This window comes from Leptidea sinapis, chromosome 12, assembly GCF_905404315.1.
Source record: "Leptidea sinapis chromosome 12, ilLepSina1.1, whole genome shotgun sequence".
Classification (NCBI taxonomy): domain Eukaryota; kingdom Metazoa; phylum Arthropoda; class Insecta; order Lepidoptera; family Pieridae; genus Leptidea; species Leptidea sinapis.
Genome location: NC_066276.1, coordinates 982,118 through 1,038,788, shown reverse-complemented (window position 1 = coordinate 1,038,788; position 56,671 = coordinate 982,118). Strand labels below are relative to the sequence as shown.

The 56,671-nt window shown below is 35.5% G+C and overlaps 2 protein-coding genes and 1 long non-coding RNA gene across 3 annotated transcripts in view; 2 read left to right on the top strand and 1 right to left on the bottom strand.

Annotated features, from left to right (window-relative positions):
• Positions 1-7,777: 7,777 nt before the first annotated feature.
• LOC126967026 (uncharacterized) lies at positions 7,778-35,135 on the top strand. Its single transcript, XM_050811339.1, has 6 exons — positions 7,778-7,791; positions 29,057-29,363; positions 33,027-33,123; positions 33,764-33,874; positions 34,356-34,529; positions 35,002-35,135. Exons 2-6 carry the CDS (start codon positions 29,158-29,160, stop codon positions 35,053-35,055), a joined length of 642 nt encoding a protein of 213 aa, XP_050667296.1. The 5' UTR covers positions 7,778-7,791; positions 29,057-29,157; the 3' UTR covers positions 35,056-35,135.
• Positions 35,136-51,077: 15,942 nt separating this feature from the next.
• LOC126967034 (uncharacterized) lies at positions 51,078-53,145 on the top strand. The gene is made up of 6 exons (XR_007729865.1): positions 51,078-51,130; positions 51,799-51,901; positions 51,990-52,141; positions 52,411-52,535; positions 52,604-52,897; positions 53,024-53,145. It is a non-coding gene; the product is annotated as an uncharacterized LOC126967034 (long non-coding RNA).
• Positions 53,146-53,172: 27 nt separating this feature from the next.
• Positions 53,173-56,671, bottom strand: part of LOC126967011 (myelin expression factor 2) — a 10,324-nt gene continuing 6,825 nt past the window's right edge. The window contains exons 12-14 of the transcript XR_007729861.1: positions 53,501-53,580; positions 53,336-53,423; positions 53,173-53,246 (exon numbers count right to left, since the gene is read on the bottom strand). The gene's annotated coding sequence lies outside the window, so the exon portion shown is untranslated. The remainder of the gene's footprint in view (positions 53,247-53,335; positions 53,424-53,500; positions 53,581-56,671) is intronic.

Sequence of the window (56,671 nt, the reverse complement as noted above, 5' to 3'; positions counted from 1 at the left end):
AGAACCTCGGACACGATATCCATATTGCTGAAATCATAATTATGAGCGGCGGCCATCTTGGATTCCAAAAATTATCCCAAATTCGTTCTCTGCACCCTCGAGAACCTCGGACACGATATCCATATTGCTGAAATCATAATTATGAGCGGCGGTCATCTTGGATTTCAAAAATGATCACAAAATCGTTCTCTGCACCCTCCAGAACCTCGGTTACGATACCCATAATGTTGTCATCATAATTTTGAGCGTCGGCCATCTTTGATTTCAAAAATTATCACAAAATCGTTCTCTGCACCCTCCAGAACCTCGGATACAATCCCTATAATGTTGTAATCATAATTTTGCGTGGCGGCGATCTTGGATTTCAAAAATGATCACAAAATCCTTCTCTGCACCCTCGAGAACCTCGGATACGATACCCATAATGTTGTAATCAAAATTTTGAGCGGCGGTCATCTTGGATTTCAAAAATGATCACAAAATCGTTCTCTGCACCCTCGAGAACCTCGGACACGATATCCATATTGCTGAAATCATAATTATGAGCGGCGGCCATCTTGGATTTCAAAAATGATCACAGAATCGTTCTCTGCACCCTCGAGAACCTCGGACACGATATCCATATTGCTGAAATCATAATTATGAGCGGCGGCCATCTTGGATTTCAAAACTGATCGCAAAATCGTTCTCTGCACCCTCGAGTACCTCGGACACGATTTCCATATTGCTGAAATCATAATTATGATCGGCGGCCATCTTGGATTTCAAAAATGATCACAGAATCGTTCTCTGCACCCTCGAGAACCTCGGATTCGATACCCATAATGCTATAACCATTATTTTGCGCGGCGGCCATCTTGGATTTCAAAAATGATCCCAAAATCGTTATCTGCACCCTCGAGAACCTCGGACACGATATCCATATTGCTGAAATCATACTTTTTCGCGGCGGCCATCTTGGATTTAAACAATGATCCCAAAATCGTTTTCTGCATCCTCGAGGACCTCAGACACGATATCTATATTGCTGAAATCATAATTATGAGCGGCGGCCATCTTGGATTTGAGAAATGATCACCAAATCGTTCTCTGCACCCTCGAGAATCTCGGACACGATATCTATAATGCTGAAATCATAATTTTGTGCGGCGGCCATCTTACATTTGAAAAATGATCACCAAATCGTTCTCTGCACCCTCGAGAACCTCGGACACGATTTCCATATTGCTGAAATCATAATTATGAGCGGCGGCCATCTTGGATTTCAAAAATGATCACAGAATCGTTCTCTGAACCCTCGAGAACCTCGGATTCGATACCCATAATGCTATAACCATAATTTTGCGCGGCGGCCATCTTGGATTTCAAAAATGATCCCAAAATCGTTATCTGCACCCTCGAGAACCTCGGACACGATATCCATAATGCTGAAATCATAATTATGAGCGGCGGCCATCTTGGATTTTAAAAATGATCACAGAATCGTTCTCTGAACCCTCGAGAACCTCGGACACGATATCCATATTGCTGAAATCCTAATTATGAGCGGTGGCCATCTTGGATTTCAAAACTGATCACAAAATCGTTTTCTGCATCCTCGAGGACCTCGGACACGATTTCCATATTGCTGAAATCATAATTATGAGCGGCGGCCATCTTGGATTTCAAAAATGATCACAGAATCGTTCTCTGAACCCTCGAGAACCTCGGATTCGATACCCATAATGCTATAACCATAATTTTGCGCGGCGGCCATCTTGGATTTCAAAAATGATCCCAAAATCGTTATCTGCACCCTCTAGAACCTCGGACACGATATCCATAATGCTGAAATCATAATTATGAGCGGCGGCCATCTTGGATTTTAAAAATGATCACAGAATCGTTCTCTGAACCCTCGAGAACCTCGGACACGATATCCATATTGCTGAAATCCTAATTATGAGCGGTGGCCATCTTGGATTTCAAAACTGATCACAAAATCGTTTTCTGCACCCTCGAGAACCTCGGACACGATATCCATATTGCTGAAAACATTATTGTTTGCGGCAGCCCTGTTGGATTTCAAAAATGATCACAGAATTGTTCTCTGCACCCTTGAGAACCTCGGACACGATATCCATATTGCTAAAATCATAATTTTATGCGGCGGCCATCTTGGATTTGAAAAATGATCACCAAATCGTTCTCTGCACCCTCGAGAATCTCAAACACGATATCCATATTGCTGAAATCATAATTTTGTGCGGCGGCCATCTTGGATTTGAGAAATGATCACCAAATCGTTCTCTGCACCCTCGAGAATCTCGGACACGATATCTATAATGCTGAAATCATAATTTTGTGCGGCGGCCATCTTACATTTGAAAAATGATCACCAAATCGTTCTCTGCACCCTCGAGAACCTCGGACACGATTTCCATATTGCTGAAATCATAATTATGAGCGGCGGCCATCTTGGATTTCAAAAATGATCCCAGAATCGTTCTCTGCACCCTCGAGAACCTCGGACACGATTTCCATATTGCTGAAATCATAATTATGAGCGGCGGCCAACTTGGATTTCAAAAATGATCCCAGAAACGTTCTCTGCACCCTCGAGAACCTCGGACACGATATCCATATTGCTGAAATCATAATTATGAGCGGCGGCCATCTTGGATTTCATAAATGATCACAGAATCGTCCTCTGCACCCTCGAGAACCTCGGACACGATATCCATATTGCTGAAATCATAATTATGAGCGGCGACCATCTTGGATTTCAAAACTGATCACAAAATCGTTCTCTGCACCCTCGAATACCTCGGACACGATATCCATACTGCTGAAATCATACTTTTTCGCGGCGGCCATCTTGGATTTAAACAATGATCCCAAAATCGTTTTCTGCATCCTCGAGGACCTCGGACACGATATCTATATTGCTGAAATCATAATTATGAGCGGCGGCCAACTTGGATTTCAAAAATGATCCCAGAATCGTTCTCTGCACCCTCGAGAACCTCGGACACGATATCCTGAATAAAATATTGCTGAAATCATAATTTTTTGCGGCGTCCATCTTGGATTTCAAAAATGATCACAGAATCGTTCTCTGTACCCTCGAGAACCTCGAATTCGATACCCATAATGCTGTAATCATAATTTTGCGCGGCGGCCATCTTGGATTTCAAAAATGATTACAAAATCGTTCTCTGCACCTTCGAGAACCTCGGATACGATACCCATAATGTTGTAATCATAATTTTGCGCGGCGGCCATCTTGGATTTCTAAATTCCCTAAAGTACATACATACAAATATCCCGCGTGCCATAATATTCTGTAAATTTTATTTTAATACTTTCTGACTTCCATTTACCTATATATTTCAACAAATACGCTGTCGCATGATCATTATTTTTTTACTATGATTCCCGCTTTGTACTTGTTTGCTAAAATCTTACGTAATGTGAGCCCGAGAGACATGAACACAGTACCTTCCTTGACAGTGGTCACGGGCGTACTGCTTGTATGAGCGTGCATGCAACCAAGGCGTCGCGTTTGGTTTATTACAAAAAGAAATAATATAAAATAATTCACAAAGCGTATTGATAAAACCCACAAGGAAAATTTATAAATACTAATAAACTATCGAATACAATAAGTTTTGTGTTTATAGCTATCATAGTTTTATGATAATATAAACAATTCAAATAAAAAATACTATTTTTCAAAAAATAAATCTATCGAAATTTTTTTTCGTAATCGTGTTTTCGAAACTGAGATAATTTAGATAAAGAAATGAAGATAAACATGTCAAAATATTGGAACCGTAGTATTTGTAGAAGTATTTTAAGTAGATTTTCAAAAAAGTTAGTTTTTAGGACTATAGTGCCTTAAAATCTTGAAGACAAAGATTTGTTGACGCCGTAGAAATGGCACAGTGAAATTTATAGGATGTTATAATATTGGCAAGTTCTTATAGAAGGTAGATTCATTATTTTCTTTAAAACTTCTTTATAATCATCTTCAAATTCTGTGTGTGCAACGCATGATATCCACTAAATGATACAAACAAAATCAAGATGACGTATAGCATCTTGTAAGTCAGGATTCGATATTTAAAAAAAACAAAGTACAATCCATAACTCGAAAACTATGATAAACGTATGTCCAGACAATTTCTTGGGACACCCTGTATATACTGTATTTCTCGATCAAAGTAATCAGTATGAGTATTATGAAGTTGATTGTGGATGGTACATTACTCCACCGTGTAAATGTGTAATGTTTCACAGCATTTAAGACGCTTTTAGTCGTATCGTTCTCTTGTGGACTGGGAACATCCGACACCGGCCGTGGCATAGACAAATGGTTTGTTTCCACGCGATTCTCCGCCATTAATTACAAAGAACACTCCCTATCGCCGTTCATTTTGTATCGCCTATTTAGAATTCCATTTTCAAAACAAATATTTATACTTTATTACGCATTCTCGGTCCAAACTATCTTATCGATTTCAAAATATACGATTAAAAAGTGTGTGTGTACAAATGTATGCACACAACAAGTTATACTTCTTTGGGGAAACGAAGCAAAAATCATTAAAAATTGATTCCTCGTGCTATTCTACATTTTTAGAAAGACCAATTTTGTAAATATCTTGCAAAGATAGCTTTGACAATTAATTATTAAGTAATGAATACGGCTGTATGGGCTCGAACCCTTTGCCTGTCCTGATAATGGACGAAGAATCCAAAAAAAAAATAACGAATAACGCAAACTTCAGAAAATTTTAGGAACAAACTTCGACCTGTTAATTTGTGTTACAGTGATGAATAATAAAGAAGTTAACTTCAATAATATTCTACAATATTTGCAAATATTTAAGATTATGCTTAAATAACATAATCAAATTGGGCAAGAATATTTTCATTGTTTGCTTTTTTATTTATTAAATAAATTAACCAAAGACTAACTAGGCAACAGACACTAGGCATTAGGCAACTAACTTTCTTATTTTTTTCCTTTTAAGTTAGTTATAAAAGGCATTTATTTTCTCAAAATGAATTCCTTTAGAATTCTTTTTGATGTCATTCCTAATATACTAGATAATACTACTTACCGCTTCGGAAACAAATGTTGCTCTGAGAGAGAAGAAGCGGCGCAAGAAACTCTCCCAGCATTCTTTTTTGCGCTCTTTATAAAAAATATACAATATGGTACTAAATAATCATAATCTAGTCCCAGGCTGTCCGATCACTTAGATATTCAGCTGTGGATTTACGACAGCGCCATGTTTTAATAAAACATTTTAATTTATTTATAGATATTGCCTGAGCAGTGGCTGGAATCGAAAAATTATGATGACCGAAGATGGGAAATCCCTCCGTTGGGCATATTTTGATTTCGGCTATACTTTCTATAGTCAAAAATGGCACAATAAGGCATATTTGTATTTTTTTAAAAAAGATAATTATGCTTCACTTGACATCATACGACTGGTCTCACTTAAGCCCCGAGTAGGTAGAATTGTACACAATAGTGGCGACAGGGTAACGCCCACATGCCACTTCCACTAGTTTTTTCTGTTCCGTAGTCTCTACTAAGTGGAAGACACTTTTTTCTCGTGTTCTTTAAACTTAGTACATGTTACTTTATTGCTAGCACTAGCTTTTCACACTAATTTAAAAATTTAGTTCTTTTGATTCTTATCACTAGGTCCGTATTGTCGAGGAACTGGATCGCATTCACATGATGGTGAAGTCTTAGCTCACGAGTATCTGCAATTTTTTTATTGACTTTTACGACTAAATCCACCTTGAAGTCACGATGAAGATCGTCAATTCTTATGTACCAGAGGCATTTACAATACCTTTGATCACCTTGTTCTGAAAGCGTTTTATAATTTGTATATTTGTATGTACAACCCCAAAGTTGAATACCATAGGTCCACATTACACTTATGGGTCTATTTTTCTAACACCACAAATATTTTGCAATATATTTTATTTTACAATCACTAAGCAACATTGGAAAAACAAATATATGTAGTAAAATAGTCACTCAATTCTTTGTATCAATTTCTACACGCAATTTTTAAAATGTATGAGGTATATACGTACATACGTTAAATATTTTTAATTTGTTATATTTGTGTTACAGTTAGAAACATACATAATGGGACGCTGTACCAACCATTTATTTTATAAATGACAACTGCAGCTTAGTGTCGATACAATAACTTAAATTGAATAAAATCACTCCAAATTGGTTGAACACAGAATTGTTTGCGTTAAAAAGTTTTGCTGTTCCAAACTGCAACCCCAAGTTCGTGAACTAATTTTGTACTTACGTACGTTACGTACAAACTACATCGGATCAAATAAAATAGATATATTAATTGCATATATATATTACATTCATTTATATGTGGGTGGGAATGGTATGTCAGATTAATCCTAGCTACCTAATGCCTTATCGGGTTTCCAGTAAATTCTTTCCCAAAACAAACAACTTACTAAACTAAACTTTACTAACAGTTCTTACCAATATCAGCTAGACAGGACGAGCAAACACGAAAATTAAAGTTGAGAGAATCCTAAGGATGCATATCATCTACAACCGAGTGCAGCGTTGTTCGCTCTGACACGTTGTAGCTGACACTTACATGATGAATTCGTAAAATGCGTGGAATTCACTTCTCCAGTCTAATCTATCTGGATATTGACAAATGACAACTAGTCTAAGCCTAGTGAAAGAAAAAATAACGACTGTTGTGCATTATCACCGTCGCAAAACACACCACAAATACTAATATCTTCCAACACTATATGAATATTTACCGTTTGTACTAAATAAGATTTACAAAAACTTTCTTCCAGTTAACCCTATGAGAACGTCCGAAACATATGAGAAGCAACAACTATGCAAAGAAGTAGTAGGAGTACATTTTATGGCTTTTTTAGCCGTTGTTCCTTGCATGAGAATAAAGATCACCACCACCCTCGGTACCTTACCCCTGATTAAAGAGGAATCATTTACGACGCTAATACCTACAAAGCTGAGTAAGGAAGTAACGATCTTAGATTATTAACCTGTGTGGATAGAGAGCTTGAGCATCCAAGTTACAAAAAACAAGCCAGCTTTTGGCTTATAAGCTTGTCTCACAAGCTCTACGCCAAGATTTTCACTGAAGTAGAAGTAGGGAGAATTTACGCATCCTAACCAGGATTTTAACGGGGCATTGCAGACTAAACAAGCACCTCTCAATCCTAGACTTTCGAGATTTCAAAGCGTGTAGATTCTGTAATATTGCAAATGACAGCGTTAAGGGCCCTGTAAACGGTCAAATTATTTGTCAAATATTTGTTTGACAAACGTGTTTGTCAAATTTTTTGAAAGTGTGCGAGCTTGTTTGACGTGTTTGTCAAACAATGGAAATGTTTGACCTGTTTGATGGAAATTTTGATTGACGGTGTGTTTGGCAAACCTGTTTGATAGTGTGCAACGGTGTTTGTCAAATAATATCTCAGTTATCGCCTTGAAACCATGGAGAACACAACTGCGACAATCAATAACGGCAACATGTCTGGAAAAGAATTTCTTTTGGAATTTATCTCCGTATATCGCGACATGCCGATGCTGTGGAGAATAAAATCAAAAGATTATATGGATAAACACAAGAGAATGAATGCGATCAAAAAAATGACGGAGTTATTGAAAGTGTCTCGCGGGAACATCACTGAAGAAGATGTTAAAAAAAAAATAATATTTTACGAACAACTTTCAAGCGTGAAAATAATAAGGTGAAAAAATCTATGCTTTCTGGATCTGGTACTGATGAACTCTATGTACCTTCATTATGGTACTACAAAGAGCTTGAATTTCTACAAGACCAAGTGGAGGAAGAATCGGGGATCAGTTCAATAACAGGACAAACGGTAAATAGTAGCAATGTTTATTTTATTTTAATTCTACAAGTACAACATATACAGTTACCTACTCTAAACATTTGTAATTTTTTCATTTTCAAATAAGAATTCATTTTCAAAAGAATATTTTTATAAACAACTTGTTACAAATAGGTACAACATAATATTTTAACCTAACCAATAATAATATTTTAACTTAACCAATTAATAAATATTTTTTATTTTCACAAGTACAGCAAATACGATTACCTATTCTAAACATTTGTTTTGCCATGGAATAGCACCCGTTGAATTAAAATATTCACAAAAATCATCTCTCACTTCTTTTGCTAATGTAGCGCTATTTCCAGCCCGTGTACGTTCGATATTCAACAATTGATTTGACTCATTTCTCCAAGATCCTTGTATGACAGTCCCTGTAACACAATCTTCCATGTCTAATTCTCCATTCCTAATGTAGTTTTTTTGTTTCATTAGTAAATTGTGTAAATGACAACACGCCATTACTGCAATTTTAGCTTTTGTAGGAGATAATTTGATGGGTTTTTGGAGAATCTTAAAACGACTCGCAAGAATGCCGAATACATTTTCAATTATTCGCCGAGCACGGGATAAACGATAGTTGAAAATCCTTCTGTTATCATTTAAAACCTGCTTATTGTAGGGCTTCATAAAATTTGGAAGAAGCTGGAAAGCTTCATCGCCTACAAATACAAATGGCATTTTTTTATTAAATTTTGGCAATTCCTGTGGCTCTGGAATCTGCAACTGGTTGTTCTCAAACATATTCCAAAATTTTGTATTTTTAAGTACTCCTCCATCTGACACTCTACCATTTGTACCGACATCAATCATGATAAATTCATAATTTGCATTAGCTATGGCCATAAGCACTATGCTGTGTGTTCCCTTTTAATTATAATAATAGGAACCGGAAAGCTCAGGTTTTTGTAAAGTGATATGCTTTCCGTCTACAGCTCCAATGCAATTATCAAAGTTCCATGAATTTCCAAATTGTCGTGCCAATATTTTCCAACTTTCTTGTGTTTTGGGTATCTGAAACATAAAAATACTTATTATTATTATGTAATATGTTTATTATTATGTATTATTATTATTATGTAATATGTTTATATTTATTGTTTTGGTTTCTAGGAATCATCATCAAAACTACTGTCCATCCTGTTTTGCTATGCAAGGACTTAGCAATATTAATAAATCTTCAAATGTTTTATGGTCCATGCGCAGGAAGTTTGCATAGTCATTTGGTTCTGTGAGCACTATTTCCCGTAACAAATTTTCGTGCGTATATTTATCCCGTAATTTCAACCACTCTCTAGACCATCGACGACCTTTTTTCTTTTTCTTCATACATAGTGCTAGTGTCAATGCCAAAAACGCCTTATCTGTATTATTACTCATTGTTATATACGACAGAAGATGATAACAACACACGAACGTCAAGGAGAAAACTGAAATATGGGCAAATTTATTTCATCTATTGGTTTGATCGTATGCGCTTTTGTTTGATGAAAACATGAAGTTTGACAAACAAATTCGACAAACAAATTTGACCGTCTACAGGGCCCTTTACACATCCTCTCTAAATTGCATGCGTAAACGTAGCATCTCTTTGTAAATACCAAATCAACCACTTGAAATACGTCATCACACCACAAAATATATACTAAGATCCATGAAAATAATCGATCTTTGCAGTGAGCTATATGTAATTGTAGCTATCATTAAAGATCACATTGATCGCAGTGTATAAGGGTTACCCTGAACTTGTATTAAAGCTGCATTACAAACCATTGCCATATTGCTAAAGTAAAGACACTATTCCGAAAAAAAAAAACAAATTAAATATCGACCTCCAACATAAAATAGACATACTTTAAAATAAAAATAAAATATTAATTGTATATACAATATTTTTCAGTTGGTGCAAAGTTACGCGAAAAATAACGACATACAAAACATTTATGGGTATGAAATATAGCCAACAAACTTCATAATGTAGAGAAAATTCTATTTTCCAATTTATTTACCTCATTTTACAGTGTGGGAATAGGAATATTGTTCGTTTATTTAAAGTCGTTTGAAAAATATTGTGTCTAAGGGCTGATTGAAGTGGAACGCAATTAGAATATTACTTACATACTGAACATAATTTTAAGTTTACGCTCATTACTCAGTTAACAGATTCAATTCACATTTAACCATCATAAACTAAATGCAGTTCAAGTCTAAACGCGTTTAAATGCTGACCGCAAAATTATGGACGTTTGACGGAATCATTAAAACAACTTTGAAACAGTCTACTGTTAATGAGTTAAAACTCGGAACACAATTTTGGTATATCTTACTGTTAATGACATGGAAACTCGGTTTTCATGAACGCGCTAAAAATGTTTTGAAGAAATCGCTTTTTCTTTAATCAAGATCAATACTGGCATTTGAACTAGTAGTAAAACTGAGTTTTATTAAACTCGGTTTGAAGTATTGGTGAAATCTCTCTGGGCTTAATTCATACATATAAAAACTTACGGTACATCATATTATGACTATTTGATATTTTTAACAGACTTCAAAAAAGGAGGAGGTTCTCAATTCGTCGGTATTTTTTTTTATGTTTGTTACCTCAAAACTTTCGACTGGGTGAACCGATTTTGATAATTCTTTTTTATTTGAAAGCTGGTGCTTCCCGTGTGGTCCCATTGTAATTTGGTCCAGATCTCAAAATGGCATCCATGAGAAAACCATAAAAGTCCTAAATTTGCTATACGTACGTATAGCAAAGTGGATGACAAATTTACGAATAACTCAATATCGCGCCAACCGATTTCGATGATTCTTTTTTTATTCGAAAGGATATACTTCAAAGATAGTTTGGTGAGAGTTTGGTTAGGTTCTGATTACGGAATCCATGGCAAAGTAACGGAACTCTTCAATTAAGCGCTTACATTCATTGCTGCATTGAAAAATTTAGTATATCTACACATATTTAGACAAATTCTTAGTTAGTGTACTTCAAATTCACTAAAAATCAAAAAAAAAAAAAAAAAAAAAAAAAAAAAACAGCCGACTTCAAAAACACTATTCCAAAACAAAAGATATAATATGCACTAAAAAGTATTAAAATAATTGCGTATTTTTATACAATCTAATTAATAAATCTAATTATAGTTACGATTATTGTAATTTTTGGAGTCAGTGTCATTCAAGATAGGTTTGTTACTACACACATAGTTATAGATGAGATGTGCTTGAGTTGTGAGGGGGCGAGAAGCGAGAGCGGGTCGCGGCGGAAGGACACCAATTCCAAAAATAACAATAATCGTAACTAGAATTAGATTTATTAATTAGATTGTATAAAAAATACGCAATTATTTTAATACTTTTTAGTGCATATTATATCTATTGTTTTGGAATAGTGTTTTTGAAGTCGGTTGTTTTTTTGTTATTATTTATTATTCTCATTCATTAGCCACAAAAGGGATTTTGTGATATTTTTTTCATTTGCAGCTGAAACCGCGAGGCACTGAGAAATTATGTTTACAATCCTACATAAACTTGAAGCAAAAATATATCCAAATAAGCCCAAGCCGGGCCCAATCTATTTACATCCATTTCAAATGTATTTTTCTTTGAAATTTCGTCTATACGTGTTAGACTTGATTTTCCTTTCTTTATTGTAAAAAGAGAGAACAAAGGTCTTTCTCAATATTTGCCAACACATTTTATAGGCTAAATGTGATGAAAATTCACTTTATCGTCAAAAGATCTTACAAGCTACATAACTTTGTAATCATTTTTTTCGTGGCCAGAACTGTTTCATTGAAGATAGTATGTCAAATGGAATTAATTTAAGGGTTGATAGATGCTAACCGTTGTTTCTTTCAAATAACCTTATCAAAATTGATATTAGAGGCAATAATGTTAAAAGGTGATAATTTATACTGTTACGAAGATGGTTTAAAGGAAACATTTTCTAGACTTTTTTTAAAACTCGGAGACGGAGACCGCAAGTTGAAATATGATTTGAGGTCGTTCTAAAAGGCTCTAAAACGTAGTAGAAAGTTTTTTCAGAGAGTTATTTCAGACATTCTCCGAGCAAGCTTAGTTACCTGGAATATTTCTCAGGAGATCCAATTGCTCTGCCATAACTATCTACTATTTGCAATATTATCTACTCGTAAGTCTGTGATATCTGAGCTGTCTAAACTTTGAGATCCATCATCGGCTAAAGTGGAAGAATTAACAAGAAGCTAGAAATTGTTCAGTCAAGTATGGCGGTTATAGAGTTCATGAAATCCTATACGAGCAACTTTGTGTGAGGAGGATACACTCTGCACAAACGTTCGATCCCTCCCTCCCTCCCAAGTACCATTGTTTAGGGTATGTTTCTTTATAAGGTTGGCCACGCTCTTGTAAGGGCCGCGATGACCACATACTATCAGATGTATACTGGTCACTCGGCTCCAATGTCCTCTCCTTCCATAAAAAAAAATCCAAACTTTATAGAACCAATTCTTGTAGCCTAGAAAATGAAAGAATCTGAAGATTTCCTGAGAATCTCATCAAAATTAGTCCATTTTCTGAATCCACATAATATGTATTGTTATGTATAGAGATAACAAAATTATATATTTTCAATTTAAACTGTCTAGGGTTTTTCAGTATGACTTCTTGCGTTCAGAAAATCTGTTTCTTGAAAACAAGTCCATTTTCATCAATAGCAGGTACAAACATAATCTTTAAAATTCGGTTTGAATTATTAAATTTGTTGAATAATTACTCAAGCTATGGTGCTCTCACAAAAAACGCTTTGGATATAATATAGTATTTAGTGATTGCTACGCGCTACAATGAAGTTCGTAGTACATTTCAACAATTGCTATAAAGCGAAATTACCAATAATCTTAACTGTTATCAGCTTGTACATAAATAACAGACAAACCGACAAGATAAAAGCTGAGCTACACATTGTAATGTTACGTGACAGGATTAGAGGGTTCAGAAAGCAGCAGTATTATTCCGCAAGTAATTTATTGCACGTTGCAGCTGTCAGTTAGTTCTAGTTATATCTTATTAAGTACCAATAACTCGATACACACGAATACCAATAATGAAAAAATCAAAAATCAAAATAAATATGTGCGCCTCGCTTGCATGTGCATATATATACCACCAAGCTCTTGAATACCTATCAAAAGTATAGTAATGAATAAACAAGAGGAGAATAAAAAAATAAATCTCTAACTATGGGCCTTATGAGGAAGCTCATTGCCGCTCAGAGGGTAATGGAGAGCGCTATGCTCGGAGTTCAGATGCTTCGAATCAGAAATGAGGAGATCGGTAGGAGAACCAAAGTCACGCACATAGCCTAGGTGGTTGCGAAACTGAAGTGGCAGTAGGCAGGGCACATAGCTCGAAAGACAGATGGCCGTTGGAGCAGTGAAGGCCTCAAATGGCGACCATGCACCGCAAGACGTAGTGTTGGTAAGACAAGATGGACCGACGATCCCGTCGCCGGAGTAGCTTGAATGAGGGCAGCGCAGGACTGATCATGATGGCAATCTTTGGGGAAGGCCTTTTTCCAGCAGTAGGCGTCTTCCGGCTGAAATGGAATGGAAAATGGAACCAAGAGAAGTACAACGAGTCACATATCATAAAATTCATTTATTACGCAACATTTATTCAGAGTAGTATAGAAGGTACATATGACTTCGACTTTTTCATGTAGTGATAGAAAACCTGGGATTCGATTTGGGACCCACAATTATTTTTATTTTCAATATTTGTTTTGTATGGACATATTTTCTATGAGAGAATTTAGTGAGGCGCGGTTTGGCAGTACGCTGTGAAACAATTTCATTATAACATCAGGGCGCATTTTTACAAAATAATTCTTGATGTTTTAGTATTATTTTAGTATATATATTATATTAGTATTTTTTTATTATCTACAGAACAACGTCTGTCGGGTCAGCTAGTATATATATATTGAGAGCTATATTGAATTATCATGTCTCCTAGAAAACTGGATCTGCGTCGGGAACATATTCACGCGATGATTTTTATGATTTCAAATGTAAAAGCCTTACGGCCTTACAAGACGAGTCATTTGATCGAATTTAATTAATGGCATTTGTGGATAAAAGCCCTTCTAAAGCAACCATCTACCGTTGGTATAACGAATTAAAGCGCGGGCGTTTATCTTTGGGGGATGAAGAAAGTAGTATTTGTCCTTCGACGGCTGTTATCGAGGAAAATGTGCTAGCAGTGAAATTAAATTCAAGAAAATAAACGAATTAGATACAAATAAATTCTACGATTACATAAAATTTTTTTTTTGTATATAATCAGTTTTAAAGTAAAATAAAGAGAAACAAATTATTTCCTAAATAGCCCGACGATCTAATGTTCTCTGTGAATATCACGCGATTCAGAGTTAATTTTGATGAAGCTAAGCCGAGCCGCGTTTTACACAACTGACTTCAAATTATGAGCTGCTATTGCACGTTTATTCGTGTTTCATTTTGGTTGGCATTATCTAAATAACCACTAAATGGGCCAGCTGATTATCGTATTTAACAAGTACTTTTTTAAGGATGTTCACTTCTCTGTGATATATTTTCAAGCATAAGACTCTTCTAACTGAAGTAGTTGTACAGATATTTACTGAGTAGGTCAATGGATGCATGATCTCTTATCCGCAATATCCTAAAAAATCAAGAAATGCTGGAGGCAGCCAGTTACTGGTCCTCGCCACCAAGCCGACGGCACGCTATGCTGCTCCTAGGCATAAAATGCATAAGCTTGGACAGGAGACAACTGAGAGCCCCCACGGAGTTCCTATTCGGTCATTGCAAGCTGAATGGACACCTAGCCAAAATGGGTCTCAGTTAATCAAACCTGTGCAGATTCTGCTGCAAAGCCGCTGAAGACCCCATACACATCCTTCTGGAATGCGAAGCCATTGCCAGAGTCAGGCTGGGGTATCTTAAGATACGTTCACTTAAAGCAGAGGATGTGCCCTGCCTGGACCCTCTGAGGATCCTACGCCTTTTAAAAGTAATAAGGTCTCGAGTATATAATTTAAATCTCGGCACAGTAACACGTTTCCTAGTTAGTAGCCTCGATTCTCCTCCTCAACTTTTGACTTGAGGGTAGGGGCGCTAGCGCAAGCACACTATTTCCTAGGATTTAAGTGCATTGTTATCCCCAAATCTTAATAAAAAAATAAATAAAAAAAAAATTTAACGAAAATCATCCGACTTCAAAAACTCTATTCCAAAACAATAGATATAATGTGCACTAAAAAATATAAAAATAATTGCATATTTTTATACAATGTAATTCATTAATCTAATTCTAGTTACGATTATTGTTATTTTCGGAATCGGTGTCCTTCCGCCCGCGACCCGCTCTCACCTCTCGCCTCCTCATGACTCAAGCACATCTCACCTATAACTATGTATATAGTACCAAACCTATCTTGGATGACACCAATCATCGAAATCGGTTGGCGCGATATTGAGTTATTCGTAAATTTATCATCCACTTTGCTATACGTATGTATAGCAAATTAAAGACTTTTATGGTTTTCTTATGGATGCCATTTTTAGATCTGGACCAAATTACAATAGGGCCACACGGGAAGCACCAGCTTTCAAATAAAAAAAAGAATTATCATAATCGGTTCACCCAGTCGGAAGTTTTGAGGTAACAAACATAAAAAAAACATACCGTAAAATTGAGAACCTCCTCCTTTTTTGATGTCGGTTAAAAAATGGATGCACATTTATCGTATTTTTATTGCATATCACGAACAATTCGTATGTTTTCTATAGTATTATATTTTCTACTTCAGAAGTCATACACAAAATGTAAAGTCGAGGTAAGTTTCGATAAAATTACTTGTATAATTTGTTAATTTTGTATGATGTAAAAAGTCCTATCATTTTCAAAAAAAGTAATGCCAAACTTTTAAGTATCTATTTCGAGTCTGTGGTTAAGCCTACTGGCAGTGTTATGAATTTTCGGTATACCAGTTCCTTTTTCATAATATTCAATATAAACATTAACCGTTTGTGGGATGAAATAAACACCACCACAGGTTTTACTTTTTAAAAGAATATCCAAGCATTTTTATACATTTTTTTATTGATACACTTTTACTTGCCTCAAACTAGGTATAGCCTATATCGTACTATGGTTGCAAAGAGAGCGATAATTTGTTAGTATAATATACATAAATACAAACTAGACCAAAGAGATCCTATTGAAACAGGAAAAACAAATTTCTTACGCGAACATTACCAACTAACAAACGGCAAAATCTATAATGAGGACTCGTTCAAACTGTAAGCTTAGAGCAAGCAAAATAAATGCAAATAGGACTCATTCAAATATACTCGAACCGAACTAAATGGTAAAGGTACTTGTGAAATTCTAGCTTCGCTATTAGTTATGGATTAAATATAGGATATTCCTTATTTATATGACAAGTATAATCACTTTATAGTTCATATTCAAGCAAAACAAAGTATTATGGCTTATTACCTATACCACTATTGCACCGACATGTTTCCTCTTAATTTGAAAATTGGTAGAATGAACTTTCGTAGAAGGACAAAGCCTTGATACTTTACATGTTCCTCTAGCAATGCCAGTCAATAAACAAGCCGACTAAAGGACTAGCATCCATGTTCACACAATAAATTAAAAAAAATAACATGAACGTTGCTGGCTTCATAGAATGCTTTCTCTGATGTTGAATCGAACACGCATTGGATATTGAACTTCTTGAATGTTCTTTTCAAGAGCCCTTCTTTTTCCGGTAGGTTCAGCAAATTAAATAAAAACATAATAATTACTTAATATACTAGTCACTTGACGGTTTTTTTTTTCTCTTTTGTTTGCTCTTTAGGGGGAGTGAAATCAATTAAAATATTAAATCAGTTGTACTTAGCGTAACCATGGCAATCATAGTTTGATTGGTATTTTTTTAAGTAATATTTCAGTTGAAAGCAACACTTCCCTCAGTTTTGATTCATATCTTTAGTGTCGATGCCGTGAAATTCATAAATTTTATGTGCTTCTAATTCATAAGTATTTTTAATAAGCCAATTTATAAAATGCCCACCAACGTCTGATCGAAACCCGAAGTACATCATCGCTAACGCATTTACATGCTATCAAAAGTACAAAAGGCTTACAATAGGCTCCGCACTGAATCATTTGGTATCGCTGGTTTCCTAAACTACAACACAAACACGATTGCACCTTTAAACTGTTGAGCGATACATAAATATAGAAATTTAAATTGGCCGCAACAATTACATACAAAACATGTTTAAAGGAAAAAAACTAAAATAAATTATCTAAAATTGATTAATATTATATTAATGAATTAGTGTTAACTTATATAAAATTAAAAAGGGTAAGTTGTGTTGAGTCACTTACATGTATGTTGTTGTTTGTGAGCTTACTTTATACATATGATGGATTCGTTACTCTTGTAATCGAGAGTTTGCAAGATCAGCAAATAATGTAATACCCTATTACATTATTTTAGGCTTCATTTTAGTTAATTTATTTTAGTACATGCGCGATTTATACCTTTATAATAACTCCACTAGGGCCCACAAGAATACGTATATAAATGATAATATTCAACATCATAAAATAAATCAGGCAAGTACGTTGAAATAGCATACATCTCGTACCACCGCGCACTGGCACATATTGAGGAGGAATTTACGACCGAATCAGCCCTTAACGACGTTTCCATGTATTTATGGCTTACCAATAATAATGCTTAGACTGATAAGTGAAACAAGATTACTTGTAGTAGTCCCTATAAACATGTTTATGTTGATTTCAGCATATTATGAATCGTATTAAACTTAGTATGAACCCAATTCATGGCTTCAAAGATGATAATAACTATAACATTTTATGGTAACGTTGAAATTGTATGGAATTATTCTAGATCTATTTGAATTAAAGGTTTTAATTACGCATTAAACCAAATTGGAGTCATTTATATTTGAGTTTTGCTGTTTTTGATATATTATTCAAAAGAAAACTATTTCTTTTTGAACAATTATAGATGGTTCGAACAGTAAATTTTTAAAACCCTTTTTACAGAAAAGAGACATAGCTTTTTCATGCAGAATGCTAGTCATTTCTGTGATAAGCAAAACATATTTTATCTACACCCATGCTTTAAATCCTCTATTAAAGATTCTGAAACAGTGAGCTTATTACCAACATTAAAACCCTCAATGTCGTAATAACCATTACATCATCCAAACGAGGGTTGTAATGTTGTACTGAATTTCATAACAACACTCCTTGGTTTTTTTTTCGATCCCTTCATGCGCAAAGATTATCAACAAATAGCCACATTTTTATTGCTCGATGCCTGGTATCTGTATGAATTTCAAAAAAAGAACATTTTCGTTTACGCGCGTTCCACACTACCAGAACGTGGCGTGCCGTAAAAAAAAAGTAGGTTATTCGAATCCCCGCCATTTTTCTTGAAAAAATGAGTGATTCAAGTTTTGACAGCACACCGCCGGCTATTTTAAATGCTGCAAAAGAACATAATATTTTAGTGAATTTTAATAATTGCACAATACAAAATGCTTCCAATACGGTCGAATATGGTATTTTGATTAACACCGATAGTTAAATAAACCATTTGTTACTGACCAAAATCTTGTTAAAATTGAAACATTTTGCTATTAGTCTAAGATCCCGCTATACAACGACCTTCACCGAGATGCTTATTTAATGAGACGTATTTTTTATGTTATTACATATGCCAATAAATATATCCTATATGGGTTGCCTAACAAATTTCAGTCCAGAGTATTTTTAATTAATAATTTAATTTTTTTTTTAAACATTGCACCGGTGTGATTATTAAATAAATTTGATACCAATCGAAAGTTTGAAGCCCATAGAATATGCAAACGTTAGGTTGCCTATTTTTTTCCGGTCACAACCACGGGTTGCCAGGTGTAAACAGGTAAATCTATACTAGCATTTTGCAACGGTCTGATTATTGAATCAAACTTAGATAAAATGAAAGATTATTTCATAAGGAACACGGTGGTATAGGGTTGCCTGCGAAAAATCAGTGCCGAATTACGGTTTTCGAATTTTAAATAATAAAATATCGCTGCGAGTGAATGTGTGTGAGAGAGAGGTCCCAGACCAACCATCCCATGCGGTAGAAAAGGACGCAGCGTAGCAGCTGTTTAAAGTCCGCCCATTTAAAGAAGGAGAGTGCGCATGCTATTTGTGCTTGGAAATGAAAAGGATAGCGATAGACGCGTATATGCTGTGCATTATTTTGGAGTAGATTGTCGCTATAGATACAAGTGAAAAAACGTGCTGCTATTTATTGTTGGAAAAAATGGCCAAAAAGTGTTTTTTGTGTGATTCGGATGACGGAATAATTGATTTTGATGATGAAACTTTTGAAAACTGTGCATTAAAGTTATCTTTTCGTAAAAAAAAAAAATTAAATACAATTTTGTTGAGCTACCCAGTTTGTAGGTTATCATACCACGTGCTACAAAAAAGTGACTGTTTTGAATAAAAAATATAACGAAGAATTTCTTAAATTTATCGCGGAATATACAGTAAGTACATAATAATTGAATCTTTAAAATTGATTTCGATGATATTCAAGATTACCGATGTGAAACCTTGCAAAAAAAGTTAATGAAGAAATTTGGTAATCTTATTACGATTGAAGCGTCAATGGGAATACGTAACAAAAAAAATAACTATTTCTGTATATTAATAATTAACTACTCCAAAATAATGCACAGCATATACGAGTCTATCGCTATCCTTTTCATTTCCAAGCACAAATAGCATGCGCACTCTCCTTCTTTAAATGGGCGGACTTTCAGTCGCTGGCTGACAGCACGCGCGGTCGGTCAGAGGTTCCGAGACCTCTTGCGAGATGGATACCTTATCTTGTGACAAGTGCCGGTTGGTCGTGAATGAGTGCCTGAGTTTTTGTGTTAACACCCTAGATTCAATTGATAATGTCAGTTTAGCACTTCTTTGTAGGCAATCATTCGACGAAGAGGAAATTTTCAAGGCGAAACGCTTGCTGTTTGAGACGATTCCACAGAGACTCGTCAAAAGAAAGGGTGAGGATCGAAAACAGAAAAATATAGAGGATATCATTAGTGTTTTACGAAGTACAGAGCCCGATGATATTCCAACTTTTGTGGCTAAAGACCTACACAAGCTGCCGCCCGTTACTTTCGATCATATTGATGTGACACGCCTTTTGAAGGATATTGTTACCCTGCAGAGTCAGGTGCGGGCTCTTCAAGAGAAGCAGGAGGAGTATATGACAAAAAAAGATTTTGAAATTTCCGTTAGAGACTACGAAAAGAAGAAAATTGTGTCTGAGGCTGAAGCAGGAGAGACTGAACCTTATGTCAATACCAAGAGAGGCGGTTTTTGCTTGCAAGATAGCTACGACTCAACAAGTGGCCCGATGGGGTTAATGACCGGCCTTTCAAATGGCACACCGCCGAACGTGACAATGCAAAAACGAGTTCTCGCGCAACCGTCACCGTCTTACGCGTGTGTGGCAGCGGTGCCGACCAGTAAACCTATCTCTGTCACGCCCGTTCAACGAGTGAATCAAGTAGAAGCGCACGCGTCACCGCCAGCTGATGCGATGATGTCATGTAATGCAATGAATTGCGAACCGAGTGGCGCGGAAACGCAAAATAACAACGAAGGAGAGTGGGTTCGTGTCGTAAGGCGTAAGTCATCGCGATTTAAAGGAACGAGAGGTACAGCGACGGTAGACTCCTCAACAAAACTAAAAGCAGCGGACTTACAAATCCCGTTATATATTTATAATGTTTCGAAGGAAAACACGGAGCGTGATGTCGCGGAATATGTATATGGAAAGACGCAGATAAATATTGTGCCTGAAAAGGTACCTATGAAATCGTCTAGAGATTACAATTCTTTTAAATTTTATATACCTAGAAGTAAATTATTATTATTTACGGACAGTAAATTATGGCCAGAAGGTATATATTTTAGAAGATATATATTATTTAGACATGGAAAAAAGGCCATAGTAAATCCAGAAAAAGTGGACATTAATAATGGATCTAAACAAAATTAGAGGGAACAAACATACACTAAAGCTAGTTAGCTATAACTGTAAGTCCTTGAAGCGGTCGGTGGACAGCGTGAGGAGCCTATGCGGATCTGCGGATGTAGTCGCACTCCAGGAGACCTGGCTGCTGCCGTTTGAACTTACCTACCTTAGCACCATTCACGACGAGTTTGAGTCTACGGGTACATCGGCTGTGGATACGGGAGCCGGCATTCTACGTGGCCGTCCCCACGGAGGAGTCGCGCTGTTATGGCGTAAGAATGTGTTTTCGTCCGTGTCTATAGTGAAGTGCGACAGCGTTAGGTTGTGCGCCCTCAAATGTCAGGTACGTGAGCACTCGATGCTATTTTTTTCTGTGTATATGCCTACAGACTGCCCGGATAATTTAGCGGAATTTACAGAGTGCTTGAGTGAAATTAATGCAATTATTGAAGACTGCGGTATTAGTATGGTTTTTATGTTAGGCGACTTTAACGCACACCCTGGGGAATTATTTTTTAATGAATTGATACAGTTTTGTGGCGAGCAATCATGGGTGTGTGCCGACTACGAACTGTTGTCAAATAAAAGCGATGTATTTACATATACTAGTGATATTCACGGCTGCTCGCGATGGCTAGACCACTGCCTTGTAACGAGTATGGCTAGAAAATACGTTGATCGTATAAACATAGTGAACAATGTGTCGTGGTCTGATCATTATCCTGTAGAGGTTTATTGTAAACTCAATTTATTTCACACTCGTCTAGAAAGCGCGCAATCGACGGCTTTTAATAAAATAAGTTGGGGACGTAGGGACACTGATCAGATTAGTCTGTATACTGAGTTTTGTAACAATAGGTTGAAGATGGTAGACTTTCCCGTAGAGATGGTAGATTGCTGTAATGAACTATGTAACGACCCGGAACATAAACGGATCTTAGAACAATGGTACGAGGATATTACAAGCATACTACAGGATGCGGCAATATATAGTCATAGAGCTACCCAGCGACATAAAAAAAGATATATCACTGGGTGGAACAAGCATGTGAGACCGGCTCATGCGAAGGCTCGTCTCTGTTTTCAGTCATGGGTGTGGGCTGGGAGGCCGTCTTGTGGGGTCTTGTACGACGAGATGCGGGAATCTCGCAAGGTATTTAAAAATAAACTTAAATGGTGCCAGAACAACGAGGAGCAAATCAAAATGGACATGTTAGCCACATCGTACGAGACTAAGCACTTCGGCAAGTTCTGGCAGCACACCAATAGACTGAATGCAAGGGCGAATCTTCCGAGTGAAGTAGGTGGAGTGAGCGGATCTCAAAAGATTGCTAATATGTTTAGGGAGCAATTTAAAGTGGAGCCTCTTAAAATACCCTTTACGAACAACGATGCTGAGGACATCGTGGTTAACAGGGAAGTCTTGGTGCGTTTTACGCTTACTGAAGTCAAGGGAGCACTAAAGAGTATGAAACATGGAAAGTCACCGGGACACGATGGCCTGAGCATCGAGCACTTAAGGTATGCGGGTTCGCACCTTCCCAGAGTCCTCAAATTGCTCTACAACCTATGTATTAACCACAGTTACCTGCCAGAAGCCATGATGAAGACAGTAGTAGTGCCCATTATCAAAAACAGAACAGGTGATGCGGCGGATAGATCCAACTACAGGCCGATATCGCTGGCGACGATAGTGGCTAAGGTGCTGGACAGTTTGATGGATGCACAGCTAAGTAAATCAATTAAAATACACGACGCTCAGTTCGGCTTTCAGCCTGAACTCTCTACGGAAAGCGCAATCCTGTGCCTCAAGCAAACTGTGCGGTACTATACCGACAGGAAAACTCCTGTTTATGCCTGTTTTTTGGATCTATCCAAAGCTTTTGACCTAGTAGCTTACGACGTCTTGTGGCATAAGCTCGAAAAGGAATCAGCTTTGAGACCCGAACTGATTTCATTGTTTAAATACTGGTATGGTAACCAAACTAATGTGGTTAGGTGGGGTAATGAACTTAGTGACCCATATAAAATGGAGTGTGGAGTGAGACAGGGAGGGCTGACGTCCCCTGGGCTGTTTAATTTGTATGTGAACCAGCTGATTGAGGGGCTCGGTGGAGCTGGTGTCGGGTGTTCAATAGATGGCATACGCATGAATAACCTTAGCTACGCCGACGACATGGTTCTACTGAGCCCCTCAGTTGGGGGTCTTAAAAGGTTGCTGCAACTCTGTGAGGAGTATGCCGGGATGAATGGACTCAGTTACAACGCCAAAAAAAGCGAGTTCCTTATTTTCAGGGGAAAGAACAAACTATCCAGCTTTAAACCAAAGATACAATTATGTGGTAATCCCCTGAAGCAAGTGACTGAGTTCAAGTATCTCGGTCATGTAGTAACCGACAGCCTGAGGGATGATAGTGACATGGAACGAGAGCGCCGGGCTCTGTCGGTCCGAGGCAATATGTTGGCCCGCAGATTTGCGCGCTGTACTGGGCAAGTAAAGCTGACCTTATTCAGGGCTTACTGCCAGTCATTTTACACGTGCAGTCTGTGGATGGACTACAGGCAGCGGACCTATGGTGCCTTGCGTGTTCAATATAACAATGTGCTGAGAGCGGTGTTGAGGAAGCCTCGACACTGCAGTGCGTCGGCAATGTTTGCGGATGCTCGCGTGGATGATTTCTACGCGATCATGCGCAAGCGTGCCGCGTCCATGATGCGCAGGCTAATGAGTAGTACCAACACTCTTCTCAGCGCATTGGCCAGGAAACTAGATAGTCCTCTCTGGAGGTGCTGGGGGGGTGCGCACATAGGCGCCAAGAGGCTCCCTCGGGTTTTTTAGTTATAGTTTTTAGTTATAGAATTAGTTGTTAAGCTAGAAATAAGTACCTACTAACATAGTTTTAAGTTATTTGTCATACTAACACAGTTATGGGTCTAATGGCCTGAAATAAAAGTTTATTATTATTATTATTATTATTATTAAACAGCTGCTACGCTGCGTCCTTTTCTACCGCATGGGATGGTTGGTCTGGGACCTCTCTCTCACACACATTCACTCGCAGCGATATTTTATTATTTAAAATTCGAAAACCGTAATTCGGCACTGATTTTTCGCAGGCAACCCTATACCACCGTGTTCCTTATGAAATAATCTTTCATTTTATCTAAGTTTGATTCAATAATCAGACCGTTGCAAAATGCTAGTATAGATTTACCTGTTTACACCTGGCAACCCGTGGTTGTGACCGGAAAAAAATAGGCAACCTAACGTTTGCATATTCTATGGGCTTCAAACTTTCGATTGGTATCAAATTTATTTAATAATCACACCGGTGCAATGTTTAAAAAAAAATTTTTAGATTATTAATTAAAAATACTCTGGACTGAAATTTGTTAGGCAACCCATATAGGATATATTTATTGGCATATGTAATAACATAAAAAATACGTCTCATTAAATAAGCATCTCGGTGAAGGTCGTTGTATAGCGGGATCCTATACTATATTATTTAATTTAAGTCACACTATACAAAGTATTTATTAATAGTTATTATTATTGATGTCAATTTTATAGTAAGGAACACACACTAATTTATCTCAATACTTATAAATAACTTCTAAATCTTTAAGCATCTTCTTTACCTTATTAATTAAGGTGTCTTTAAAGTCGAAATAATGTAAAAATTACCAAATATCAAGACAATAGATTCACTGCCACCACAGACATGTAAGACAATGAATTAGAGTTCCTTGCGGAGGTGTCATTGTGATTTATCGTAAGCATTTACATGCTCGCCTCAAATAAGGACGGTTTTGTAATTAAGTTTCTCTAATCGGGCACTCAAGCATAAAACTTTGTAGACTGTTTTGAAATCAAAGCATTGTGTTTTCAAATCAAAGCAAGCTTGGGTAGTTCGTGCCTTGTGACCAGGTGCATGTGCAGGAAAGGCCACGGTATATTTTTAAAAGGTGTATTGCTGAGAGGTTTCACAACATGATCCAAGACTGTATCTTGATACACTTTGGCTGAAGTTTTCACTCCTTTTTCACAATAATGTAGTTTTGTGACTCTTTGATAAGACACGCCCCACCAAACCATTACTGACGCAGGATGATGAACACGTTGTACCTTTCCGACAACTTGGGCAGCTTCTTTAGAACTGTAAGCGTACACTTAATCATTTTGCTTATTGTAGTGTTCTTCAATCGTGAAAATTTTTTCATCAATAAAGAGGATATTTCTGTGCCTTTCACCTACGTATCGCGACAGAAGGCGTTATAATCGATCCACTCTCTTCAATTGTAAAAATTGATTTAGGGCATGTCCTGTATATCGGCGATGAGCACCAAGCTTCAGCTCTTGTTTTATAATACGCGACAGAGTCCTAGCGGGAATCTAAAAAATTCTCAAATTCACTGGAACACACAAAAAAATCATCAAAATCGGTCCAGCCGTTTAGGAGATAGTTCAATTGTGAATTTAAACCATTCTCGAATCCACCTAAAGACACACAGAAAGTTTTATTAAATTCGGTCCAGCCGCTTAGGAGGAGTTCAGTTACAACAGACGCAAAAAAGAAATATAGATATTAAGATTATTATATATTGTTAGTAGTTAGTAGATATTGTTTTCGATCGGCTAAGGCTGATAACGGCTAAGTGAATTTTGGGCGATTAATGTTATAAGAACGAACGAAAAAATATGGCATCAAGTTAAAATTGTAGTGAGAGGCTGCCGTTAACAATCAGGTGAACAGAATAATTTGTATTGTAAGATTTCTGAACACTTGGCTTTTCTTACGCAAGAAGGCAAATATAAAACTTGGGACAAAAGACATTATTTATGGGTAATAATGGATTATTTTTAATTGAGCTATGTTCGTTTCTAATCAGAGGTATAAGCTTTATTTATTTATAAAGAAGGCTTAATATGTAGGTAAACAATTAATTCTATAAGCACTTATAATTTAACATTTCTTACATTTAATACATATATATTATGTAACTAAAAGGTATTCTGGTATTTAGTAGGTGTTGCATGTATTTATTATTGTAAATTTAAAGAAAGCTAAGTGAATTTAAAAATTAAAGGTTCAAAAAATATATCTTGAATTTGCCAAATGTAATTTACTGTTAATGGGTGAATTTGAGCCATTTTTCTACAAATATGTACTAACACGACAATGATAAGTTGATGGTACACATAATCTAATCTTGGATAGAAGTAAGGGACAGTATTGATTGTTTAATAATTTATATAACAATAAGAGGTTGTGATGCATTTCTGAGCAATTCTTAGGTTTTCATATTGAAGAATTTTAATATCTTTATAACTTATAATAGTTTTATTATTAGTAATATTACTCAAACTTGATATAACTCTAGATTCCAAATTACAATGGGGCCCCCATATTGAAGGATTGGCGAACAGACTTAGTTCTGCAGCATACGCGGTTAAAAAGATTAAACAATTAACTGACATAGATACGGCGGGACTAGTATACTTTAGTTATTTCCATAGTATTATGTCCTATGGTATATTGCTATGGGGCAACGCTGCCGATATTAATACAATATTTGTGCTGCAGAAGAGGGCTATTCGCGCTATTTATAACCTAGGTCCTAGAGAATCATTGAGAGCAAAACTCAAAGAAATTAACATCTTGACTGTTGCTTCTCAATATATTCTTGATAATGTAATGTATGTTCATAGGCACATAAGTGAATTTGCCAGAAACTGTCATAACCATAATGTTAACACCAGGAACAGACATAAACTGATGATGCCTACTACTCGGCAAAGTCGAGTTAGTAAGTCTTTTGTGGGGCGATGTATATGCTTTTACAACAAGATCCCAGAAAGTTTTCAAAACAAAAGTATTACGTTATTCAAAAGAATTGTTAAAAAACGTTTGTGTGGTAAAGGTTACTATAACATAAATGACTTTCTTAATGATACCACAGATTGGGAATGGTGCGACCGCCCTCAGGCTATTAAATAATAAGTTTAATTGTACAATGTTACTTTGTTACTTTGTAAATGGTACTTTAATTGTAAAACATATTTTTGATGAAAAAACAAAGCCCGCTGAGTTTGTTGCGCCCATTCTTCTCAGGCCTGAGGCATTCATTTTGGAATGGGTGGTAGTTTTTTGACTTTCAATAAGTGATTTCACATCCTATTTTGAATAAAAATATTTGAATTTGAATTTATAAAATTTTATGTATTGATTCAATCCTAGTAATGTACTTTTTGTAATACAGGCACCAGACCACCGAATTGTATGCAGCGTAATTAATATAATTTTTTTCAAAAAAAAATATTTTATACTTCCATTTAACTACGAGATTTCATTATTAAATTGAAATAATTACACAATACGAACAAGTAAATTACGTGCCTATCAGTCAAAATATTCTAGAAAGTTCCACCAAATTGATATAATTACTACATTTATCGAATTTTTGCAATTATAACTTTTTGGAGAGGCGTGATAGAAGATAATTATTATGAACTATAATTTTACTTAACATTTCTTTCATATTAATTTATCAGTGATAGCAATAGGTATTGCCGAAATAGACTGTCTACTGACAGCAAGGCAACCCCGTTTAAAAAATCATATATATTATTCGATTAATGAGAAATGCCTGTCCGCGATACGCGATGTTTGCTCCGTTCATTTTGCAAGTTCGTATTTTATTCGGGTGCTGGCAATTTTTACTTCGATGAAACGTATAATGAATCAATTGCATATAGATTGTACACAATTGCTTCATATAGCGTGTACGTTACAATGATATTACTCGAGAATATTGCTGCAATATTTGGCAATTTTCCCGAAGTGGAGAAAAATTCGGCTGTTATGTTCGCCGCTATCCATAATATTGTCCTCGCAAAAATGTTTCTTCTGCAATATCACAAGCGCTCTATCAAAAAATTGAACTTTGAAATTGTAGCAATAATGGAGAATATTAATAATGAACGTGTTATGAAGGCACAGTATACAAGAGTTAAATATGGCATCTCATTTTACGCCGTGAGCGTTTATTTAGCGTTAGGAGCCTACGGTATTGAAAGCTTGAGGAAGGTCATCAGTGAAGGTACTTCAAATTGATGTATTAATTCTCTTTGTACAGCCTGTTACATATGAAAAAAAAATCAAAAACACTATTTCAAAACAATAGATTATAATATGCATTAAAAAGTATAAAAATAATTGCGTATTTTTATACAATCTAATTCTAGTTACGATTATTGTTATTTTTGGAATCGATGCCCTTCCGCCGGGACTCGCTCTCGCCTCTCGCCTCCTTACAACTCAAGCACATAACAAAAAAAATCAAATTCAAAATTTCTATATTTGATCTTAATGTATATGTACAAAATTACTTAAATCTACTTATTAAAGCAATTTACAATTATAAAGCCTTATATATGTAGGTATCAGAAAACTTATTTCTACAACCCTATCTACGTATTGAGGGATAAAACTTTATTATGCTTAAAAACTAATACATGAGGTTTGTGGGGGGGGGGGCTCCAGGAAACTGGGAAAACCTGGCTATTTGCTATTGATATAACGTAATATCGTAACCTATCACTTAACCTAACTTAAGACTAATGACTAGAACTTAAAACTAACTTCAAAACTAAGGTAAATAAATACATAGATATGCACACATACATATATAATATATAAATATAAGAGGGGTGTGGGGTGGGGGGGGGTGGATCTTGGGAAAGGGAAGGAGGGAGAGGGAATAGGAGGCCAAACCTATCTTGGATGACGCTCAGAATTTTTAGGTTTTTCAAAAATCCTGAGCGCCACTACATTGTAATGTGTAGGGCGTGTCAATGACCATCAGTTGAACATCCTGCTCACCACGTCCCTTATTTTCATAAAAAAATTAGTTAATGTTATTGTGGCTGAATAGAATTACATTAACATCACCTGCACTTTGTTCCAGGTGCGCCGTTTTACACCGTCGTAACTTACCTACCGCAATACGATGACACTTCCACGACAGCAGATATCGTTCGAAGTTTCTTCTATTTCACTTGGCTGTACATGATGCTTCCAATGATGTCTACAGACTGTATGCCCATCATTCATCTTATATTATTAGCACACAAGTTTAAGACTTTGTGTCTATATTTTGAGGGCTTGAGGACGAACTTGGACAAACAAATAATACTTGTGGGACGGAATAATGCGGAGGATATGTTAAGACGCAGTTTCATAGAGGGAATAATAATGCATCAAAAATTAATTTTGTAAGGACCTTGTGCAAATATTTTTTAAATTACTCCATGATCTCTGTATTAAAATGGTACAGTGTACTTCAGTTATTTTCACAGCATCATGAGGTACGGTATTTTACTGTGGGCTCATGCTGCTGACATTAATATAGTGTTTGCTCTGCAAAAGAGAGTTGTTCGTTCTATGCATCAGCTTGGTTATAAACTGTCACTCAAAGAAAAATTTGAAGAAATAAATATCATGATTGTTCATTCTCAGTACATTTATGAAAATTTAATATACGTTCACAAAAATCGTCACCATTTTGCTCTTAATGGTGATTTTCATTATTATAACACTGAAAATAAGGGATCGCTTGTAACTAATTCCAGTAAGCTTCATAAAGATACATATTAACAGCTTTAAGGGTAAATGTATACACTTTCATAATAAAATCCAAGCCACATTTCAGGCATTATCTATAAAAAAAAATGTTTTATTATAAAATGGTTCTGTCGTATATCCTACTACTCCACAACTGAATATCTAAGTGATCCGACAGCCTAGGACTAGATTATGATTATTTTATAGCAAAAGCAATGACAGTAAAATATTGTATATTTTTATTAAAAAGAGCGCAAAAAAGGAACGCTGTGAGAGTTTCTTGCGCCGCTTCATCTCTCTCAAAGCGCCATTTGTTTCCGAAGCGGTAGTAGTACGAGGGGCACACTGAAATGATCGGGAATAAGAAAAACCACATGCGCAGTATAGGTAAATTGTATTTTATTATTTTTTGAAGTATTCTCCGTTCAACTTAATGCACTTTTCCCGTGCAAATCAATCATTAAAACAGTAATTCCAGTCCGAAGTTGATGTTGACAAAATGGCTGATTTGTACACTTCCACAGCTGCTTCGGGGTCTTCAAACCGTTGACCGCGTAATAAATCTTTTATTCTAGCGAATGTAAAGAAATCGTTTGGGCTCAGGTTAGGACTGTACGGAGGATGGCCAATCAGCTCAGCGTTTTCCTGCTTCAAAAAATCATTTGTATTCCGAGCCGTATGGGAGCTCGCATCTTCGTGATGTAAGATGATGCGACGTTTCGGGTTATTTTTTCGGAGTTCGGCTATCATTACTGGCAAACAAACCGTGATATACTACTCAGCGGTAACCGTTCTGCGATCCTGTAAAAGAATTGTAGCAACATGCTCCTTTTTTCGAGACAAACGTAGCGACCATTTTCTTTGACACGCTGCGGGAGCGAACCACTTTCGTTGGTTAGACCTCGTCTTCGAAGACCCAAACTTCTGACTGATGTTTTCTTTCAGGTTCGTATGAATAAATCCATGATTCGTCACTTGAGACAATATTATAAACGGCATTTGACTTCCCTCCGTTGAAGCGTTGCAGAGTATTCCGGCACCAATCTACAGGAGCCGCCTTTTGCTCTTCGGACAAATTGTGGGGATCGGGAAACTAGCTTTCTTACACAAAGTTCATTTTGTAATATCGACTGAATTGCACTCATTCTGATACTGATAACAGCCTGAATCTGCTCGTATGTCACATGACGGTCAACTAATACAGTAGTTCGCACAGCTGCGATGTTTTCAGACGTGACCGCTGTTCTTGGTCGACCTGCAGAAGAAACAGTGCTGAGCGACACACGACCGTGTCGGAACTCGGCATACCAGCGGTATATTGTCGTTTGACTCGGTGCTTCAACATCATAAATCGAAACAAGTTCACTGAGACATTTATCTTGAGATAAGCCGCGACGAAATTTGTGATAAATTATGGCACGAAAATGTTCACGCGTGAGCTCCATTTCTGTCAACGACGTGTCAACTTTCAACCAACATAGTTTTTGTTTTGATTTTTTTTTTTTTAATTATATGAATGTCAGTAAGGTTCTAAGAGGCCAGTATTCATATTCTAAAAAAGATTTTATTGTAACTCAATCAGAAATATTTAATTCCCGATCACTTCAGTGTGCCCCTCGATCAAGTATATTAGAAATGACATCAAAAAGAATTCTAAAGGAACCAATTTTGAGGAAATAAATGCTTTTAATGCCTTTTACAGATTCAGTTATTTTACAATTTCAGTGCAGATTCCTTTCCAATTATAAACTAATAGAAAATATAACGAGTGTCCCTCAAGTAAAACATGATAAAACTTTATTGCACCAATGTGACTAGGAAATAATTATTGTAAAATTTTCAAGAGAAAAAATATACATTTGTAATAAAACAAAGAATTTAACGCAATAATATTTGAGCTCTTTTCAACTTCAACTTTCAAAATTACGTACAAACTTGCTGGTCTCCGAGAAAACCTAACTCTAGAATATACTATCGTATAGACAAACTAACAACCGAATACTGCATAATCAATTTTGATTTGTCAATGTGTGTTAGGTAGTGGTTTAATTGGCCATAGGTCGCCTTTAATAATTTGGCCGCAAGTATATGTAATTAATTTTAGTATAATTAATTTTCTGGTGTTAAATATATTTATTGTGCACCCATATATTTTTTTAATAAATTGTGTGTCATTTAATGGATATGCAAAGAATTGAAAAAAAAATTAGTTGCCAACTCTCAGTCAGCCGCAACATAAAGGTTGTCGATAAATTGTAGACATCTGTTTTTTTTTTGTAATTGTGATACAGAATTGATGGTTTATATTTACTATTTACGATAGACCATGGTTGCCAGTTAAAAAATGGCCGCAATTAGAAGTTGCCATGATTTTAATTAATGTATTTGCTCCAGTTATGTGTGAGCAAGTATATGTTTTTTAATCAATTTTACGCAATTTTAAAGGAATTAAAAAAAAGTGGTTGCCAGCTCTCAGTCGGCCGCATCGTTGGGGTTGCCAGATGTAAACAGACTTCTGACAGTTTAAGACTTGTCAATCACAAACGGTTACAGTAAATACCTTTTTTTAGAGATTCGCTTACCTTTTCTATCTTGCTATATCTCCGATAGAGATGTTCTTCTCTCTCGCACTCTTTGTTTGTTTATACGCTAGTATATTGTATGTCAATGGTCCTGACATGCTTGTGTTTATTTGTTCACATAAAACCTTCATATAATATTATGCTTCACTTATTAAAAGGCATAAAAGGCATTTATTTCCTCAAAATTGATTCCTTTAGAATTCTTTTTAATGTCATTTCTAATATACTAGACACTACTACCGCATCGGAAACTTCTTCTTATTTAAGCTTAATTTTTAAAAATAACGGTAAATTGTAAAATTTATTTAAACTTTGCCACTCAAAAGTAATTTTTTTCTTCTTCACCACTTCTTCTCTTACATGTGTAGTAGAAGAAGAGGTGGTGAGGTTAGGTGGATAACCATATGATTCTGTAACATAGATCAGAGCATACTTCCTCCTAAAAGGCCGACAACGCATCTCTTGACCCTGATCTTGAGGATGTGTATGGGCGGCTGCCTCACCACTCCCCATTATGTGAGGCACTTGCACGATTACCCCTTTTCATATGATAAAAAGAAATCAGACATTTATAAAATGACGTGATATAGACGAAGAAATGTTGCTGAAGTCTACCCATTTAATATATCTCACATAAAACTAATTAACTATAAAAATATCAACTTGGCTTAACATAAAATATAATGTTCCAGCTTAGTTAGTCCATGAATGTTGTAACTTCCAATATTTCAGCTTAGCACAGGAGATACATCGTCTATTTGGTATCATAATGTCGCTGCAAGTTTGCGAAAGTTCTGCGGTTGCAGTTTTGCTTTTGCTTCGTTTAGCTGTAAGTAAGAGTTTTCAACTTTCTTAAATAGCGTTCTTGATTACGTGCGCTGAATAGATGCTTACCTACCTGCCTCATCTTCGGAGCAATCGAATACGATGCTTTCATATTGCAATCAAACAACTTCGAAATAATATACAAAGATTTGATAATTTCAATCGGTTGCACTACAAATATTATAAACACGATTAAGGCTACCCCAACTTAACTAAGGTTGGATTTGATGCCTGAAAAAATAGGAAACAAAGGTTTGGAATTTGCCTCCTTGTGCAGTGTTTCTGGGACGATACGACGACATGGGTACCTTAAAAAAAAGCGCGTTCACCTTCCTTAAAGGCCGGCAACGCTCATGTGATTCCTCTAGTGTTGCAATAAAATGTGTGTGGCGGTTATCACTTAACACCAGGTGACCCATACGCTAGTTGTCCTCCATTTCCATAAAAAAAAAGTTGTTTTGAAAATTGAAAGTCAATGAAATGTTATATTATATTATTTTTTAGAATACACACTTTTTCACATAAATTTAAAAGCAAAGCCTTACCTGAAGAAAATTTTACCCAATCACTAATGCTTTTTTTCAAGATACAAGAACTTAATATTGGAAGTCTTACTTACCTCGTATTAAAACACTTTTTTTTAGCTTTCTCCGCACTTGGATTTCACGAATGCTTTCATGACTTACTCATTTGTTGGGTCCCTTTTCTTCCTCTTGGCTCTTAATCTCTGGAATGCTGGAGAACTGACTTACCAGGTAAAATAAATTCATATCTTTAGCTTTGAAAAGTTAGGTATTTAATTTTACATTGTAATCGATCGAAGGCTTATTTTTATGATTTAACCTTCCGTGATCGGCGTGCCTCCGTCCCATGTATGCCATAGATAGGCGCCATTTTGGCGCGCTCGCATCGTTTATATTTTTAGCGCATTTATTTAATTGACTTTATAAGAAAACTATTGAAACAAGCTATAAGACCATGCAAAATAAACGATCTTATAAACAAAATGAGAGTCAGAACTTTGTCAGGGCGTAGTGTGCCGAACGGCACTTCCGATTTTGGTGTATATGAAAGATCTAGTGCCAAATGGCACTTCCCGATTTTGAAAGTTATAGGTATTTAGTTTTCTTCAGGGTCAGAACATTGTGCAGATTGGTGGTGTAACAGCTACTCAACGAGTTTTAATCCAACACCTAGATGACTCTTATCAACCAGTCAAGATATTTTTGTTTCCAGGCTTCACTTCTTTCTAATGCAATGTTCTATTGCGGCTGGCACTTACAAGATGCGAGAAAAGATACAAATAACGACATAAGAAAACTCGTCTTAATAGGGTGTGCGCAAGCACAGAAGCCATTAATACTCAAAGCTTTTGGAGTGCAGGATCTGTCATACGCTACTTTCGTGTCGGTTAGTCAATGGTTTATTTTAATGTATTTTATAAGTTACCACTTGTTTACAATATACAAGGGCTAATATTATTACCATATAAATAATTCATATAATATACATAAACAGAGTCAACATCTTAATCTAAACAAAGGTACATAAATAGTTACATAAAATATTTCTAACCTTAAATTCCAATATTTAAAAAAACGCGCAAATCTGTTGTACAATATGGTTTACCGCTAGACTCGTTCTAGAATGAAATTTCGTGCGCAATATTTTTAGCATGTTACAACGAAGTAATTCGCGTACCCTTTATTGTCACGGATGTTCCAAATTTCCGAACTTTCTGAAATTGTGGTAAAATTGTAGGTACCTATGTCAAGTTTTGGTTCTAGATTAATAAATTGATGAATTTTTAATTTATGACTAAAACGACAAAATATTAATCGTTCGACTTGTTCTTTACATTGATTTGGTTATTTATTTCCAGGTGGCGAGAATGACTTATTCTGTATTCGCCGTATTTTATCAGCGACGCAGCTAACTGCAAACAATTTCAAATATATAAAAGCTTGCTACAAATTTGTCAACCTTACAATATTATTAACATTTACTATGTAGAACAATGAAGTTTGTAACTGTCCTTTTTAGGATGTCACTAGATAATTCACTGATGTTCTACTGCTAGTCAAAACCTGGTACGAGCTCGTAAAATGAATAGGTATTTTAGATTCGGACCGACATACAAGAAAACAAAAAAAAATCTTAAAGGCGCTTCTTTTAAATCTCTGCGATAATATAAATTAAGAAAAAAAAAATCAATATTTATTAACTATATAGGTACTTAGTATACTTAACAGATGTCTAGTAATTAATTACCCAATAATCATTATAAATAATCTATCCAGTGTTATGTCACAGTCAGTAAGGTAGGTCTTAATATCACGCAAATATTGGTTATAGAAAATACTATAAGAGAGAATTGAGTATCTCAGATCGTCGCTTTTCAATTACTTCCCTCCGCAGGCTGACAATTCTCGACGGTGGCGTAAGTCGCGCGGTATCAATAATAAGTAATCAATCTCATTAAATTATTGTTATTTTTGCGATCGGTGTTTCCCGCCGCGGCCCCACCCTCGCTTCTCGCCTTGTCACGTTGCGCGTGCGACACAAGCACACCTATAGCTATGTATATAGTTACATACATACCTTGGCTAACACTTCAAAAATAACAATAATTGTAACTAGAATAAGATTAATTAATTAGATTGTACTTATAAAAATACGCAATTACTTTTACATATTTTTAGTGCATATTATATCTAATGTTTTGGAATAGTTTTTTTTTAAGTCGGTTGTTTTTGTTTATTTTTTTTATTAAGTGAATCTAAAGTGAATTAACTTGTAATTTGTCTAAATATGTGTAGAACTACTAAATTTTGCAATACAGTCATGAACGTAAGCGCAATGCAATTTGATTACAGACATTATAAATTGTGCCACAGATCGCACCCTGACTGTAAGTCGTTAAGGAGTTCCATTGATTATCAGATACAACTACGACACCGATACGATTACCTTGACTATAACAACGTTACAGTAGGTGACTCAAATGTCCACAAAGAATAAAAAAAGATTCGGCCGCGCATCGTTACTTTGCTCCTAACAATTGAAGATTTCCGTTACTTTGTCATGGATTCCATAATAAGAATCCAACGAAACTCTCACCATCTTTTAAGTATAATATCCTTTCCAATAAAAGTAGATCGAAATCGGTTGGCGCGATATTTAATTATTCGTAAATTTGTCGCGCACACATATTGATATTGGTATATGTACACGGTACATATTGATGCAAACTTAAGACTTTTATGGTTTTCTCATTTTTATTTCATTTGTTTATTTTAGTTAAGAATGCCTACTGATTATAAAAGAAAGACTGACAGAGGTATGGCGGGTCGCGAAATATATGATCTCGCGGCAGAAGAAGTAACATTGCGACAGAAAAATTCTCCGTGACGCGGCTTCGAGTTACCTGAAAGTTTGTTTCGCACTTGAAAAGTTTAATTTTAATAAATATCTCCAAAATTTATCATCACTTTTATTTTATAGCCCTTAATACTTCTCAAAAATCATATGTTTCAACTCTTCTCGAACCCTGTTTCATCTTACCCCTTTAAGAGGGGAGGTGATACGAGTTTACCTTTTACGGTTAAGTCGATTTTTCACCACAATATTAAACACTTACAATCTCTTTATGTTAGTCATTCGGAAGTGTAAAAAATGACCTACCGATTGGTACTAATATCATACGATTTCTGTCTATAGTATTTGGTGTATGAAACAAAATGTGAAAAATGTATTCAACTCCCCTCGGTTTCCGGAGTATAAAGAGTTGCCCCATCATGACGATGTACGGTCTAAGCAATTACGGCCCACTGAAACCGTCTCAATAAGGGATGCGGTTTGCGTATGCGGTAGCTACGCGTTGGACAGCTGCCAACTAGCGTTAGATACTTATCCTGACATAAGTATGTACATTCACGTCAGCATTGCTCTTGCGCGACATCAAGCCCGTAATTACCAGATTGCATTTACCCACTATAGGTACTATATTATGCTGTAGGATGCCCGCAACTTTTAAGTTGCCTGTGTATAATTTCAATCAACTTTACTTTTTGTTTCTGATCCTAATAAATATTTTTTGTTACGAAGAATTTGCCTAGTTAGAGTCATTTCAATCATTTACATTAAAATCGGTTTAACTTTTCGTAGATTGGCGCGAGGACAACCAAAGCATAGATGAAAAATTTAATAGTATATTTCGCAACCTCGGGAGAAAAGTAGGTCATTCTTACCCGCAGAATATTCACAATCGCGGGTGGCAATGTTCTACTTATCTCACGTGCGTATACGATTTTTTTCCCACCTGCATGAAAAGCTCGCAGTTAGTCCCTGGTACGAGGGACTACATAAAGTGATTGTTTATTATTTATTTGTTTTCATAAATTTGGCAATGATAAACGACAAGGTTTCATTGCTGGCCTATGGACTTGCACACTGTGCCAATAAATAAATTAAAAAAAAAGGTTATTTTGCTAGGTATCTTTTCGCAATCGTTGACGTCACCAATATTACCCTTCACATATCACACACAAAAGACGTTCCTTTATTTTGTATGATAAAGAAAACAATTCTCATGACTCAGAATAGTTTTCCCTCATAACAATACCATCAAACTAAGAACCGATCGAATGAATAAACCTTTATTGTTATAAAATAATTCACCATTCACGAACTTCGAAACTTTCTCGTTAATCTGATTGAACAGATTTCGTAGTCCCGAAAAACAATTAGCTGTACAGACAAAAGATACTATTTAATATCATATCCAATAACTTTCAGCGTAACTAGAGCGTTGTGTAATGTGTTCAAGGAAATATTTTTTGTGTGTTATATTTATACATAGATTCAGTATACGTCAGTCTACAGTAGGGTGGTGACAGTGAAGAACATAAGACCGCAAAAAAATATTTCAATGGAAACTAGTACTATATAGCGTAGAGGGAAATTTAATAAAAAATAGCTAATTTGTCTGTTTCGCAATTTATTCCAGTATATATATGTATTATCTATGGTCTACAGTACTCTATGGTTCTGTTTTTTAAGGAAGAGGAGGACAAACGAGCGTACGCGTCACCTGGTGTTAAGTGATCACCGCCGCCCACATTCTCTTGCAACACCAGAGGAATCACACGAGCGTTTCCAGCCTTTATGGAAGGTGTACGCGCTTTTTTTGTCACTTTGACTTATTTAAAAACAACAACAAGGCATGATCTATTTTCGATACAAACATCATCCTCTTTGAAGACAGAACTATCAAAAATATCAATCATACACCAGACTTAGAATTTCATGTTTTATTTTATTCAGTCTGGAGTTTAGTTTCAGAGAAACACTGCATTTGTAAATGTTGCAATATGCTTAAATGTATTAGAAGAATACTATGCAATGCAGGATTTCCAAGGAAATTAATAGTTTTAAAGAGACTGTCCACAATGACAGCAGTTTGTAGGCGTATTATTTGAAAAGTATTCTAAAAATTAAAAATGCTGTAACTATTCCACGCGGACGAAGTTGCAGGTAAAAGCTAGTATTATTATAAATGAATAGAGTTGCTTTTGCTAGAATTCTTATGTATTTAAAGTGGATTCTAAAAGCTTCTCTAGTATTCTGATAACAGATGGCCCTAATCACCCTTTTTTGCAAAATAAATATTATTTCGATATCATCCCCCCTAAATTCCATTTGACATAATGCTATGGAAATAACTGAAATAAATCAATCTCGCTGTGTGTATCAGTAAGATTTTTAATTCTGATAGCAAAAGTATCAGCACTGAGTTTATTTGAAATTGCCTCAATATTAGCGCCCCATTGTAGTTTTTCATCTAAAACTATTTCAAGAAATGAAGTAGAATCTACTAGTTTTAAAGATTCCCCATTTAATATTATAGTTCTTGATATTTATTTTTACATTTGGTAGGAAGAATTCAATGCTTTTTGTTTTGCTCGTTTTAAGTGACAAATTATTCACCCTGAACCATTTAGATATGTTTTCCAAGGACAGGTTTATTTTATCTAAATTCTGTGAATGTCTATCAATATTATAAACTAATAAAGTGTCGTCTGCGAAAAGAACAATCTCACATTCTTTCGAGGCTACAAATGGAAAATTATTAATATAAACTAGGAATAAGAAAGGTCCTAGGATTGAACCCTTAGGCACTCCCATCCGCATTATAGCTCCTGATGAATGTTCAGTATTAATTACTACTTTGTGGGGTCTATTAGCTAAGTATGAAGTAATACGCTCCAGTTTTGCTTTTTATTCCATAATAATTGAGCTCACGGAAATGGGTAGAATGGTCTACGAAATCAAGTGTTTCGATCACAGAAAATTCCTATGGTGTTATTTGATTTTTCCCAAGCATTAAATATGTGTCGAATCATCGCCATACCGGCATCAGATGTAGAACGACCTTTCGTAAAACCAAAACTCAAACTCTCGTCACAAATAAAAAATCCTATCAAATTAAAATTAATCACAATAAAAACAAATTGAATATGTTAGCGCCAAAAAAATAAGGGCCCTCAGCAATATTTACTGCATGACATTATATATCTCTAGCTAGCTCTAGTGCAGTCTGTTACTGTTTATTGTATCGCAGTATGGGATGGTGCTATTAAATCAAGACAAGGAAAGAGCCCAAATAGCACGTAAAGGTTATGCACTTAAGCGACAACGTTTTTCTGTAGAACGCTTATATCAGCTTTGTAACCTATTAACTGTCAGAAAGTTATATATTGTACAATGTGTTCTAAAATTGCATAAAATAATAACATACAATCCTAATATTGAACACAAACGAAGGAAAGACAAAGTTGCCTTTGTTACACCATTGAGGACTGAGTTCTCTAGCATGCAGTATAAATGTCGTGTGGCATTTCTTTATAATAAAATAAACAAACAGTTACATATATATAATAGAAGCGCCCATGAATGTAACATTACACACACACACACACGTTGTATAATATTATTATGTTCTTTAAGTATGTTATTTTAAGGCTAAGAAAGAGCGGAGTCTCCTGGCACAAGCATTCTTTATATGCTTAAAAGGAGGTTCTTGCCACTATTTATTATGGAGAATTTGTGAAAACCTATAAAGAATTTTATTTTATATTTATTATAAATCAAACTTTCAAACTCTACTCTATTTCTCAGAACAATTTCTCTGCTAGCTGACGTTGCAGCGTTCTTTTAAATCCTTACTTGCTAACTTAACAGTTTATCCTCACGTTAAAATTTATGATATATGAAATATATGAAAGAGGGTATTATGGAATTACTTGTTATACATAAAATAAAATAATATAAGTAGGTATATGATTTTCTACAGAAAAACATTTATCAAATAAAATTCTACTCTTTTGTGTAAGTATCAAAAGAATAAAAATGAAGTTCGATATCAAATAACATAATCTTATAAAGAGATAATAAGTTTCTATTGTGTGTAGAATATCAATATTCCATTACGCTTTTCGTATTTCATATCTGTAAAATAGAGCCATAGAGCTGTTTTCTTTAAAATTATTATATAAAACAAATATTATTACAGTACGTACTATGTAACAAAATTTTAGTCATAATTTTTTGAACAGTTATTAGGTAGGTAATATTCAAATTCAAATATTTTCAATCAAAATAGGATAATAATATATTGAGTCAACAGCTAAAATGTTTATTTTTTAAATTTTGCTCCGATTCTTTAGGACCTAGGTTATTACATACTATCAGTTTCTAGGTTAGATTAGTGTATGAATGTAAGTGACCGGGACAGGCGACCATGTCCAAACGCACTATTTTTTATAAAGTTTTTTTTTAAATTAACCGTTGTATTTCAGTGATGTTATTGTTTCTATAAATATAATTCTGCTCTAGAAAAAGAAACGAAAAAGTATATTTGAAAATATAATGATGTGATATTTCTTGGTAGGTTGTTGACAAGCTTAGTGCATGTAATTTAAGGTTTTTTTTATACATATGCCATTTAAATATTTTTTTATTTATAATATAAACTTGATGATTAAGAGTAAAACTACAAATCAATGTTGTGGACTTGAAATTTTTCTGTAAATATATTATTTTAATTTTTGAATCAGAATATTAATATTCTAAGTCTACTCTATAGATTTTCCCCAGACGAAATCAAACCTACATTACGCTTCAATAGTATCATGACAATGTATATTGCCTTCATTTAGTAACCATTCAGACATTTCACATTTAAGACATATTTTATTGCTTTTAGAATTACTATAATGGGGAAAGAACATTCAATTATAAGGAAAAATGTCAAATTTAAGGGAAACATTACAAGGAAAACTATTAAGAATCACATCTATACCGGGTTAAAAAGTGCAACAACCCATGGTTTATCATACACCTGCAATGAAAACCTTCATTTTATAGAAAGGTATTATTGTCACATTATGATTATTTAAACCAACATTCCTACTTATAGTCGTGAAATTGATTCATCATGAATTTAAGGCTAGTTTACATTCAATATTATCTTTTCAATTGTTTTGGTGGATTGAGAGGACCAATGCCGTACAACCTTTTAGATTCAGATCTACAGACTATACTTATTTATTTATTTATTTAGAAATACCAACATTTGTTTACATTGATGCGTTATATATTTATAATACAGACTAAATATAATGTGCTTAATGTAACAAACAATTACAGGTATCTACCACATGCTTTAAAAATTGTCACAAAGTAAATATTAGTTTAAGAGGAAAAAAAATATACGCTAACAAGTAATAATGGTTAAATGATTTGGTTTTAAATTATTATTATTTAAGATTATTATATATATATATATATATATTATTAAACTAAGAAACGTAATTATTATGACTACATTTTATTACACTTACATACAAATAATTTACGAACTGTATGGACAGAAGTCGTGAAATTAATATCGATGTAATCGCTATATATGTTTACCATCTTGCACAGCCTAGGAATAGGAGAGATCGCTCCAAACATACATCTTCGAACCGGTGGAACTAGCGGAGTAATTTGCTTCCGGAGATAGGGACACGAAAATTAATTTTATTCAGAAGCTGAGAACAGTCAATCTTGTCATTTAAAAGTTTTAATACAAAGATAAGATCGATTAGAGTTCGCCTGTCTTCTAAGGAAGTCATTTTGAAAAATACGAGTCTATTAGCATAGGTAGACAGACTGTTTCTTGAAAGTCCGTTCGAATAAATTAAATGCAAAATAAATCTTTTTTGAATTCGCTCTATTCTTAACATGTGTGTCGCATAGTGAGGTCTCCAAACTACCGATCCTTAGCCCTTCTTTTATACTAGTGATCGAACAGACCTACCCCTTTCGTTAATTATTTAAGAATATCCTTGGGTGACAACTTACAAGGTTTTTCATAAAATTTAGTTCAATTACATCTTTGTCCGAATTCTTTACTTCTCCACGTTATAAAAGCCCTTCAAAATCAATTCAATACTGCAATTTCCAGGTGTTGAGTAGATTCGTGCCACTATTTTCCATCTAATAATTCATTTTATTTCTAGGTTATTTTGGATTTTAAGTATTATTTCGTCATTAGTTCTTATAATTCTTCTACTATACTTGCAATACCTGAGATTATATGTAAGTACATACCAGTTTTATGTGAGCCTAGCTAATTATATTTTAGAAAAACATTATGTACCTATACACATTTAAAAAAGTATAAGCAACATGTACCAATTTAAATTTTAGGATGGTTTTTCACATTGTAACGTTGTATTTTATTTTTAAAATAATATTTTTAGGGTCCTATGATGTAAAAATAACAGCAGTTGTATTTATAAGTTCTTTTAATAACAGAAATTAACAATATTAGAATATACTGCAGAAACTAAGGTGAAACAAAATGAAATTTCTAAAGAAAATGAATTTATTGTGAAAGAATAGGATAATTCCTAAATATAATATAGATAATAAATAATTCCAATGTGAGTGCGTAGCCATCAAGGAAGCCGCCAGCGCTATATTAAGAAGGAAGGTACATGGCCACAGTATCAGATTTCTTTCTGACAGTATGGCGGTACTAACAGCGCTGAAGGGTACCACATACAACTCAGCACTAATACACGAATGTCACCAAACCCTGGAACAAGTTGCCTCTTATAACCGGGTAACTCTGCAATGGATCAAGGGACATAGCGGTTCGTTAGGAAATGATGCAGCGGATGAGCTTGCAAGGCGGGCATCGGCAAATATCGACTGGTCCATTGCCACTTCTGCCACTGCCCTTCAGCCAAATGTGCTCATGGATACGCTCTCTCACCAATGACCTACACAATACCTGATGGATGAATGTCTCAAGCTGTAGACAGTCGAAGGAGGCGATACCTGCACTGTCGCCCAAACTGACACGTAGACTTATCAGCCTCAACAGACATGACATCCGTATAATGGTGGGCACCCTAACGGGTCACACATCGATAAATAAACACCTTTTCACAATCGGTATAACGGACAGTCCTAAGTGCAGAGGCTGTCTGGCCGAAGACGAAACGGTCGGTCATGTAATCCTGGAATGTACGGGGGTGGCCAACCAACGGGCAAAAACCTTAACCAATACGAGGTCGCTCCAAGAAGTCTGCGAACACCCCAGGAATGTTCTGAACTTCTGGAAGGAGCTGGGCTGGTTGGATTAACTGGCCATTACTGCACGCAAAATGGACCCATGCTAGTGGTTATATGCAGAAACAGGAGCCCCTATACCATACCATACCAAGAATAGGATAATTTAATACAAGATATGGCCTCCTCTGCTATTCAGAACTTGTCGGCAACGATTATTCATTAAATTAATGAGACTGTTTATGTCATCTTGCGGTATTCGCTCCTTATGGAATTGTAGCAAATCCTTCAGCTGTTGGGTTTTTGTCACTCCGTCCAAATCCTTCAAAACACGTCTCTAGAGCATGTCCCATGCGTGCTCGATGGAGTTGAGGTCTGGCGATTGTGCAGGCCAGGGCAATAACCGGACGTTCTCCGTTGCCAAGTATTGACTGGTTTGCCGAGCTGTATGTGAAAGCGCATTGTCATGCATTAACGTAAAATCGGAGCAAAAGGTTTGTGCAAATTTATGGACATAAGGTCTGAGAATATCCTGAACGTAATTTTTAGCGTTCATGTTTCCATTTACAAAAACGAGCTCAGTTCGCCTGTTCTTCATAATATCCGCCCATACCATAACTGTTGAGCCACTGTATGGATGAACTTCCTGAATGCACCTGAGCCTTTCAGTATTTCAGGGCCGACGCACCGCACCCTTTTTGTATCTGGCCTAAACCCGAATCGCGACTCATCAGAAAACATAATTTTATCCCATTGTTCCTGGGTCCATGTTCTGCGTTCTCTACATTTCGACGAGCGCGATTCCCGTGACGTATCGGTGAGCACCTAATTGGGCGTCGAGCTCGTAGGCCGTACTCATGCAGTCGATTTCGCACCGTTTGGGGACTTACATCAACACCACTTGAATTTTGTAGCCTCAAACTTATCTCTCGAGCGGTTGATTTCGGCTGGCGTCTTACAGTCAGTTGTATGTACCGGTCTTGCCGAGTGGTTGTACTCCTTTTACGGCCTGAATGCTGTACAGCGGGTTCCCTTCAATGATATTTAAAAGTATAGATAGGTTACGTAGACAACATTCGGTGTTTGAAAATGATAAACTAACGCACACATGAATAATTTAACATTGCAATAGCACACTACATTACAATTACACGTCAAAGAAGGATAGTAAATGCAATTATCGCAAGCGAAAAAGAGATAACTCTAATTTGCTAATTGCTTCGTATTTGTATAGAGAAAATACATTCCAGAGTTCATGTAGTAAAAGTAAAAGCTATAAAGTAGTAAAACTGCATTGAAATTAGGTAGATAGTGTGTCATTGATTTTATAAAAAAATAATTTAATATTGATTATAATATATAGCCACATTGATGATATCAATTATTTATACATAAAATAATGAAAACATACAGACACCAAAACACAACCGAAAGGTATCTACAGTAAGGGTCCCAAAAAGAAAATTTTTACAATTTTACCAGCGGCGGCTCCCAAAAAGTTTTAAGATTACAATTATAATTTTTTGTATCTTATATTATTTATGAATGTCTTTTTGTTGAGGGTTTATTACAATAAGGTAATGGGAGAGGAAGAAAATGATCCATTGATTCTTCTGCAGTTAGCAAGGGATATACTGAAAGGGACAGTGTTACTGAAAAATATCCTACGTAAACAAATAGCACTTACTGTCAACATCCGCTACCTATATACGCACTTGCTTATTAAAAATTATTACATTCACTGCCACAATTACTTTTTTACATACTTTCCTAAAATAGTCTACCTCGATCATACCGCAACAGACAGCATCAATATTTTGTCATTTCTGTACGATAATCTATGATCAGCTTGGCGGCGTTGTCATGGCAACATATTTATTCTGTTAGATAACTAATGAAATCAAATAAAATGTTATAATTCATGATTTCTTAACTGTGGTATGTAATTGTATGATTTTTTTTTACTTTCGTAATTAGTGCATCTTCCCATAACACAAGACGGCATTTTAATGTTGTACCTATATCAAATTGTAAGCAATTCTGTCAACAAATAACGCGTGTGTACCGTTTTCATGTCGAGAGAGCGACTACGACCAAAGGAACCAATTGACTCAATTTAGGAGATTGATTTTCGACGCGCTAGTGACATATCTACCTCTTTTAATACTATAATATCATTGGTTCCCTTGTATTATTGTAGCGCTGTCAAAGACGACAAATAACACTTCTATGAATGCCAAAATACCTGAGATTGATTACTTCCCGCTTGCAACATCCCTACAGCTCTTTGTACTTCATATGCCGTCAAATGGCGTCGCTCCATGACGTAAAGAATATCTAGCAATTAAATTTTGTCGCTAATTTAATTGGGTGGTAAAATTATAAAATCAATACTAAACGTAGAAATAAAAACGGACTTAAATTCAAACAAATTCCCTTTCATTTAATTTTATGAAAAAAACAAAACAAATCGAAATTTATTTTACAACCAGCCAATATGTCATGAATAACAAAAAAGTTTAGATACCTATGAACTTTGAGTAAATAAAGACTTAGAAATTAATTAATATAAATGGTAAATTTGTAGTATCATGCATGTTGCTTAGACTTTTTTGATGTGTGTATTAATAACAATGTTTCTTATGAACTATGTTAGTATTAGGTATAAGCAAATATATTTATTTATAAGCGTAAAGCTAACTGTATCCAGTGCTGCTGGATGAAGGCAGCTCTGGCAACAACTATCTTTGGGATACTGTGACTGCTACTACGGAGACACTGCAGGATTGGAAGCAACACCGTATTCATCAAATAATAACAACCTTTGTGTCTCCAAGCTGTTACTCACATATTAAATAAAAAGTGACAAACAAAGAAACAGCGGTACAATTTCGAAACACCGCCGAATAAACGAAACAATTGTTGATCAAGAAATTAAAAGATAGGTACTATACTAGAAAATAAAAGATACCCTCGGCAACATTAAGAACCCAAAAATGGGGATCGGTTATCAGGCTTAGACGCAGTAGCTTTGATATCACTTAAAAGGTCTATCCAATTCCAATCAGCTCTACTCAGAAACGACGGTACATGTGGGGGGAGGGCCAACACAGATAAAGCAAAATCGTGGGCAGATCACTTATCCAACGTCTTTACTCCAAACGCAGACGTTGTATCGGCTAAAATTAATGAATTGCTAGAAAGCTAACTTACTAATTTAGCAAAGCTTGTTTAAAAATCAAAAACGAAGTCTGTGACTGGAATACTTGAACTTAATATGGCTCCTGGATACGACCTCCTCACGGCAAAAATGGAAAGAACAGCCTGATACAGGCTGATCCTTGCTTGCTCACAGAGATTTACAATGCAAAGACGAGAAATCGTTCCCGCGTTGGATTTTTGTTTCTGCTGTACGACTAATTGTTTTCTTAATACTACTTAGATACTAGTAGTATGTAGGTAACTAGAATCTAGACAACAAGTAAAAGGGAAATCGGAACGAATTAATGAAACATCAGGGAAAGTGCCATATTATTAATATGATCTATGATAAACGTTTATTGCTATGAATCAGGAATTCATAAGGGTCGTTAGAGCACCGCTATCTAGCGAACCTTTCAGAAAAATTTAAAAATGCTCATTGCATGAACGTAAAAAGGCGAGATTTAAAAAGAATATTTTTCGTAGCAGTCTTCACTTGTAATGAAAGTATTAAAGAGCATTTGCGAGCCAGGTATTCGTTTCAGATCTCTTAAAACGTTTTTTTTTTCTTTAAGTTTGTCTTTAGTGGTAAAGTTAAAATCGCCAGCACGGGGACTATAGTCAGTTGTCGACGATTTCCACACTTTACAAATATAAATATTCAGTTCTTCGTTGAACAGAACCTTGGAGTGATCTTAGAGGATCATACAATGCATAAAATTGTCGAAAAATCATAAAAAAAATTTCTAAATGAATGAACGATTATGCAACATATAATTCACCGAATAATTCTTTATTCGAAATTTAAATGTTTGTTTCATTAGCAGTTTACTTGGCATAAAACAAATATTCAAAAGACGGTAGATTTGAAGAACGTAAAGTAGGTACGTAAGAATAGAGTTGAACGCTGAAAATATTTACTTTAACTAAAAAAATATTTTAGGAAGCTCCTACGGTAATAAGCGTCGATATGGATTATTTTGACTGGAACATATCCTACCCTGCATTAACATTGTGCCCTCTCTACAAAAATAATATGGACACGTTCAAAAAGGTCGCTCAGTAAGTAAGAAGCAAAAAATATAGAATAAAACCTCTTTTGGCATAGGTTTAACACAATTTTGATAGAATAAACAATATTGTCGCCTGACAGCTGATAACAAACGATCAACACCGCCCATACTCTCGTCTATGACCAGAGGTATTTTGGGCTTGGCCTATATGCAGTGCCGGATTAAGCAAACGCGGGGCCCGTAGAAAATTTTTTCAGAGAGCCCTTGGTCTATATTGGAAATAGTCAGTTTTATTTTTTTAAAGTGAAACTTTTATTACATTGTCTCAAACTTTTTCGTCTGTGTGTTGCAAGTCGCGTGGCGGTCGGGCGGCGCCTATTCGGAACAGCTGACCGTGTAGTGTATAGAGTATTACTCATTTGTGCCAGTGCTCCACGCTATTTTGTTTTTTTTTTGTCAGTGTATATAAAATATAAATAAAATGAATTAGTTAATACAAAATACAAACGAATTTAGTAAAATCTAAAATATATATTAAAAGTTTCACTTTTACCGTGGTTTCAGTAAACATAATTCTAAATGCCAATTACAAGCTTCCACATATAAAGGGTGTTTTTTTTAGAGGTATAGAACATTAAATTGCAATAAAACAACGATGGATTATTCGATTGACATGAATTTTATTTATCCGAAAGATAATCTTGTGGCATTACATTTTAAATATGATTTCTGGCATATGACCGCCACGGCTGGCTCGGATGTAGTCCAATCTGACGTTTTCCAACATTTGTGGCCGTATATCGACAATAACACGGCGAATGTTGTCTTCCAAATGGTCAAGCGTTTGTGGCTTATCCGCATAGACCAATTACTCTACATAGCCCCACAGAAAGTAGTCTAGCGGTGGTAAATCACATGATCTTGAAGGCCAATTCACAGGTCCACAACCTGAAATTAGGTGGTCACCAAACGTGTCTTTCAATAAATCGATTGTGGCACGAGCTGTGTGGCATGTTGCGCCGTCTTGTTGGAACCACAGCTCCTGGATATCATGATTGTTCAATTCAGGAATGAAAAAGTTAGTAATCATGACTCTATACCGATCACCATTGACTGTAACGTTCTGGCCATCATCGTTTTTGAAGAAGTACGGACCAATGATTCCACCAGCCCATAAAGCGCACCAAACAGTCAGTTTTTCTGGATGTAACGATAAAATGGACGTAGTGTGCGATACGTATTCCGCACAGAACCATTATTTTCGAATTAAATTGCACTATTTGCAAGCGTTGTTCAGGCGTGAGTCTATTCATGATGAATTGCCAAACCAAACTGAGAATAAATCACTTGACAGCTGTTAAATCGGTCGCCATCTTGAACAGTAATGCCTACTTAAAGTTCTATACCTCTAAAAAAAAACACCCCTTAGAAATAAATTTGGTTAGTCTAACTATAACTATAGATTAAGAATAGAAATACTTATACATACACAGATATAGAGATACACTTATGATACAATTTTTGATTTCGTAAAATCATTTGCGAACGCACTATTTATGCTTTTTATACTACCACTAAAAAGATCAAATCCGAGTGTCTGACGTGGATTGTCTTAGTTGTAAATGTTTCACGTTTTTGTGACTTCAAGTAAAAAGTTTCATTCAATAATTACGGTCAAGCAGAGATGAGTTAGAGAGAGATGGTTTAAATAGGCCCAAAGCAATTGCTACTTTTACTACGTGGTTAATCCGGCACTGCCTTTACAGTGTACAGGCTTTTTTGAAAGTAAACTAGCCGTATCGTATCCACCTGAAAATAACGCGCAAGCTAGTTTCCTACTAGTTTAGTTGCACCTACGTGTAACGAACTTAATTAAAAACTGTATTTGGAGGAACGCCACACATCCAGATGAAAAGCTAGGTAAAGGCCTAACAATTAGTCTGTTTATAGCGAAGGCGTGTATCTCTCAAAACTTCCATCATTTGGACTTCAGGTCGTGAAAGCTGGAGTTCCTCAAGGCTGTCTGCAATCTCATGTGCTGTTTTTTATGTAAATAACTGTCAGATGACAGTTATCAAGCCGTATGCACGAGCCATGCAGGTCGTAGGAAAACCATCAATTTTCGAATCACCGCTCTTCGGCAACACTTATTTTCAAAGATTCAAAATATTTATTTTAATTAGGTCACGACAGGCACTTTTGAATCTCACACACTAATAAAAAAAATACAATCATTGAAAATAATGCATGAGTAGTATAGGGATTAATCAAATAAAATGAGCAAATACTTAATTAGTTTTGTCCAAATTGTCCTGTGGAGCATTCTTCCAAGCATTCTTGTCTTCGTCCAGTTCCATATAACTAACTAAATCATAGGTATTGGCATATAAGTGTGAAAGTTCTGTAGTTTGAATTAATCGAAATGAAGGTAAATTTACGGTAAAATTAACATCTCTCAGTCCCTCGCCAAGTAAATCAAATTGGATACCTACCGAGGATAGAAGCTTAACGTAGAAACACACTCTTGTACCCTGATCTGACGACTTGGAAAACCGAAAAACGTAGAGTAACGATCTTGGCAAGGTGCTATGTAAAAAACTCCATGACCCTTACAGCATGCTTGCCACGGGGATAAGTAGCACAAAATTATGTCGTATTTTATTGGAAATCATCCAAGTATATTAACCATTTAAATACAAGATATCTTGAGTAAAAACTTATCAAATACATCGTACCATTCTCAGATTGGTATTCAATAAAACAGGATTAGAAGTAGAAACATATTTATGGGCCATCACTCAATCTGCTTTACATACTGTGGAGTACCACGTGTTGGATTTCCCCGAAGATGTTGCAATGGTAAGTGATGAAAAATATAAATAATTCATCGATGTCATCCCGTAAAAATAACCCGATAAAATCCATACATAATATATAGATGTACAAAAAATAGCACATTAGCTACCCATGACAATGTATAATATATATTATTTTTTTCTAGACATTTGATCCGACTCAATACGCAACAACAGCTGAAGAAATATTCAGAAGTTTCACGCCATCCTTGTTGAAGACAAAATCAAATGAAACTATAGCCGTAGATTCGGTTATGACAGAGTTTGGAATGTGCCATGTGATTAATTCAAATGTTGCTGTTTTTGACAAGCCGAGGTTTCTATAGTTTTTATACCCATCAAGCCATAATGCTACATAAGAACAAACTCTACGTGCCTTTTCACATGCATACGGTCACGGCACGGTCGCCGTGTTAAGATAGGTATAGAAAAGTATGAGCTACAATGACAGCTGTCACATGGCACGGCGACCGTACCGTAATCATGTGTCATCACCCGTCCTTATCTTTTAAAAAACTGTTTTGAAGCGGCAACCGTCTTTGCAGTAATGTATTGACTTGTATAGCCTCGTTCACATGAACACGGGTGCAAAACGACGACATCTTGAGTCTAGTACCTCGACAATACTGCAACCACCCCTCGCCGCCGGGCAACCGTGCGTAAACCGTGTTACATGTGAAAGAGCTTGCATGGCACGGCGCCATGCCATTTAGACGGCAACTGTATACATGTGAAAAGGCACTTCTTGACTTCTTTCTCGCGTCAACATTTAAAATTGACAAACCGTACACAGCATGCACCATCTTATTAGGGTTTGATAGGCACACCCACTATTATTTAAATTTTTTATCTTATATAGTTTCTGCTTCAAAGTGGAATGAAACATTTTGCATTGAATGGGTATGTACATTCTATTATTATAATTATAGATCATACAAAACTAGTCATTTACTTTGGGTAAATTTGTTAATAGTAAATTTTCAGTCAATGGAATAAGCCTGCCAAGTATAAGAAGAGCAATATTGAACTGTCCATATATGATAGAGATTTCTACATACAGATTATCAATTATGCAAAAATCTATAAGGTATGATATTTTTGGACTCAAATAAAACTTTTGCAAAGTAACCTATATGCGACCATAAATTGGTGTTTTTTTTGCTTTTCAATATCAGGTTTATATTCATAGCCCAGATGAGATAATGACCTGGACGACTTCACCATTTTCTTTTGATGTTGAAGGCATTGTATCATTCGGACTCTCCTCATGGTCCACAAGAGTTTCTGAAGATCTAAAAGCTATGCCTATGCGAATACGTAAATGCAGGTACGTGGAAATGATTACATTATTCGCATGACAATGAGGCGGTGGAAAACTACCCGCGAGTATTGCGATGCCCTGGATTTTCATATCGTAACAGAAAAACAGTCGACTCATTTTCGTTTTCTGCCAACTATGAGCCTGCTTCAGTAAGTTCTTTTGTTTTGAGCAAGCTATGTGATCCCCCACATTTTTTTGTGTTAGAATACAGTCTTCCGTTGCAATGTAACTACTACATAGGAGAAGGTACGTTCCAGTTTTCTTTCTCATTTTAGGTTCATTGATGAGCCCATCAGTAAACGGTATCCAATATATTCCTACAACCACTGCATTGTTGAATGCAGAATAAATATGATAAAGAGATTGTGTAGCTGCCTGCCTCATTTCTATAGGCCTCTTGGTAAGTTAAATTTTATTGTGTTCTTCTGAAGCGAATTTTCCTATAAAATTTGTTTTTACCACTTACAGCTAACGAAAAAATATGTCACATACTACAACTTAAGTGTGTAAATCGATATAGGGACGAGATAGTTTCACTGGCAACTTCCAACTCTACTCTGCAAGCATTCGATTACTCGAAGGATTTGCCACGAAATGAAAAAGACTGTGGCTGTATCAGCCCTTGTGAGCAAGACCTATACCATAAGGACCGAGAAGATTTCACTCCAGAAAAATCAAAGAGCACTTTCGAAATTGGAATAACAAAGATACCTAAAGAAAGAGTAATTAGAGACATTATAATCAACATATTCGACGTCATACGTCAGTAATATACACTTATTTTTACAGTATTTTTTAATCAAATATTATACTTGATTCATAAATTCTTTTTCATTTAAATATTTTTCATTTTCATTTCATTTCATAAAATGTCTGATATTATTTTAGTGAGGACTGGCGGGGTTGTCAACCTATGCATTGGATGTTCTTTTATATCAATGATGGAGTTACTTGTAATCACAGTTAAAATTTGTTTCTCAGTAACAAAAATACTATTTGAACAATACATCAGAAGTTGAAAAATAAAACAATATCTATTTTATTTTTAAATTTTTTATTCAACAAACTAATAACAGGTTAGCATAAATTACGTCTCCTCTTCATGGTGTACCTAAAATGTAAGGTAAACAATTAAATGAAAACAAATCATTCGACATACCTCATTTACACATATTTTAAATATAAAACTTATTTCCTTACCTCTTCCAAACGCTTGCTTCGCTAGATGAATATAAAGTAGTGGGTATGTACGACGACAGCTTCGAGAATTTTCTGGCACGCGAAACTTCTGCAAGTAATGAAATATATACAAACATTTTAATCATTATACAAGTCAAGTTACAAAAAGGCGCATATTTGTTTTACCTTTTCTCATTTTTTTTCATCTATCAATTATTCGTTGCAGCATTGTGACACTGCATTACTACTCCAAATTACAGCCATTCCTGTTAAAGTAAGAATTTTGTAATAGCGCATTTTGAAAATGAAGGTACCAGACGTATCTGGGTGGTAAAATAGTACGTGAGTCAGATTGAAGCATACAAGTTATTCTTAAGTACTTCCTCAGGGATATCCAATATTTAATCAATATTGTGAATTTCATCATGGCAGAGGAGGAGAAAAGACTACGGGTACCATCGCGGCCCATAATCTCTTTTAGCACCAGAGGAATCACAAGATCCCTGCCGACCTTATAAAGCGTCACATCAAATTCGAAAACTGAACACATATAGGATACACACAAACGAGGCGGGCGAGGATCGAACCGGTGGCTCCGTTGATTCTAACAATATTTGTGTCACCGACAATTAAATATCATACACAACAAAGTTCATAAAAGTCAATTCAGCGAACGTAACTTACCTTCAAATTGAACACCAATTTAATAATATAACAGAAATATAAAATCATACGGTGCTAGATAAAATGTCTAATGAAACGAGGAAGAAGATCCAGTTTTGTTTGTAGAATGAGGTGACACAATACAAATAACCACATTTGTAGGGATTGTGTTAGCACAAGAGGGAGCACATGTAGCCTTCATATATTTATCGTGTTCTCATGAACCTGAGCATCTTTCATGATGACAATCATCATTCAAGTACGTGTGCTGTTGAGACGTTAAGGAAAATTGGCCATATCGGTGATTTTGGGCAAAGTTCGCACGATGCAGACGTTTTTTTATGATCTCCGTAGAAACTGGCTTCACTATACAAAAGTGGGTTAGCTCAACGTTGTTAAATGTATGCATTTGGAAACCTATCTTTGATTTTTAGTATGGTTGAAAAAAATATGCATGACTTGTGGCAACCTCTACATATTCATGTCTGTCCAGACATGTCCTGTGAAATCACTGGGATTCGTGACAAAATGTTAGAGAACGCTTTGCGACACTTTGACGAGCGCCTCCAAAACTTTTTATGATGTTTTCCCACAATGATAACATCGACTTGTCCAAAAACTGTGCCTTATTTCAAACCTCCAAAGCTTATGCAAAGAGGTTCAAATTATTGCCACCTCACTACGCTATTCTGCACATAAGCTCACGCTTGTTGACAGAGTATGTTTACCATATCAAGTACCTACATCTAAATATATTTATTATGTACCTGGACTTTACAGATCTTACTTCTCAGATGACGTTAACCACATAAATAGGTAAATAAAACCGATAGAACATTCAACAAATTTTACAGACTTACCAAAAAAAGTTCAAGACGACAACACAGACATCGTGAGAACCAGTTCAATTTTCTTTCTTCAAATTAACTTCAAAATCTTGATACATACAATAGTTCAACTTCAAACCTAAAAGTGTCTAGATGTATAAAGAATGAGTAGAATAACAATAGAAATTAATACTTAAACCCTTCGAAAAACTTTACAATAGTCAAAATATAGATAATCTTTGGCCACATTGCCAATTGAAGCCTCAGTAGGCCAAACTGAAAGCTTTATACTATAAGATAGACGATTTCGAATTTACATCTACTTATGGCAGCAAGCTATTATTCTAGATCTCATTAATATTCATGGTTATTGAACAGCTATAGTTTTTGATTAAAAAATGTACTTCATATATCTGAAATCCAACAATTAACTTTAATTAATATATAACTAGTCTGGCCATAAATGTTTGGCTATCGTTCTATCGATAGATATACTACCAACTCTGTGGAAAAGATTGGGCGTTGTTAGAACTAAAAGGGTTGTGAATGATGTCGAAGCTAGAATTAGCCAAAATCCGGAAGCAATAACAAAAAAGTCAGGAAAACATAAACATATCCCGTGCGCCCGGCAATCTAATAAATAAAGTTTTCTCTTTTGCGTATCCTATAACTTGGTGCTTATCGTCGATATAATATTGTGTAGGACATAAACAATCAATCCCTACAGTTCAAGACAGTGGCTCAATTTATAAAATGCTTACTGTCCCGATACGCGGGTAAAAAGTACAAAATATCCTTTAAGGAAAATGAATGCAAAGCTCATAGATCCAAAGAAGCTACACGAGTAGTCGTACAACGTGGTCATTATCCTGCCTCAGTTATGGTATGGTGTGGGGTCTTATGAAGGGGTCACAACGCTTCATTTTTGTGAAAAAGCAAGTCATTGCTTTTTGCATTTTTTCACTTCAGCCAAAAAGCGTATCCAGAGAATGTCTAAGATCGGGTTGTGAAATCTCATATCAAAACCCTTTTTAAAAATGTAGCAAGACAAGTAATGTGCAAGCTGCTTCACCTCTACCACACAAACTACTACTAGGGCACAAACTACCAAAGCTAGCTAACAGGACGGAGACTTGGACTTTGTAAGAGTTTAAGACTGGCCATTATCTAGTCGATTTCTGTACCCCTGCATGAATGCTGATGAACATGCCGACATCGAGTCACAAGACTAAATTTCCCATAGTAAGAGTGCGTAAATCTACAGTTTAGTGACCACAGTTTAAATGCCTGCATTAAAGACAGAATTATTTCTTATTTGTTGCTGCGACTTCAATAAATTAACGTTTTATTAAGATTACGTCATAAAAAATGATATTTTATTTGTAACAAAACCTATGGCCAGACTAGGTATTCTATAAATATTTTTGATAAGAGATAGATAAGATCGTCCACGTGAGTTGATAAAAATAAGCTTTGGTACTAAAATATCCTATTGAGCGGAAAAGTGAATAAATGCGTTAAACTTTCAGCACAACCCCACATTTACAAAATTTTGTACGCTTTAAAAGCCTAAGTTCAGTATGAGCAACCAAGTAGGTATGCTCCCAAATCAAGAAATCCAAAGTTGACCATAAACAACCAATAACCTTAAATTGACAAAAACTGAAAATTTTTTGGCGAGTAAGAAAATATATGAATCAAACTTACCCGTAACAGATGTTGTTGAACTTATGAACTATAAATGTTAAATGCGACATACATTCTCATGAAATCAAAGCAATGTAAACCCGTTTAGATTACATACTCTTTAGCAATCTCAATCAAATTCCACAGTAGGTAATAACACTGGCTAGTTGATACTCAATTT

Bases quoted from the DNA above. Each gene is read 5' to 3' on its own strand.
- LOC126967026 (XM_050811339.1), top strand. From the start codon at position 29,158: ATGATGCTTCCAATGATGTCTACAGACTGTATGCCCATCATTCATCTT. The intron at 33,124-33,763 runs GTAAGTAAGAGT...ACTTTTTTTTAG, and splicing joins TGCTTTTGCTTCGTTTAGCT to CTTTCTCCGCACTTGGATTT. The intron at 34,530-35,001 runs GTTAGTCAATGG...ATTTATTTCCAG, and splicing joins CATACGCTACTTTCGTGTCG to GTGGCGAGAATGACTTATTC.